Source organism: Helianthus annuus, chromosome 8, assembly GCF_002127325.2.
Source record: "Helianthus annuus cultivar XRQ/B chromosome 8, HanXRQr2.0-SUNRISE, whole genome shotgun sequence".
NCBI lineage: Eukaryota > Viridiplantae > Streptophyta > Magnoliopsida > Asterales > Asteraceae > Helianthus > Helianthus annuus.
Genome location: NC_035440.2, coordinates 41,608,689 through 41,680,777, shown reverse-complemented (window position 1 = coordinate 41,680,777; position 72,089 = coordinate 41,608,689). Strand labels below are relative to the sequence as shown.

Here is a 72,089-nt window from a genome sequence, read left to right as displayed (position 1 = left end):
CTCCCATCCGAGTTTCTTTTGAAATAGCCGATTGCACGGCTGATCTTACAGTCGGGAGAAGTTTTGGGCAAGAGCTCGAGTAAAAGTTAGTTGAAAGTTGAGCCGAAACAACTCCCATAAAAAACATAACAAGTGCATACTTCAGTAGAACTGAAGAAGAAGAAGAAGAAGAAGAGAACACCATTTTCAAATACTAAGTAATCGCTATGAAAAGTATGTTAAATGTTTATGAGTTATGAGAATTGTGAATGAATGATGCGACTTTATATAGAGTAACAAATGCATGGAAGGAGAGGGGCAGGTTACCTAATCCCATGACTAGATTGCATGGCAGTTCAACGTGGTTGAATTGTATAAGTTAATTAAATACTAAAGGGGTGTGACTTGAAACATTGAAAAGTATAAGGGTTTGATTGCTCCAAAAATAAATAGTGGGAAACCGCGCATGCCCACCATGCCCATAATTATCTAAAATCTTTTTATTCGTGTCCGGTTTTTTTCTACCTCAAGTTAAGATATGTTTTGTGGGGAAGGTGGGTGTTGACAATTTGTCAAAGACAGGGCCCCACATGAAATATAGATAGTACACGTCTTTTTTATTAGTGTTTATTAATACACTATATATATTGAGTGACGAATTAGAATTTTTTTCAAGGAGTTCTTTTTATAGATTCTTATTATTTTTCTCAAATCATATAAAATTTTCACTCATTTTTTTTCAAACTGACCCCCTGTATACATTAAACCATTAAAGTTTCAATCTTTAGATAAGGTTAACGAAGAAGGTTTTCATATGATTAACTAATCGGGTTGTTTTACAGTTAGGTGATACATACTTGTAAACTTTAAACATATGTACACACGTTTCAAACATCACATTTTATTGACAAACAGACCTTTATGGGTGTTTGTGTTTCAATATTTTTCATTGACTCATTCGAATAAGCATGAGCTAAAAAGCCGATGGCGGTCATCACCACAACGCGCCCTCACATATGCTCCTAAATGCTTAAATTATGCATTGGAAACACTCTTGTATCTTATAAATGGTATCCCCTAACCTATCTCTCCATATGCATCATTGACTTGATTATAATTTTCTAAAAGTCCTTAGGTATATACATGTTTTCTATACCTTTTGACCGTATCATCAAATAAACATAGACTTTCGTTACCACCATGTGTCTTTCATAATAGTCTCCCACAATACATATTGTTGCCTTGATGTAAAAAAAGGTCACATGTGTATTGCACGACAGTTTCGGTTTGATGAAAATGTATCTTCCTTTCACATATCTTCGTCATCACCATACACTAAATCATCATCTTCCTTCACTCACACTATATCAATAAAGCTTAAAACCGAAGATACTCCATATATATGTATTCACTTTATCATGTTTTGAAATGCCCAACCTAGAAAAATATATGTGAGTTTGCTATTGTAGTTACAAAATTGTTAAATAACACAACACATAGGGGATACCACTAATTTAGAGGCGATTGCTCTTTTTTCCCTTGAAAGCATAACACATATATGCGATAAAGGGATCATTTGAGAAGAAAATTTAATTGAGAATAAAAAGAACAAATGACACAATTGTAAAACATAATTTTTTTTTGTCATTTATCTTATTTATTATCTTTGGTGCTGTTTTTTAGGAGGTAAATTGTCTGTTGTCTGCGGACCACATCTGCAGACATCTGTAGAAGAAGATGTGGACCAAACCTCTGCAGTCTGCAAGAAAAATGTTGTTTGTTTTTTAACGTATGTAACCTTCTAAAATAAACTGGTGATGGTGTACAGGTGATGGTGGTAGACGGTGGTGCGGGACAGTGATGGTGGGTGGTGGTGGTGGGTGGTGGACGTGGACGGTGGGTGGTGGTGGTGGACAGCGGCGGTGGATGGTGGATGACAGTGGTGGTAGACGGTGGTGTGGGTGGTGGACGGTGGTGGTGATGGACGGTGGTGTGTGGTGGTGTTTAACCTTCTGCAGATCTTGAAAGATCTTAGAAGTGGTTGGGCCAAGCCTGCACCAAGAAGAGCTCACGCAGACGTTTTTTAATGAAACGTCTTTGGAAAAACAAACAGTTTGCAGATGGCAATGTCAGCGTGTGGTCTGCGCGGGCGCAGACAAAAAAGCCTTCACAGGTTTTTTTAGAAAAACAAACACCACATTTGACTAATTAATTAGAAATAAAGACTATTATCTTTCACACTAAATTTTTTTGGTTACACACATCAAAAGTTATCCTACATAATACTTATGCAATATTTACATAAATAATACTTATGCAATTACTACACATTTCAAAATTTATCTTACACAACTCCTAATTTATCCTACACCTCATAATTTATGCACTCTAAATTAAACTTTTTTTGAAAAAAAAATATATATTTTGAAAATAAGTTACAAATTTATATAGCTAGCTACTAAAGAGGAAAACTACAAATTAATGATCTTTGTGTTCTTTTGAGTATATTTCTTTCGGCCACTATATTGAACCAGAATAGAAATCGATCAAAACCCCACAGCGTAGCACGGGTAATCTTACTAGTTAAATACAAATATTAAATTAAGCAAAATGAAACATTATTATTGGTTGATTTTTTCCATTTTTCTTCTTACAAACAATTTCTTCTCGTTTGAACCCTCTGCTATATGCATATAGCTCATACATATTTATATCAGATCGGTAATCACAAATACCATAAACTTACATACTTCGTTTACTCTTATATTCTTATGCTACCAACACCATAGCCTTATACAGAATATAAATAACGCTTTAGATGATTTACAACAAGTCAACAACTTTGTATCGACCTTCTTACAAAACAAGGAGGTCGAGTTGGGTGAAAATGAGTTCAGGCCAGAAGGGCCCAGTTTAAAGAGTATAGTTTGGTTCGGGTCAATATGGGTTTGGATTAAAGTTAGCTTGGTTTGAAGTGAGTCATTTCGAAAAAATAAAACACGGTGTATCAAAATGGGTTAACCTGCTACTTTTATTTGTATGGTGACTAGTGATGACAGGTATTTGCGGCATCGGTGGTGGATACCTTAGCGAAGGAGGCGGCACCGATGGTGTGGAGGTAGCAGCGATGGTGGCCGTAATCGCAACAGTGGTGACGATGGTGCTATTAGAGAAGGGGGCAACGATGGGTAGTGTCGACATGGTGGAGTGACGATGGTGGTCGTGCTGTGGCGGCAACGGTAGTGATTGTGACAACGGTGGTGGCGATGATGGTGGCGTCGGAGGTGGTTTTGGTAATGGTTCATGTGGTGTCGGTGGTGATTGGGTCGTTGGTGATGGTAGTGTCGGCGGTTGCTGGGCCGTTGACGGTGGTGTTGGTCACCCCTTAAGTAATAGAGGATACATGCAATAGGTGGTGGTGGTGGTGGTGGCGAACAATAGTAAGTGGCGAAGCTTGAGATTTCCGATCAGGGGGTCGAAACGTATATACCAAAAATTTCTATAAAATCGGGGGTCAAAAACGTATATACCCAAAAAATTCTATACGAAAACTACATACTCTCCACTAACGAACAAAAGTTGTAGAGGTCGGCCGCCCCCTCCCGTCCCCACAAAGCTACGCCCTTGGTTACCCGTTGGGACAAATGTGCAATTTTACTTTGATGTTTATATAGTTTACTATTTTAATGACTATAACAAATGAAAATACGATTAATAACTTACATATCATATTCAAACCACATATACCAAACTAAATTAAAACGATTACTTAATTAAGTAATTGTATCAGAACCACCTAATTGCATAAACATTCAAATAACAAAGGGTGATAGCTTCCATATCCAATATGCATGCTCAAATACATATCCACATATGATTATAGAGAAGGTAATAAGTACATGCACTAAGTTTATATATATGGAAATCTATAATATGATACTTTCAGGTATTATTCGGGTAATGTCACACCCCAACCGATGGCGGAAACATCGGGATGAGACGAAGTGTGTAGATTGCTCAAAACGTCATAACACTATGTGATAATAATTAATTTAAGTTCAAATTTCATTTCAAAACTAAATGTCATACATAATTCAAAAGGAAATAACAACTTTGTTTCATAACATAACATAACAAACAAAATGATAGATTAATCTAGGTGTGTATCTAGTCCACCCTAAACTTGTTTCATGAATCATCCATACTTCAATAATCAACCTGCAACATGTATTAAAATAGAGTTTCAATGCAAAAGCAAAGAGCGAGTATACAAGTTTGTTTACATAGCATAATAGAATAAAAACTCATATCCAACATGAACATAACAAAATAGTTTCAACGTGCTAGTTTACGTAGTCCAAGTGATAGCCCAAGTTTCCCAATGCGTTTAAAGTACCTAACCCAAAGTTTAACGGGAGGTTGATATGTCTCCTCCTAACAATACCCCAAAGACTAACGGGGAGGTGCATTACTCCTATAGCGCTACCATTGTTAAGGCGGAACTACACACAGGGATTAAACGTTCACATAGCATAAAAGTCTCAAGTATCACAAGTTTCATGTTTCATGTTTAAATGGATAGAGTAAGTTTCAAATAAGTTTCAAGTGTCACGTGCGTTTAATATAGAATACATGTTGCACCCAAAGTGTTTAAAAGTAAAAATGGGTTCGAGTATACTCACGGTTTACAAGTGGTGACTTGAAGTTCCGAGAGCAAGTTTGTAGATGAGTTAGTTTGGAGCACCTTGTCCTTCTACACAAGGAAACGTAGGTGTGTGAGTTTGGCGTAAACGGAAGATTATAGATTCGGAGTTTTTAAAATATAAAGAAAGTAACATAGGTGAAAATAATCATCTTGTACACATAACTCTTGTTCTTGACACTATTGAAACCCAAAAGAGTTGGTATGATTTCATGGATTCTAAGATCCATTAGAGTCGTAACAAGGGCATGGTCATAGATGATGTAACGTCCACTTAACAAATAACTATTAAGTCATCATCAAGTCTTAGTTACTTAGATGTATACGTATAGAATAACTTAGATATTATATAGTTGTACAAGTCTTAAGATTCAAGCATGAGGTAGGAGATTAATGTCTCCATTTAGGTACCTCTTTGTGTCATAGAATACATACATGAGGTAGGAAGAACAAGCTTCCATTTAGGCACCTCTATTGTTCACCACTACACTTGTTGTTATAAACAACAAGGAGGGTCATGAACATACAAGTATCAAAGTATTAACAACAACTAATCTATAGTAAAACATCAAGTAATGAGTGGATTCTTATGAAGGATAGCCCAAGCTAATCCAACCATCACACATTCAACAAGTTTCACACTTGAACATTACTTGTGGGTAAAACCCTAATTAAAACAGAAGGTTTATGAGGTTTTAACCTCTGATTCAGATGTCTCAACCATGTTTTTAAGCTTAACCAACCATGAGAGGGGTTGTAAGCATTAGGACATTGGTTTGAGATGTGTTTCACACAAGTTAGATGAAGTTTGCATAAGTTTGAAACAAAACAGAAAGTTTTAGTCCATTTTAGGGCAAATCCAAGCCTGATTCTTCCAAGGAAAAACCAAGGATTCAAACCCAAGGAAATAATAAAGCAATAGGAAGAAGAACCAAGTGATTTGGTTGAGAAATGAGCAAGTTACACTCACTTTAGTAAAGCTTCACGAATCTGTCCAAAACTCAGATTCTCAGCTGATTAGAGAGCAATTTAGTGAAGATTTAGGAGTTGTGAAAGTGTAAAGAGGGTTGGAGAAGGTGGGTATTTATAATGGAAGAGTTAGAAGGTGATTGGAGGTGATTAGAGGTGGATTAAAGGTGATTGGGTGAGGTTGGAGAGTTGGATTTCGTGCAAAATTTGAAAGAAAACACAAGTCTGCCGAAACAAGGCGCTCGCGTAGCGCTAGCAACCAGGCTATACCCGTCGCGCTACGCTAGCACATGGATTATGAAATTAAGTTTGAAAAATGACAATTTGGCCCCTGTAGTTCATAGTTTAGGGTTTTTAAGAGTTTTAGGGGATGTTCTTGTCATATAAGCATTGTTTAAGGGCAAGACAAGTATGATTATCATAAACCAAGTATAATTGAGTGCATGAATGTCGAAATTAAGTATCGTTCTCGTTCAAAACACGTTCAATGCATAAGTTTAGTTCAATTACAAGTTTAGCACATAGTTTCCAAGAATAACGTTCAAGCACAATTTGATTCACCAATCGAACATACGAGCATAATTAGAGTGCGTACAACATAAATGTAACAAAATACAAGTTTCATTAATGATCCAGTCTCGGTTTGACAATGATTACAACGAAAGGAACGATTACAAGAATACAAGGTTTCCAAAAATAGAAATACGAATAAAACTTTCTATAAATGGAAAGTACAAAAGAGCCGGGCGTTACAGGTAAATGGGCCGGCTATCGAGCGGGTATCACTAAATCTCATACCATTACCCGTACCAGATTTTTTTCTTTTTTTAAGCCCGTACCCAGCCCATACCCATTGGGTTTTAGGTATACCTGGCTCGTATGTTTCGGGTTTCGGGTATACCCGTCGGATTTGGGCTTTTTTGTCATCCCTAATCTAGACCCGTTGTTTAATTGTAGTCAATCTAGATTGACCCGTAATATTTAAATTAAGTGGAACTCCAATGTAATTTGTCTTGCCTAAATTGATTCATCTATTGATTATTCATTCGAACATGATTGCTAGGCTTATAAATGTATCACATTTAATAATTTTAGTATTATATATAATGGTGGTTCTAAAATTAGGATATTGCTTAGGTGACATTAATAGCTTAAACTAAAATATATTGCACCTGTAATTTATGATAATGGTGTGTATGATTTTCAATAATTTAAAAATAAAAAATATATTTAAAAAACTAAGTATAATAAACGGAACAGGAATAATACTAATAATAATAAATAAGAGAACATATAGTTATCATTTATTTAAGTCAGTAATACACAAATTGATAGAAACAAATTTTAAATGTTTAAAGTTAATGATTTTGATATGTTAAACTTAATTGTAACAATAATCAGATTAAATACTATTTTGCTACTGTTAACGTAATTATAAAAATTATGAGTAGCTTATGTCAAACAATCAACCTAACAAGTAATAAACACTTCACATGACTTTAAATGATTATGAGTTTTGAATATATACTGATGCATACCAAGTGTTAACTATAATAATTTAATAGGCAGCACAGTAAAAAGAAAAACAAACCCCCGTAACTTTGCAAGATAGTAGCTTGACAATGTGTCTACATCATAAAGTTTTTTAATTAAAAAAAAAAGAAGAAGTAGAAATGAAGTTTGATTAGGTTAATGGAAAGAGAATCAAGGCAATGGTTTGACAATTTGTACGCGGAAAAGAGAAGTGCACTTTTAGTTATCATATATCTATCAATCTCTCAATTACCAACTCATAATTTATCTAAATAATGCTTGTATAGTTGAGTGGTTAAGATAAAACAAATAACCATTAAGCATTAAAAATGTGTCAACTTAGAAATTCTTCCTATAGCTTTTAGGAAAAAAAAATCTTTTTGTTTAATCATTCTTGTGTTAGTGTGTATATAAGAATATGTTTAAATGAAAACCACTTCGAGTTGTAAAACATATAAGAGAAGAATACATATATGTAAGTTTATCATTTACATATATGAGGAGAGATGAATTAAAAATAATATACACGCTATATTATAACGCATATGTGAAGGACATAAAGGTAATTTTATATAAATTTAATAGTTTAATTAGTTACAAGTAATAAACACAACATACAATCTTTTAAAGCCTTCAACACCCTTCAAATCACCAAATCTCTTAAAATTTTTGCATTTTTATTCATCACACATCGGACGAGAAAACAATTTTGAATGAAAGAAATGGCTATAAAACAATTTTGGTTTGGAATCCTAGAAGCCTGAGACCTTGAGCTGATCAAGATAGGCTTTTAAAGACTTGACACTACTTAGAAGCCGCATTGATGCCTTGGTGTTCAACATTCAAAAAGCCTTAGTTATATCTTCCGCTGCACTTGTAAGTGATACCAATATGTCACGCGTAACTCTAATTTTCGCAGGTGTGACACTAACTCACCCATTTCCTCGAAACACGCTATAATATCCTTCTAAATCATATCTCTCTAATTCTCTTGTGATTCAAACTCCAAATAAGAGAGATTTAAGAACAAGATTAAGAGAAAAATAGAAGAGTTGTTCTATAACTAAATCATTATGCATTCTTGTGCTTGAGCATTGTATAGAGAGACTCTTTGTTGTTGTGATATGTATTTGTAAGGGGCATCACTATGTTTGTTTAATGATTTGTGAGAGTGGTGATCACTACCACTATGTAAGACGTAGAAGGTAATTACTTTCTTTGAAAGAGTCAGACGTTTGTACAATGTGATCACTACCTTTGTTTAGTGAGAGGATGGTGTTACAGTAATCCCTACAGGTTTGGAGAGATGACTATTGGAAGAACTCTCGATTGGAGGGTTAGAAAGGACGTAAAAGGATTAGTTAACATCTCTCAAACCTCTATAAATTCGTGTTGTCATTCCTTCCTTAAACTCTTTAAATACTTGAATATCTTATTGTTTATGGCTTGGGTTTTAGCAAGTGATTAATAAACAAAACAAACGTTTAAAGAAATATTTCTTTTAAGAAAACCCTATTCACTCCCCCCTCTAGTTTTCTACAAATATCATTAGAGAACAAGTTCTTAAGTGTCTTATTTTGTAATAGCAACTTGACGTAATTGAGGATTTTACACTATTATTAAAAAGTTATATCTTTCCTTCAATTGTTAAGTTTGTATAAATTGTGCATGATCACCAGGGATCGAATGTGGCGTTACATAATGCATTTGGCGTCATGTCATATATTATCGCATTAAAATGTATTACAGTTGTACACAAAAAGTGAAAATTTCATACTAATATGTTCAAACACAACATTTCAAATTTAACGAAAACAACTATGAATTAAAGTTCTTTGCATTTGAACATATTAAATGATGTTAAAATTTGGAAATTTAACCCAATAGGTGTAAATCATGTGATAATATTTGAAAGTTCAAATTTTATTGATTCAACATTTTATAAACCCAGTAAATTATTAATAACTTTTGGTTTAAAGTTTGATGTCTTACATCATGTTATTTTAGGAGTACCAATAACATTAACATTAGCATATGCATCAACATGTTGTTTTCGATATTCTCATCAACAATGTAGTTGTGTCATCATGAAATACTACAATCCTTTTTCAATTCGGATTCGAAAAATTCGATATTCGACTCGATTCGAGTTCGATTATTAAGGTTTGAATACAAATCAAATTCGATTATTAAGGTTTGAATTCGAGTTGATTCGTATTCGAGTCTAGTAATTGAATATGAATTTATGATTTTCAATTCGATTTGAAATGAAATTCGAATTCAGTTTATATATAAAAAAATTAATATATATATACACACACATTTAACTTCTAAACTCGGCCAAAGTATGAATTACATCCATAAATGATACCTTATTATTAATAACATTACCAACCTAAAGACAAATACCACATACTACTTATTTCTAAATTTTTACCTAACTTAAATCACTACCGGTAACTAATCTGTCTTCTAAATTTTGGTATTTTGACATATTGATAGTTGATTAATTTTGCAGATTATTAAAATATAATTAGTTTGTAGTAGTTTTAAAAATGAATGTAAAATAATTGATTTTTTTACGGTGAATTTGAATTAAATCAAATCGAATACGTATTCAGGTAAAAATATATAAAAATGCGAAAAATTTGGTTCAGTTAATTCAAAAATTTATTATTCGATTCAATGAACACCCCTAATTCTATGACCCATAAACTTGTTTATTAGTATCACACACACGGATAAAATATTTCATCACACTCCTTATAGAGCTTCTTTGGAATTGGAATTCATTCCAATGAATTTTCTCACTCATTGGAATTTGATTTCCCTTCACTAAATTACCCTTCATCATATTATTTTAAGGTCACCTGGTATACTCTAACATCTATAGGTGTTAATCCTAGTTGGCATTCGTTAACACCTGTTAAACCGTTTCTGAAGGGTGTTAAGAAGCGTTAAAAACTTCACATGTTAAGAAGTTAACTAGGAGAGAGAGGGAGGGAATCAAGCATTCCAAAATTTGCACACACAACATGCTATATATATGTATTTTAATTAATTTTAAGGATTGTTAATGGGGTTAATGTCACACCCTGGCTTTGCGGAAGCGTGGTTAATTTGGTGTGACTTCTTAATACCATAGCTTAACCATAACAAGCTATATGAATTTAAAATCATGCAAAGTCATCCATTGAAAATAAAATTGTCAAACATTGTCTAAATGGGTAAACACCCAACAACCATTACTTGTCTTAAACAGTACAACTACTACCACAATGCAAACAAAATAAACATGGTTCAGGGGCCATGGCTTGTCCAGGAAAGAGCCATGAGCCTTGAACCCCGGATGACTCTGAATCTAAATGCAGCGGGAAATCCTGCTAAACCGTGCCAGATCCTTAATTCCCTGAAATACATGTAAGTTGAAAAAAAATCAACAATAATGTTGAGCGAGTTCATGCGAAAATGAGTAAATAAACCTTTATCTTTATCAAAAACCCTGGTATGTAGCAAATAAGGAAATAAAAGAGATCACCAATGGGTTGCAAGTCCACTGATATGTGTGAAGTGCAAGTAGGGATGACTCAAACCTAGCGGATTTATGCGTCGGGCACTAAGTCACCCCGAGGTCCGTTATGCTGGACCTGAGGCTGGGCTCGCTACACCCAGATAGATCTACCGCTCCTGTCCCTCGGTCCTCAACGAGGATTAATGGCCTCAAGTTTCTGCCTACCCACTCACATGATCTAAGTAATAACCCTCCTTATGCTAATCATACCATGTATAACATATCCATAATCATTGTAACATGTATTTCACCCCCGCAGTTTATAAAACTGAAAACAGTTAAGAGAAAAGGGGGACATGAACTCACAGTGAGCGCGTCACAAAATCAAGCAATCCAATATCCAAGTGCTGTGCAACGACCTACATGTGCTAATTCTATTAGACGGATGGCCGTGCTTTAGCTTCATAGTTTACATCATTGGAAACAGTTAGGCAACCGTTCCGTGTATATATTTGATACGCATTCTCCTTCCCAAGGATGGGGGATTTAAATACATGTGTATTTATATCATTTTATTAAGTCCCACTTAATATATTTTATTTCTTATTACAAAATATATTTATTTTTCTCAAAAATAATATATTTCCTTTTTCTCATAATATTTTCCCAAAATAATATATTGACAATATACGTGCTTATGAACACTTCCGAATAAAGCGTAAGTTACGTTTTGGTGATTAGGTGGTAATAGAAATTACCGTTGTAACTTATATGTTTGCCGTGAAGGCGTTTGTATTATTTCGGGCTTGACAAGGTTAGTAAATATTATTTTTACTCTAAAAATAATATTTATACATTTTCACAAAATAATCATAAACAGTGAGGTGACAAAATATATTTACCGAATAAATATTTATCACTTTTAGTTTTGTGAAAATCCCACCTCCGATTATTTATAAATAAAGTTGTGGCGAAAATATATTTTTGAAAACATGTCAAAGTAGTCTAACACTTGTTAAATAATTCTAAGTGTTAGATTTTTAGAAAATTTCGCCAGAGTTTCCCCTGTAACTGGAGGTGGCCACGCTTTCAAGCGTATCATTTTCTTTTACAAATCATCTCAACAATTTATCAAATCAACCAAATCAATTTTCAACACATCAAATAGAAGACTAGAATGTAAAACCGCGTTGTTTCATGAACTTGTAGTTTTTACAAAAACTACGGTGTAGATCTCGTTATTTTTAGTGGATCTATATATAGCATAACTTAGTCTTGCAAAAACCTCGTTTTTAGAACAACTTACTTCTTACAACTTCCCGACAATTTTTGTAAACATTGTTATTTTGTCGGATCTTTTATCCTACAAGTGTTTCTATACTTGTAGTTTATAGAAATCGTATTTGTTAACACTTTATCCATTTTTATTAAAACATGATTTTCTCGACACCCGGTCCTACGAATATACCACTTGTACATACGTAGATCGGCTTGTTTTAAATACTATTTTTCATGTTAAAACATTTTTACACAAGTTCATGTTTCCCGTGTGGTGGAGTTTCACCTTTTAACCCTTGTACACAAGAAACAAGTGTATGTCAAGATACGCGATCCGAACAAAGTCGGGTTAAACGATGATGAGAGCCACCACATCGTAGATCAGGCCATATTAATCAACATATTCCAGTACTACGACATTTACACGCGTTTTGAGCTTTTAACCAACGATATTCACGTTTTAGCAAACTTTAAAGTTCCATCGAGCGGGTTACCGACATTCAACCGACAAATATCTTTTTAACCACTTTAGACATGACCAAAAATGAGTTTTAAACGTTATACCTCTAGCTCGGGGCTAGGGAAGAAACTAGTCGAAAACTGCGTGGATAATAGCAAACGGTAGAGGTCCTCCGCGTTCCGTTTGTTCCGAGCTCCGTTGTACGTAACCACCGACACTTGTATACCCTTGGAATGTCAAGACTTGAACCGAAAAACGGATGTGGGGGTGGTGGTGATCTCGGCCGAGAGGAGGGAGAGGGAGAGGGAGAGAGAGTGAAGGTGAGGTGTGTGTGTTTGTGTGTGTGAGAGGTGATGTTATTTATAGAGAAAGTTGTCTCGATCCTCGTGCAATCCAATTAAATATTCAAAAGCGTACTCTCCTTGGCCCCACTAGTTGGCCGATTCCATTGAGTTGTAATGGTGCTCGGTTCGTTTCCAATTGTTCAGTTACGGTTCAGTTTGGTTAAGTGCGTTAACTTTAAGGTCTAACCCCGTTAGTTGTTTCAGTGCATCAAAAGCGGGTGTTAGGGTAATCAGGGACCCTAATTGGCTCAGAAAAGTACTAATATTAATTTTGGCAATATTTTTATGTTCCGGGTATTGTCCGGTTGTTCGGTCGGATAGTAATCCGTTAAAGTGCTTAAGATATCCGTTAAGCGTCATAAATAATATTTTTAGCGACACAATTTATTCTGCAAAGTGTCGGGAATAATTCCTCATATTTTGGCACTTTATTACTTAGCTAGAAGCTAGTGTGTTGATAAAAGTGCTGTGTTTTGTGCTTAAAGTTCGTTTTAGGCACGTCCAAATCTCTATATCTTATTCCTAGAGACGTAATCATACAACCCTTGTATCCCTACACACACTATGGGTGTAGTAAAATAATTCTGGCTCATTCAGGCCTTTAGAGGCAGCGTTTGCCTGATGCTGGCTATACCAGCAAGTTCACTGTGTATCCGTTTAGTGCTACTGTGCTTTTGTGCATCATGTTTGTCACTAAGGTTTAATAAATAAGTAGTGTAGTGACAGGAATATCAAAGTATGATGCAGATATGTACAAGTACCAACAATCAAGTAGCAGTTTATCAGCAAACTCAGTAAAGCACAGTAATTAGGCAACAATTAATAATTAATTAAGTCGTACGGATACCTGGTTTTGAGAGGGTTGTCACAGTTAAACCATTTCCTTGGTGTGCGGTGAAGTGAAAGATGATCAAGTAGGTGATATGGTGCCTACGTGTAATTAAGGTAGGGATGGCAATGGGTCGGGTTTGGGACGGGTTTAGGTAATCCCAAACCCAAACCCGGTTAGATAAGCTTGTCCCAAACCCGTCCCAAAACCCATCGGGTTTCTAGCGGGTAAATACCCATCGGGTATCGGGTATACCCGCGGGTTTCTGGTAAACCCGTTAATTTAAAAAGGTTACCCGTTGGGTATACTCATCTCAAAACCCATTGGGTATCTATCGGGTAACTACTAACCGGTTACATTTTGTATTGTCGTTATAAAAATATGTATCAAATAACTACAATGTATACGGAATAGAATACCTGTATGTGTAAAAAATGGATGTATCATATATATACATATTTAATAATATAAAATAAATTATATCGGGTGTACAATCGGGTAAACGGGTACACTTTATCGGGTAATTGGGTCGGGTAAACGGGTATATCACTAAATCCCAAACCCATCCCAAACCCGCGAAAAAAATAAAAATTATTCCTAAACTCGTCCCAAACCCTATTAACCGACCCCAAACCCGTCCCAAATGTGTCGGGTTTCGGGTTTACCCAGCGGGTTCGGGTTTGATTGCCATCCCTAAATTAAGGGGCGTGAAAGTATACCCCATGGCCTAAGAACACAAATATGTAGAACAGCCTTAATTATAACCGGATCTATTATTGGATTGGCTCCTTCAAACTTGACCAAAAATCGCCGTCTTTATCCTACTTTAACAAAATCAAGCACACTAATATACTAAAAACAAACTCAAAACCCAATTTTCTTTGAACATCGTTTTATCTTTAAGTGAAATGCAAAGATGTAATCCATTATGACTATGAGTTTGAATCAAACTCAAATTCCAACATGAGTCTACATAAATAAATTTAAAAAATAATCACAATAGATTACACCTCACTCCCCAAGACCCGCAATAGACATATGATATGCTTAAACAAACTCTGGTCTTGTAGTGAACTCTATTATAGATCATCATAATCTATTTGAAATCTATCATGAATCATTACCAAATTAATCGCTCACCATTCCCAAGCTCGTAGTACCCTACCATGACTCTTTTTCAGAAAGGCGTCTTAGACTTTCATGGGACGAACGGTTAGGGAGAAACTTCAAATGAATAAAAGTCATAAATAGATCTAATATGTGTAGTTCTAGAGGAGAAAGAAAAGAACAGTGTATTGTTGGTATTTAAAGGATAAGTAAATATTAAAACTTAAAATACAAGTTGATATAAAAATAGTATGATAAATTTAAAAAATCTATCTTTCACCTTCTTAATCATCACATAATTGGTTTTAATTTTACAATTGTTACCCCATCATCCCGTATCATTTAGTATTTACAACACTTTATTTCAAGATGCCCAATAAACATGTTTCATAGCAAAATAGGGGATGAAACTTACGTTCCAATATTGTCAAAGCTAGACTTAAGAAAACGTCAAAGTAAATAACTAAATATATTAAATAGATAAAAGCAGATTGCATTTGGGAGAATTGACTAATGGTAACTAGAATAGTCAATCAAAAACTTAATTAAACAAAGTCAAAATGTAGTGAATTGGTAAAGCACTTGGACTCGATCAACTTATTTATTAATAAACTAAATAAACTAAGTCCATTAGAATCGACATTTTAACTGCCTTAAGGATTAAGGGTCTCCAATTTCTTCTTTCTAGATGGTTGGATTGTGTCGCATGCGGCTTGAGATTTGACCGTTTAAAAGATGCTATGCTAGCTCTTGTGTAATTATAGACAGATTTTACTTTTTTTTGAGTGTGTTAAGTACTTAAGTTAGCCTATGTGACCCGTCAAGATAGCTTATAGACATTTATAAAAAAGGGTAATTGGATTTTATCACCTAAACTATTGTCTATCGGCCGCTGCCACCTCTAACTTTCACTTTGATGTCTGTCACCCTCAACTTAACACTTAGTGTGTTCTGTCACCATATCGTTAACTGATCACTAACTTTAGATCTTGTTACTATACTTTGGGGGGGGGGGGGAGGGTCATAGGGATGGGGAGGGGGGAAGGGTCATAGGGATCTTAGGAAGGTTTTAAGGATCTTAGGACACCCAAAATGTATAGTAACAGGATCAAAAGTTAGTGATCGATTAACGACGTGATGAAAAAACACGCTAAGTGTTAAGTTGGCGGTGGCGGACATCAAAGTGGTAGTTGCGGATGACAGTAACCAATAGCCAATAGTTAGAAATGATAAAATTCAACAACCCTTATAAAAATGTAGAAAAAAAACACAATCTTTTATACGTATGCTACTTTTTAGTTTTCTTTCTTGTGTAAAAGAAGTTAAATAATATTAAGACAAAATTGCATAAATCAACCTTTATGTTATACCTAAACTGCACTTCATACCTTTAACTATTAAATCCTCAAAACTCAACCTTTATGTTCATGTTTTGTAACATTATATAACCTTTACAACTAACATCGTCCAAAAACTCAGTTAAGTTACCTCACATGCATTGTATGTGAGGGTACTGTGGTATTTTATAACATAAAGGTTGATTTGTGGAAAAAGATTATTTATAACATAAAGGTTAATTTGTACAAAAGTTATTATATATATAGTAATTTTTTTTGCAAAAACATTATTATTTGTTAATAATTATATATTTATATATATAAACATATACAAAAAAAGTTTTAAATTTATTTTATAAAAATTCTGATTTTAATATTTTTATAAAGTAAATAATAATGACAAAAAAATTTCTTTTTATATAAAGTATAACTAAAACACAAATTCTTTTAAAATAAAGTTATTGTAATATCCGAAATATTTTTATAATTATATATATATATAGAGAGAGAGAGAGAGAAAGGTTAACATACTTCACGGCTTATCATACTTCACGTAGGAGACAATGGTAACCGTTGGATCAGGGGTATAATCACGCATGGAACATATAATCACGCATGGGACCACATAATCACGCATGGGATCCAAAATCACGCACGTTATTTTGGTCAAAAAAAAAATAATTACGCATGTTATATATTTCGTGAAGTACGTTAATGTCCGTTAAGGCGTGAAGTACATTATACTTTCTCTCTCTCTCTCTCTCTCTCTATATATATATATATATATATATATATATATATTATAACGGACGTTTTAAAACTACTCAAACTAAAAGGTATTTTTTATGTATATGTGTAAGTATGTATTTATTAAATAAAATATTAGACAAATTTATATCGATAAAAGAAACTAATAAATTAATTTGACGTTTAAAAAAATTTGTAATAAACTTCAGTAAACAAATTCTAAATATATAATATATGAATAACACTAATACAAATGCAATAGAAATAATAGAATGTCTTAAAGTGCATATATGTTTTTAATATTGTATTTGTATTATTTACATATTATATATTTAGAATTTTTTTACTGGAGTATTAACGATTTTTTTAAACGTCAAATTAATTTAGTAGTTTCTGTTATCGATGTAGATTTGTTTAATATTTTATTTTTATAAACACATACATAAAAAACACCTTGTAGTTTGAGTTGTTTTAAAAAAATCCGTTATAATTATAAAAATATTCTGGATATTACAATACCTTTATTTTAAAAGAATTTGTGTTTTATTTATACTTTATATAAAAAGTAATTATCCTGTCATTATTATTTACTTTATAAAAATATTAAAATCAGAATTTTTATATAATAAATTTAAAACTATTTTATATATGTTTGTATATAAATATATAATTATTAACAAATAATAATGTTTTTACAAAAAAAAACAAATTACTATGTATATAATAATATTTTGCAGAAAGCAACCTTTATGTTATAAAAGACTATAGTACCCTCACATGCAAAGCATGTGAGGTAACTTAATTGAGTTTTTGAACGAAGTTAGTTGTAAAGGTTATAGAATGTTACAAAACGTGAACACAAAGGTTGAGTTTTATCGATTTTACAGTGAAAGGTATAAAGTGCAGTTTAGGTATAACATAAAGGTTGCTTTATATAATTTAGTCTAATATTAAAGTTGTGAATACAAATGACTGGAATGTTATGATAAAAACGTATAAAGACCTATGAGAATTCAAAGTTGGTTCTTTGTATCTATCACTATAATTTAACTAAAGTATATATATATATATATATATATATATATATATATATATATATATATATATTCTTAAACTTTGTTTATTTTATAAAATAACTCTCATATCAAATTATTTATTTCTATTTGTATCTTACGCACAAACATTTATCTTATTGTTTTTTTTTCTCAATTTTATACACTCACAAAATTATATTTAGAAATGAATAATGAATCTTAGTATTTAGAGAACCAATGAAGGCTCTTTAAACCTTTATCTATATTTTAGAGATGCTAATAGAGATGACAAAATATGAAAAAATCACAATTTCATGATACGATTAAATAAAATGTTCCATTTCATGATAAGATTTTTTGACGACATAAAAAAATTATTTATGTCTAGAAAAAGTCACAATTCCCCTCTACAAGCCACACCAATAAACCTTAGGAAATGAAACATTCTACAAAGGAAATGGTATAAAAATCATTGAATACTTTAATCTCTTTTAATAAAATGAAACATAATCATTCAATAAAATAATATATCGAGCTAAAACGTTTTACTTAATAATTTCAGTCATTTTAATCTTTATAGATTCTCATTTATATGTCAACCAATCCAATCAAGTTAGTTAGTTATATATGCTTTTAGAACTTGGACTTTTAGACGTTTTCACATCTTTAATCAAATTGCCAATGATCTCTATATCAAGTGGTGGAGGGCTTGCATTTCTCTTGAGAGATGCAGGTTCGACTCTCACTTGGTGCAGAGTGAGGCACTGGTGGGCAATGATAGGAGACCCAGGGAAACCTGGGTTGGATCCTTGAGCCAAACGGGTTTTACCAGTAATTTCACCGTCGTGCCTACGGGCGGATGGGTTACCGGGTTTTCCCCGGAATTGGTGGTGGACTCGGGTTACTCTCGGAGTACTCCGTTTGTCCAGTGGGTGCCCCGAGAGTGCTCGGGATTGAGTTTGTTGGCCGTTCAAAAAAAAAACATCTTTAATCAAATCGAGGGAAAAAAGTAAGATTTTAAAAAATCAATCCCGTTGAAATGAAGTAACAGTAGTTGTTGATTGGTGTTTAAAGTTTATAGAGTTTGGTAAGCTACGTAGAAAATATGTAAAGTAGAATCACTCCAATCAAATTTATAATTATAGTAACTTTGAATTTGAATTTCATTTATATTAATAATTAATAATAATTATTTGTACATATTTTCCAATGACTAGCTGCGTAGATCTTTCTATCGAATTATATACGCCCGAACTTATCCATATCAAATATTTTTCAACTCGCTAGTAAACAATGATGGAACCATAACATTTTAACTATGGGGTCGTAATAGAACTGTTTACAAAATTTCTAGTTGTGGCAAGCCCTCTTGATTGAAACTCCATACTCATTCAAAAACGTTCAAATTCTCCACATACATACCAACCCTTTATATATCAAGGACCAACACAGACCGCGTTGATTGTTCAGTTAACACAATCAATATTTAGTGACGAAATAGTTGCCGATGACTGGTCTGTGTAATTTTTTTTTTAAATAACTAAAATTGCATTGCATACCATGAGGATTGAACACATGACCTCCACTTATCCTACACCTTATCTAAATTTACGAATTTTTTAAACAATCATGTTAATTTGATCATTAATCAACAACACTTCAAGAGGCACTAAGTAATTCGTTGACAAAACTTATGTTATGTGTTTGATTCTTCTAAATTGACGAATTGTTAAACAATAATGTTAAGATCTGATAATTATTTTTGTTAGTTGAAATCCATAATAACTAAGTAGTTCAATCATAAGACTAGAGGGTATGAAGAGGCTCATCCTCATGAGGATGGGCCGTCACGTAGGCGTCACAACACTATCTCATAGAGGTAGAGGATGGGTCTCCTTGCATTTTGAGGGGGGTGGAGGATGAGCCTACCCCACCTAACTTTCTAAGTTTTTTTTTTTTTTTTATAATTTTCTAACTTTTTTTTGTTAACTTAATAAAAACATCATAAAAATTAATAAAAACAACATAAAACAACATAATTAAATTAATTTCATAACATAAAAAAATTACATTTCCTAAAAATTAAAACCCTAGAAACGGTAAACATAAAAATGAAAAAAAAAATAACCATACTATTAAAAAACTAAACAACCTACGACGTCCATTTTTTCTTAACCTCCTCTTTCATCCTCCGATAAACCTCGCGTTCATCCTCCGGAACCAAGTCGAGATCCAACCTCATAATCCTAAAATCCTCCGCTCGAGCATAGTCGGCCGATACGGTTTTCTTGTGACTATATTTTTCGGCCGCGAACTCTTTGAACGAACGGAATTCGGTTATCAACTCGTCCATTTTCGAAGTCGCCCCCCGAGCTGCCCTCTCCACTCGAGCCGCCCCCTTTTCGTTTTCCGGCCGCCTCTTTTTTTTATTTGTCCCTTCCGGGGGGACGTTCCGACTCGTGAACGGGCAACACATCCTCGTCATATATTGGGTCGTCGTTTATGTCGATTTGACAACGAGCGGTGGAGCCTCCCGCGCTATAACTTCCGGACTCGGAAGTTTTACTCCGTTTGGCGGTTGCGACCTCATTTGGAACCGGCTTCCATTTATTTTCTTTCTTTAAAATGTTCCATGCTCGGAGGTGTGGGAAAGGCGCCGAATTTTTAGAATCTCATTTAGCCATCGCAAGGTTAAGAATGTCCTCGTCGTTACTCCCACTAGGAGGATTAGTGTAAATTTGGTTATAATACCCGCAAAATTCATTGACGGTCTTGTTCATTTTCCGCCACTTGCCCGATACGGAATCGATATCACGCATCGGGCCTTGCCTCATAAGCTCGTTAAATCTATCCGTTGTCGCCTTCCAAAAACTAGTACCCGTTTGATTGTTCCCTAAATTAAAAAAAAAAATGCATTAGTCAAAGTAAAAAATAAATCTTTTTAAATTTAAATTAAAAAAATAAACTTTGGTTCATACCGACAATTGGGCAAGTTGAGGACTTAACAAACGCAATTGCTAGCGCCTCCTCCTCTACTTTTGTCCACTGTCTCGGCTTTGCTCTCGAACCGCTTTTTTTGCGGTGTCGGGTTCGGTTTCAACCGCCTTCCCCATGTTTTTTTTTGCGCTTGAGTTCTTTAGGCGGCGATTCGGGGACGACTTCTTCATCATCATCGTCAAGTTGAACTGGGGGTTGCGGTTGGGAAGCTGGCGGTTGCGATTAGAATTGTTCAACCGACTTGCGTTGCATGAATTGTTGAAGTGCTTGGTATTGTTGCATTTGTTGAACTTGAGACATTTGTGTGAAGGCGTTGGGTGATTGTTGGAAACCCGAAAACGTAAATTGTGTAGACACCCACGAAGGATCCATAGTCGGAGTGTAAGCGGGACTCGAAAAAAAGTTAGGTTGGTTCGGGTTGGGATTGTTCGGGTTGGGGTTGTTTGGGTTGAATGGATTCATGATTGTATAAAAAAAGGGAGTGTTTTTTATAAAAAAATGGATGAGAATGGGAGAAGAATGGGAGAAAATTGTATAAAAATAAATGAATGGAGGGGTATTTATTTAAAGTTAAAAAGTTTTTTTAATTTAATAAATATAGCCGTTTTACAACAGCTAAATGTTTGAAATGAGGCCCGTCACATTCGTCGAGTGGGAGCTGGTTTTAACGTCACGGGCCGAGGGGGCGGTGTGGGGGACCGGCGCCGGGCCACGTCGGGCCTAAGCCGGCCCCCATACCGTCTGGTCTAATAATCACCACGAAGTGCGGTGTTCCAAAGGGATCGTTGATTCATTGTATTTTGGAACGTGATTCCTCATGTAACTGCATCAAACTTTTCGTTAAGCATAGGGGAATAATTAGTTTACGGATGGTAAATAGGAATATTGGTTTTTAATAATCCAAACTATTCGCCGTTGGCTGCCAACGGTTCCAACTTTAAAAATAACCTGGCGGTCCCAACTATTAACATATTGACCTCCAATGGACCTTGACTAACAGAACCCTAACGTTGTTAGTTTCTGGTTGCCGGAAAAACTTTTTTGGCCAGAAAAAAGTTTCTAAAGATCCGATCTAAGGTTACAAAGAGGTTAGGGACGAAAATGTTGAGTTTTCCGGCCAAAAAGAAGTTTTCCGGCGAACTCAATAATTGGGGCTTTAACTAGAAAAAAGTTCCTAAAGGGTCGTAATAATGTTACAAAGAGGTTTGGGACGAAAAGGTTGAGTTTTTTTGGCCAAAAACGTTTTTCCAGCGACCGAAAACTAATGTGTTAAGGTTCTGTTAGTCAGGGCCATTTGAGGCCAATATGTTAATAGTTGGGACTGCTAGTTGTTATTTTTGAAGTTAGAACTATTGGCGGTCAAAAACGAATAGTTGAGATTATTAAAATCCAATATTCGTAGTAAATATTTGGCTTAAAACAATAAACAATAAACATCGTTTATCGTTTTATGCTTATACCTAGTTAATTATTTAAAACACCAAAAATAATGAGGTTTGGATTCATTGCTCAGTAGCATCACGTATGCTAGCATTGAACAAAATTTATATCGTGTTTATGAGTTTCTTTTTCGAATGGTATAAATATAAGGTTTAATTTGGTGAGTATAAATACTGGTGGACAATGATAGGATACCTAAGGAAACCTGGGTTGGATTCTTGAGGCAAACGGGTTTTATTGGTAATTTCATCGTCGTGCCTACGGACGGATGGGTTACCAGGTTTTCTCCGGAATTGGTGGTGGACCCGGGTTACTCTCGGAGTACTCCGTTTGGTCCAGTGGGTACCCCGAGAGTGCTCGAGATTGATTCTGTTGGCCATTCAAAAAAATAAATATAGGGTTTAATTTGGTGAGTATAAATATAAGGTTTAATTTGGTGAACAAGATTTATGTTGTGTTTATGAGTTTCTTTTTCGAGTGGTATAAATATAAGGTTTAATTTGGTGACGTGTTATAAATTTGCTTAATAAATAATTGTTTTAACTCTAAAAATAAAACGTTTTAAAAGATGTCAATTTTTAGTTAGCTGTGGGGTAAATGCTGACTTTTTCTTATGAGATATTTTTTTTATCACACAAATGTTAATATAATCAATGTTTCCATGTAATATAAAATAACAAAATGCTTGATTTCGTCATGGCCAAGTCGTGACTCATGAGAGATTACTCTTTTTCAATTTGATAGTTACGTGTACCTCTGTAAACAAAATGAAAAAAAAAAGTTAATTACTTGACTATAAAATAATTAATTGTTTTTAGCTAACTAAAACATTCAATTATATGCCATTTAAAAGTAAGAAGGATGTGATCCACCCTAATGACATGGCCCTAAAATTACATAGTTTACTTACTTTTATAATTTTTGTTTAAAAAATTACGTTTATATTTTAGATAAATCATATTTTTCTTCTGTATATAGAAAATTAACATTTTGTTCTTTACATTTAGAGTTTGTCACAGAATTCGTCTTTTTCACTATTAGATTTATGTTAATTTTGATTCAGTGACCACCTTACATTTATTGTATTTGTGACCCCCATATTTTGTGCATATAATATGTTGCATTTGTTCATGTTCTTAGTGATGACGAAATAGTGTTTACATTTACATTTTACATCTCGACATAAGCATGTTATAATTTTTTTATTCGATTCGATTAATTTTGGTTAAGAGTTAAAGTTTACTCACCCTTAAATTTGGCGGTGAAAAAGAAAAAATTGTTTAGAAAGTTTAATATTTTTTAAGAACTTTTCTCATTTTTTTAAACCTGACTCGACAAGACACGAATCTAGAATAAAGTTAGAGTTTTTATTTTTAGTCAAAAATGATTCAGATCAATTTAAGGTTGAGTTCATAAGCGTGTTTAGTGAAACACGATGTGTTTAGATTGACTCGGTTATCTTTATAAAAAACATATATGATGTCATAATTTTTTTGAACAACAAATTACAGTACTCATAAAAATCATCATTTGTCTCCAATGAGACTAGAACCCTCACCACTTATAAGAGAGACGTAAATACAAAACTTTGATACCATTAGGCTACAAGCATTTTGTATAGTGTCATAAATTAACAAGATAAATTGTAACAATTATTTTACATACTTTTGTACTTTTTGTTGTAATTTATAATTTGAGTTTTAATATGCAAATCGTAAAAAGAAAATGTTCGATTTAAGGAATCGTATTTGTGTCAACCCATGAAAACTCGTGTTGTATTCGGGTTCATATGATTTACTATAAAATTACAACTTTACACCTAAAAACACAAATGTTTATAAATACTTGCTCTTTTACGTTTTTCTCTTTCAGGTTGTAAGTTTTGACATAAAAACCCTTTAAAAAGTTTATAGAAAGAGTAAATTGCCATTTTAGTCCCTGAGTTTTGTCCAAATTTGTCAGTTTAGTCCAAATAGTTTTTTTTGTGCATCTGGGTCCTTGACTTTTACATTTTGTTGCCATTTTAATCACTTTGCCTAACTCCATCCAAAAACTCCATCTTTAACCAGGGGTATTTTGGGGATTTTCATTTTAAATGTTTTTAATTGCCATTTTGATCCAATTCAAAAAATCAAAAAAAATCCAAAAAATCAAAAAAATAATAAAAATTCTAAAAAATCATAAAAATTCTAAAAAATCCAAAAAATTCTAAAAAAAATCCAAAAAATCTATTTTGGCGCGAACCGTTTCGACCCGTACCGTTTCGAAGCTGAACCGTTTCGACGAGAACCGTTTCGACCCGTACCGTTTCAAGCCGAACCGTTTCAAGCCGAACCGTTTCGACCCGTACCGTTTCGAACCGAACCGTGCCGTATCGAACCGAACCGTTTCGAGCTGAACCTTTCGAACCCGAACCGTTTCGAGCTGAACCGTTTCGACGCGAACCGTTTCGACCCGTACCGTTTCAAACCGAACAGTGCCGTATCGAACCGAGCCGTTTCGAACCGAACCGTTTCGACCCGAACCGTTTCAAGCCGAACCGTTTCGACCCGTACCGTTTCGAACCGAACCGTGCCGTATCGAACCGAGCCGTTTCGAACCGAACCGTGCCGTATCGAACCGTGCCGTTTCGACCCGTACGGATCGAAACGGTTCGGTTCGAAACGGTACGGGTCGAAACGGCACGGTTCGGTTCGAAACGGTACGGGTCGAAACGGTACAGGTCGAAACGGTTCGGCTTCGAAACGGTACGGGTCGAAACGGTTCGCGTCGAAACGGTTCAGCTCGAAACGGTTCGGGTGCGAAACGGTTCAGCTCGAAACGGTTCGGTTCGATACGGCACGGTTCGGTTCGAAACGGTTCGGCTTGAAACGGTTCGGCTTCGAAACAGTACGGGTCGAAACGGTTCGCGTCGAAACGGTTCAGCTTCGAAACGGTACGGGTCGAACGGTTCGCGCCAAAACGGATTTTTTGGATTTTTTAGAATATTTTGGATTTTTTAGAATTTTTATGATTTTTTATAATTTTTATTATTTTTTGGATTTTTTTTTATTTTTTGGAATTTTTTTGATTTTTTGGAATTGGATCAAAATGGCAATTAAAAACATTTAAAATGAAAATCCCCAAAATACCCCTGGTTAAAGATGGAGTTTTTGGATGGAGTTAGGCAAAGTGATCAAAATGGCAACAAAATGTAAAAGTCAGGGACTCAGATGCACAAAAAAAACTATTTAGACTAAACTGACAAATTTAGACAAAACTCAGGGACTAAAATGGCAATTTACTCTTTATAGAAATCAACGAGTGAAACCATGAACCAACTAGGTTGACCTAGGGCCGGCCTTTTTATATAAACATGTGTGTTAAAACTAAACCCAAACCAATAAATTTGGTGATAGGTTCATGTAATGTCTAGAATTCATATCCAGCCTGGTAACAAATACCCGAAAAAAGAAAAGTTACCTAGAATGAATGCCGGTTAGTGGTTACTTTATCTACTCAACCCGGTTTAAAAATCAAAGTTTATTTTGTTCATTTAGAAGATAACCTTATTAACTGGATTACATATATCAGATTTCATGATTAGGAATTAATACTACAATTCCTTTTAAATATCAAAAAATTTACTATGTAATCACACTAGACATTAGAATATATTTCTAATTAAGTTTTCCTTTAACTTGTTTTATGAAAGACATTGAGGTGTACTGTTTGTTTTTTAAGAGGTAAAATGTCTGCATCTGCGGACCACATCTGTAGAAGAAGAGGTGGACCAAGCCTCTGCAGTCTGCAAGAAGAATGTTTGTTTTTTAACGTATACAGACTTCTAAAATAAACTGGTGGTGGTGTACAGACGGTGGTGGTGGCTGGTGGTGCTGGACGGTGATGGTGGTAGACTGTGGTGGGGGTGGGGGTGGTGGATGGGGGTGGTGATGGACGGTAGTGGGTGGTAGACAGTGGTGGGGGTGGTGGATGGGGGTGGTGATGGACGATAGTGGGTGGTAGACGGTGGTGGTGATGGACAGTGGTGGTGGTGATGGACGGTGGTGGTGAACCGTGGTGGTGAGTGGTGTTGTTTAACTCTCTGCAAACCTTAGAAGATCGCGCATACTTTTTTTAATGAAACGTCTTCGAAAAAACAAACAGTCTGCGCGTGGTCTGCGATAGGGATGAGCTCGGTACCGTTCGGTACCGATACCGAAAGAACCGGTACCAAAAATCCTCAAAAGTGGGTACCGGTACCGGTACCGAATATACCCGGTTCAGTACGGTTCGGTACCGGTACCGGTTCGGTACCGGTATTTGAGGGTAAAAACCGGTAAATACCGGTACCGAAAATGTTAAAAGTCGGTACCGAATCGGTACCGAAAAGGTACCCGGTTCGGTAAATTCGGTACCGGTACCGGGTCCATTTTGCTCATCCCTAGTCTGCGACGCAGACAGAAGAGCTTGCGCAGAGCTTTTGAGAAAAAACAAACACCTTAATGAATATCATTACTTGAAATTAAGGAAAATAAATATTAACAACTATTCCGATATTTTTAATCAAAATAAGAACATTTTGGTACTAAAACACCAGTTCACCACAGCAGATCATCAAGAAAAATGATTCAAACAAAGCCAAAATCATCATGCTTACCGGTACAGTATATGAACAACCTCTTTATAAACCTAATCACCAGATGTTACATGTCAATACACAACCTCATCTTTAAGTCAAAGTACTAGCCAAGCATATGATATTTTGATAAGTTTTGAAGTGTGACTATACAATAAACTGAAACAGGTTAGGAAGTCCTACCTAAGTAATAAAGTCAGACCTCCTCTACTTCTAGTTCAAAGTCATCAATCTCTTTAAAGTAAGCCCTCTGTTGCTCCACAAATTCTTTTGGTAACGCGTATGCTTCGTCAATTTCCTTTGTTGAGCATCTCTTTTTCTGAAAAAACAATCATCGTTAACAACCTTTTGTTAGTTAATCTGGTTCATTTAATACCCGTTAACCGATTGTTAAAAATTCTTGTCTTCTAGCACTATAAGATTTTTTACATAACAACGTCAAACACAACACATTCTTTAATAAGTCTTTTTCTCCAATTTTTTTAGATTTTTAATAAATAATAAGTGTGTCAGATCACAAAAACTTTTTTACTTTGATGATAATAATCATATAGGTTTTGGAATAAATAATTTAGTTGGTTTTGTTCACCGAAAGTACACTTTCGATGATATTTAAACCTTACTTTTAAAACAATTTTTTTTTTATTTTGCCAGTCTGACACATATGAGATGAAACATTAACCAATTAACCAATTAACCCTGATCAATCCATGTATAAGTAAATGGGTCAAAACTAGCACGTCTATTGCTATACAATACTACCATGCAACTCTTTAATAGGATGTAAAAACTAAATACGCACTCTCCAGAATAACAAAAAAAAAAAAAAAAAAAACGCTTCACGTTTTGAAGTTATGAGTAAAATCCTGTGTTTCCTTGTTAGTAAAATTAAAATCCAAATTTTTATATTTCTCCTGCTATAGATTGATATCACTGAGTTTGGTCCACAAGATTTCTCACCTTTGTGTTAATAAAGAGCATTTAGCTCTTTGCTTAATAGTTAAAGGATCAAATTAAACTATAATTAAAAATAACTGTTGCAAATTTGCAATATCAATGAGTGAAGGTAATACATCTTTTCTATGAATATATGTTAAAGCTAAGCATACCTTTTTATTGGGAGGAGGTTCAGTTTGTAGCTTAGAGTGCAATACATCATCTGTTTCATCAACACCACTCCTACTCAAACCAAAGAACATAGAGATCGTATTAGTGATTATAAAGAGTGAAACACACCGATACACACACACACACAGATATAAAAGAAAGAAAGACCTTTTGCTTGTGGTCCTTAAAATAGGTGGACAGCTACTTTGTTGATCCTTCTTCTCCAGAGCATAGTAACTAATAGAAGTAGAAACCCCCTTCCCTTTATCCTTTTGACCAATATTAACACTACCAGAACCCGTAACCGTGCCCTCTCTCTCCTTAATTACCACCCCTTTAAGGGGACCACCGAATCCCATCATGTCATACTTTAACTTCTTTCTAGAAGGATAGTCAAGTGGCTCAGCAATCGCCTTTCCTTTATCCTTTCTCTTCATCAAAGAATCAGACATCATAAGACCCGAGTTACTATTTTCCTTCCCTTTATCTTTGACCATGCTATTATTTGTGTTCTTTATAAGTTGACCACTTAATGGTACACCAGATGACTTTCTATTGTCCTTCCCTTTATCTTTATCTTTGTCTGTGCTATTATTTGTGTTCTTCATAAGATGAACACTTAATGACACATCAGTTGACTTTCTATTGTCCTTATTCTTCTCCATTGAAGAGTTATGAGGGGCCGCTGATATCTTCTTCCCATCATTAATCGTTTTAACCAAACGGGACTGATTTATCTTCCCCTGATCCTTGATTTTATTCATTGTTGAAGAACAAATAGACACAGATCCTTCTTTCACGTTCGTCTTTCTTCCCAGAGAAGATGTCTGATAAAAGGGGACAGCAGCAGGTGTTTTGCTCTTAGTATTCTGTGAGCTGCGTGTTCGAGCTTGTGTTGTTTGATTCTCATCACCAACCAAATGATCTAAGAAACAAAAATACTGAAATTAGTCATGGTTACTGATACGTAACTGCATTCCACAACACATGCCATGTCATGTCACCATGCACAACATGTTTCCATACATTACGTGTTTAACTACCTGCAATTCTTTTCCTATTTCTGCATTTGTTTCCTTGTTAGGTATCTTGATTAATCATTAAAGGAGTGGGTTTATTAGAGTAGTAGGTTAGTTTACGTTAGTTTATTTTAATCTCATTTTCGATGTATGTTCAAGCCTATAAAACAAGTGTTGATTTAAGAAGAAAGATAACCAGAAAAGTTAGATCAAGTTCTATTGTTTCTCTCTAATTATTCTTGAGAGATTAGCCACAAATCGGCTTCTTAACAAGGGTGCTTTCATTGCCTACACCGACCATTTAACAATATCCATGGTGGAAATTTGAAAATCTCTCCAAACAGGCCTCCAACTAAAATCGACATCATCTCACTACTAGCAACACAATACAACCAAACATAGTCCCTTCTTGCCACACTAACCCAAACCAAACAAAGTGATTACTAATTTACTATAAAACTTACGACGCAATCACAGAAGTACTTCAGCAGACACAAAACACATTGCAAATGGCTGAAAAAAACAAATTAAAATGACAATGGAAGTATGGAACCAACGATTCGCCAAGCACGAATGGTCCACTGATCCAATCAAGTACATAAACTATCAAATTAGAATGGTAAGGATAATTTCCAGTTACACAACTAGAAACAATACTCATTATCCACCACCAAATATGAAATCCACTCAAAATTAAGAGATTCAGCTAGCAATTAACCCTAGATTGTGGTAAAAACATTGAGTAGTTGTACCTGTGGTGAGTGTAGGAGGTTTAATCGGGTGGTTCTGAGTGGATCCGATACTTGAATCAGAGGCTGTAGAAGATACAGGTTTCGATTGGAAGGTGTGGTTAGGGTTACGAACGATGTTAGTGAGATTGGCCAAGGGTTTTCTCTTGATTGATGATTTTGTCACCATAGTTGTGTGTTTCGGTGGTTCAGCTTTATCCATTGCTTTCCATTACGGTAGGTAGGGTGGTTACTGTACGGGTAGTATTGTGGTTGTGGTGAAGACGCCAGAAGAAGAAAGGAGATTGTTAGAGAAGCTTTGTCTGTGACTGTGAATGGCGGGGGGATTTGGGGGAAAGTTTAGTTTAAAAACGTACAGTTAGTTCCTGGATCAGGCCCATTATTAGGTTTTTTGTTTGGGCTTATTTCTTCAATCTTATGTGATTCTATTGCGGGTAATATTGCGGGAGTATTGTACATACGGACTAGAAAGACGGATCACATACAAGAAGTTTATTTGTACGCGATAACATCAGCCGTTTATTTGCAAGATCTACGGACTAGAAAGACACCTGACCAATTTGCTAAATTTCAGTTTCAAATAATTGAAATAACAAATACTAAAAGGGTATGTTGGTCTTTTCTCAATTAACTAGTTTCCACCTTAATTTTCAAACAACTATGGGTATGTTTGGCAAAAGTAGCTGGTGGCTGGTAGCTGGAAGCTGGAAGCTGGTAGCTGTTGGCTGAAAGCTGGTAGCTGTAGCTGGAAGCTAGTAGCTGTAGCTTTTTAGATATATTTGGTGTTTGGTAGAGTAGCTGGAGTTTTTAATAAAATGTATAAAATGACCAAAATGGACATAACTAAAAATTTAGAAAGTTTGTGCATTAAAAACTTCCTTATTTTTAGTGGTTAAAATAGTCATTTTTCCCTAAAAGCTTGTAGCTCCTTCTAAACGCTACTAGTAGTAGCGTTCAACCAAAAGCTTGAAGCTCCTAACCTAAAAGCTTAAAGCTCCTTCAACCAAACAAGACCTTTTATTGAGTATGAGCTTTTTCTTAAAAGCTTAAAGCTTGAAGCTCCTAAAAGCTCCATGCCAAACATACCCTATAACTTTTTCATACATTAGTATTTTTAAAAATAAATTACACCGTATTTACAAGCATTCCATTCTCTTTAATTCGAACAGTCTATTGCTATAGTTTTCTTTAAAAAAAATTACAGGATTTTGAATACCCATTACGTGATTTTGAATACTCAGTAAGTAACTACGTGATTACGTGATTTTGAATACTCATTAACTGATTACGTAGTTACGTAACAATAGTTGACTATGCATTATTACGTGATTTCGTTATTTTGAATACCCATTTCATGATTACGTGATTTCATTATAGTATTTTATGTGAAACTAGACTGAGTAATTACGTAATTACGTAAAAACATAACATGTAATACATAATACTTCATATGGAATATCTAATATTTCAGGTCTAGTCACGTATTAAGGATATTTTATATACAAAACATTAGTCAAATCAACCTAATATCTGTGTGTGTATATATATAGTTAAGAATATGTATACTGTGAATTCGAATTTCGAGTTAAACTCGAATTCAAATCGAGTCGAATTTCGAACTTTTTAAATAGTGATTCAAATACTGAACACCCTTAGAGTCATGGCCGGCCATGGGGGTGGGCAGGGAGGACCACCGGCCAGGGCCCGATATTTCGAGGGGCACGTTTTTTATATAAAAAAAAAACCCGATATGTATATGTAAAATTTTTTTTAGTCGGGTACATCCATACAAACACCAACATAGACCCCTTACAAAACTATTCTTATGGTTTAGATTAGTTATTAACCCTTTTGGCATTAGGTTTAGACTTTTAGTGAGCCAAATACCTAATTTCGTTAAGGCCTAAAAGCATATTTTTCGAACTCGAACAGAGTACACGAATTCTCAGGGCCGGCCTGCTTAGAGTCCACCAACTTTACACAATCAAGGAGATATCAAAATATGCTATTTCCACAGCAGGTTCCAAACATCACAAAAAAAAAAAAAAAAAAAAAAATGCAATTTTGGTGTCATCGTTGTGGTCCATGTGGAAAATGAGAATGAGAGAATTTTCAAGAACCACCAAGCCCCAGTGCATAAAGTTGAAGAGATAAAGCAAAGTCATTCGTATGGATGATCAAAACAGGACGAAGCTTCATCTTTTAGATTGAAATGATAAATACACTTTTAATATTTGCTTTTGATTGTCTCTTCTTGTTCTAGCATCTCGTTAATATATTTTTTTTTATAAGTTACCCGTCATTTAAAAAAAAATAGAAGTAAGCCCTTCTAAACCGTCATTTTAAAAGAAATAGAAGTAAGCCCTTCTTAAAACAATATGTCACACAGTTATTCTAACATGATTATAAAAAGTAGGCCAGCAAACAAACTAAACGTTCGTTTGTGTTTGTCCGTTCGTTTATTAAACAAACGAACACGAACAAGAAATTTCGTTCATTTAGTTAAATGAACAAACATGAATAGAGGCTGCGTTGGTTCATTTATGTTCGTGAACATTCGGTAACGTGTTTGTTTGTGTTCGATAGTTCATTAATCTTTTTAGTTTTTATGTTTTATTTAAATAATTTAAAATTCCGAGAAATAAAATATTTGATTGTGTCAGTGTATTATATATTTTGTTCATGAACGCTTGTTTGTGTTCGTTTATTTTCATTTATGTTCACGAATATTAGTTTATGCTCATTTGTGTTCGTCAACGTTCGTTTTTGTTCACAGCTAGGGTTGTAAACGAACCGAACGAACACGAACAAAAAGCCATGTTCGTGTTCGTTCGTTAAGGAAATTAACATGTTCGCGAACTGTTTACTATCGCATACCGAACAAAAGTTTATGTTCGTGTTCGTTCGTTAAGGAAGTTTAGTTTTTCACGAACAGTTCGTGAACACTGGCCTCGAACACAAGCAAATAAAAATGAACGCAAACGAACATTTAACTTGAAAATAAAAAACAAAACCATTGTTACCCTTAAACATTGGGTACAAGTAGTTAAATACAACCATCAAATAATAAATCAAAACACAAGAAGTCTACTACACCACCAAAAGATGAATCAAATTTAACTAATTTAGACATAATTATCCCTAAAAATGCCTTAGAATGTCCAAATTTTAGCTAACTTAGAAAAAAAAAATTGGGTTTCAAGTTTTCAATATGTTAAGATAAAAGGTTTATTATTTATTAATTTTTAATATAATCAAACGAACACGAACGAACATAAACGAACGAACATGAACGAACTTAACCGAACATATTGTCGAACGTTCATGAACGCAGTCGAACGAACGAGACCCGTGTTCGTGTTCGTTCGCTAAGCTGACCGAACGGAATTTTTTGTTCGTGTTCGTTCGTTAAGCAAATCGAACGAACATAAACGAACTTCCCGCCGAACGGTTCACGAACTGTTCGCTGAACGTTCAGTTTGTTTACAACCCTATTCAGAGCCTAAAATTAACAAACAAATAAATACGAACAAATTCATTTCCATAACAAACAAACACTAACACAAAATCTCGTTCAAAAAATGTTCATAAACACATATATTTGTTAAGAAACGAACACGAACAAGTTTTTAGTTTTTATTCGTGTTCGTTCATCTAGGTGAATTATGTCAACAAGAGAATCTTTGAAGGACCATTATCACCAACTTCTCCCCTCATTCGAGGAAAGTACCACCTTTTTAAAGCAAGCAAACATCGGAGGACAGACAGAGAAAAAGCATTCCACCTCTCCCACAACACTTTTAACCATTTGCTCCTCTTTTCACATCACAAACAAAGAATCTTCAAATCAACAACGAACAGTAACACCATGAACATAAACTAATCTTCAATTACAGGTCTGTGTTTTTCTTCTTTCTTAGATTATTTGCTTCATGTCTTATTAAGGTTACCATTTTTTAATATTTGAAGTTGATGTTTTGAATTATTTTTAGGGTCTATAACTCTAGAATTTAAGTTCCATATTTATATTCAACAAAACATAATTGATGTATTGATGCTAGCAATTGATGATTAAAGAATTGTTTTCTCACATTTTCGCCTTGTTTTTTTTTTTTTTTTTGTCAAACTATTGATTTTCATTTTTCAACTGCAGAAATCATATTATAATGATGATATCTATATGTTCTAGTGGTGGAATCTAGAGGAACTTAGAGATTACCTATATAGAATTCATACAGTATCATGTTGTCTAGTGAAAATGCTGGAATTGAAGGCCAAGTTAATGGCAGCCATGGTTCGGTAAACAATACAACATCGAGATTCCATCAGTTTCGTAGGAAACTCGATTGGGATTGCCTTAAGAAAACGGGTAAAGAATGGATAAGAAACCCGATGAATATGGTCTTGTTGATCTGGATCCTATGTGTCACGATCTCGGGTGCGATTCTCTTCCTGGTCATGACCGGCATGTTAAATAACGCGCTTCCTAAAAAGTACCAACGAGAAGCGTGGTTTGAGGTGAATAATCAGATTCTCAATGCGTTGTTTACGCTCATATGTTTATACCATCACCCTCGTAGGATACACCATCTCGTGCTCCTTTTAAGATGGAGATCGGAAGATGTTCACAAGTTGAGGAAGGAATATTGCAAAAATGGAACTTATAAACCTAACGAGCGGATGCATATGCTTATCGTGGTCTTGTTACTTAACCTCAATTGTTTTGCACAATACGCGTTGTGTGCTTTAAATGTTGGTTACACTAGATCAAAGAGGCCAGCAATTGGGGTGGCGATTACTATTTCTGTAGCAATCGCCGCCCCTGCAATTGCTGGCGTGTACACCATTGTTAGCCCGTTAGGGAAAGATTACGATTTGGGTTCCGATGAAGAATCCCAAATTCACAACCATGATGTTAAAAGAGTGAAATCGTTGGAAAGAAGATTGTCTTTTTCACTTTCAACTAGTGAAACTAGTCCGAAATGGAGTGGAGGCATACTTGAGTTTTGGAATGATATTTCCATTGCATACCTCTCATTGTTTTTTAGCTGTTGTGTTTTCGGGTGGAATATGGAAAGACTCGGGTTTGGGAACATGTACGTGCATACGGCTACGTTTCTTCTAGTATGTTTGGCCCCGTTTTGGATCTTCACCATGGCGGCTATCAACATTAGTAACGAGACTATAAGGGAAGCTTTAGGGACTACCGGACTCTTTCTGTGTGTTTTTGGCTTACTTTATGGTGGTTTTTGGAGGATTCAAATGAGGAAAAGATATAATCTACCACCATCTAGCGCGTGTTGTGGTAAACCCGCGGTTACCGATTGTGCATTATGGCTTTTCTGTTGTTGGTGTTCTCTGGCTCAAGAAGTCCGAACGGGTAACTCTTATGATATCGTGGAAGATAAGTTTTACAAGAAACCTGGGCAGGAGCCCGGTCGACCGGGCACTGGTTCTCCGGTCCAGCATAGCTCCTCCTTGACCCTGGGCCGTCGTGGGCTTTCTGACGATAATAAAAGCTCGACCGCGCAGTTATCAATGGTGGAAGAAGGTTCATCTTCAAGAGGTAAAGATGCAACTCTACAACCACCTTTTCAAAACTCTATAAATAGAGAGGGTAATTAAAGAGTATCTTTTAATTTGTGTGTGAGTTTAGCTTATATAACTGTAGACTAATACTAATTTAAATGCACTTTTCTAGATATTGCATAATTTATAATGTTTTGATTTGTTAATGTAATTACTTAAAAAGGGTGTGATCAAACACCAAATAGAGTTTCTTGATGAAGTAATATTCCGACGAGTCTAGCAATAGTTAATCTAGTTGAAATTTTAAAAAGCTTTCGCACCCGGTAAAAGTTTTATAAATTTAAGAGAATAATATTACAAGTAATAAAGCTCTTGCACCCGAACGATGTTTGATACATAAAAAGCTCATCACTTTCACCTCCTCAATGATGCTTGTCACCGCTGCCTGCTTCTTCTCGAAAAAAGCCCCGTTCCTTGTCTTCGAAATGCACCAAAACACCGTTTGCACAATCCCATTGAATACCTTTATTACTTTATTCGACCCATTTACCGCCTTGTGAAGCTCAAGAAGATCCCTCACACTAAACGCATATATGGTCGCACCTTGCACCATTGAGACACAAGATGCCAAACCGTCTGCGTTAAGTGACACGAGTTAAAGACGTGTTCTGCAGACTCTGGAAAATTTGACCGACACAACTCGTTTTGAACCGGAATCTACGGGTAGAGGTGCACATTTCAGGTCTTTTATATATCCAGTTCCGGGTATTGTCAACAAAGTCAAGAACCAGGTATTGCAATACCTTGGTCGGGTATGGAACCGGATTTTGGAGAGAGTGATTGGCTTGTTTATTGTCCCAGTTCTGGGTTTTTTGCAGGTTTTGATCAGGTAGGGTTGGGTATACCCGAGTTGGACCCGATTTTATAAAATAGGGTATGGACCTGGTAAATATGCCCGACAAAACGGGTGGGTTGGGTCGGGTTGGGTGGCGGGTCAAAACGGGTTTGGGTCGGAACGGGTCCGGGTCAATTAAAGAAAGGGTTGTTTTGGTTCGGGTCGGAACGGGTTCGGGTTGAAACAAGTCCGGGTCAGAACGGGTTTTGGGTTGAAATGGGTCCGGGTCAGAACGGGTTTCGGGTCAGGTCGGGTTGGGTCAGTTTAAAATAGTGCCGTTTTCTATGAAAAGAAACATATCACTTTGATCCAAAAGTGATATATGTTTATAAAAACTATGTTCAAAAGAATCACACATGATGTAGAGCTTGCAGGAAGACAACCATGGAATTCATATTCCGGCGAACCTGTTCCTGCATTTTCGGATGAGTTATAATACCTGCTTTTTTTGTGCACCTCTATCATGGGCCTATACAAGTTGGGTCTAAACCCAGCCTAAATCAACCTAAACATAATAATACATGTGTACATAAAACCGTATGTACAACTAATAATACAACTAAGTCAACTAACCATACCATCTAACATTGCAATTTTAGGGAAGTGATACGCCGAACGATCAACACACGCACAAACAATTTAAATGCGAAAACGAAAATAACGAACACAAAATTTTATGTGGTTTGGTTTTGATGTAAAACTACATCCATTATCCATTGCTACTCGGTTTTGAGCAAATATGGGCCCTCTTTAATGAAACTGGTTTTAACTCTTGTTTTCCTTGTCGTCAACCTGAGCCCAAGTCCAAAGCCTTCGCAAACCCAATAGTAATCAACAAAATACACCCAATATAACATGTGAGTTGTTTTTTTGTTTTTTTCGTTATGGTAATGCAAGAGGTCGGAAATCAGGTTGTTTCTGATGATGAAAAGAGCTTTTTTTGTTTTGATACTATAGGGTCGTTAATCCCTGAGAGGCTGAGACGAAACAATAAGTAACCTATCATGTTAGATTCTTTTATTCTATTTAAAAATATCAAGTTTGCACCTAATACTATCCTATTATTAAATAAGTAGTCAAAGTTATATAAAAACGAAATAAAATAATTAACTTGAAGGCATTATTGTTTGGAAATATGGGCTACCATGAATATAAGTTGTTCTTTTCAAGAATTGGTCGGGCCCATATGTCACGATAAATCACAAATGGATGATAAGATTCATTCGAACTGGTGGCTTGGTGGCTCAAGTATGTAGCCAACTCTGATCGTTATGGAGAACGAGATGCATTTGCTCGATTAAGGGCATTCTAAGATGCTTATCCGGTAATTTAGTAGATCGTTAAAATAAATTTACCAACATTGTGTCGGGCTAATAGGCCGCTAGCAGTCTAGCATAGGTGTCGTGTTTTCCATCCTATGCTGCCACCTACTCATGGAGACGACACGTGCCTTTTATGCATTGCATGTAGTCATCTAGTCTTCAACCAATAGATAATTATGTTGGTTATCATAGAAAGGTAGTGGTTATTTAGTTGCTTGATTAATATATAGCAATGAAATAACAAAGCACAAACGAAACTGTTATTGAAATTAGGATTGGTGTTTCACAATGCTGATTTGTTATATATATATATATATATATATATATATACTAACGGTAAGATTCGTGTGCAAACACGAATGATTTTTTAGAAAACCATGCATAACACATATTAATAGAACATGTAGATACGTGTATAGATATTGTACCAAAACTTATTATCTATTAAAGATAATAGACAACTATAAACATGCATCACCAGTTAATATATAAGATACATATGAGTATTTCCATTGTCCTATTAAAAAAAAAGGTGTACCTACCCATTGACAATGAAACCTGTTTATAGACATAACTACATATAGAACATGTCTAAGAAGCAAAATTAGTACCACCGACGAACCAAATGTACAACGACAAACAATCATGACATGAAACGTTGTCTATAAATCTTCAATCAACGCAAGACAAACTAAGAGGACTTTATCTTTGTCACGAAATGCACAACTTTTGTTAACTTCAGCAATTGAGTAGACTTATGAAATTCTAACGAAAGTTCATCACCAAAAGCAATATTGCAAGATCTCAGATAAGAAGACCATCTAACAGTAGCGTAGTTGAATCCAGTATTGGTTTTTTGAGATGTTGTAAACAGTTCCTGGACTTCACATTTAAGATTCTGGATCTTGACAGGCTTAGGATTATCAGTATGCAGATCCAACGCAGAAGATACATCTGATGGCAGATGCTAAAAAACAGAAAACTGAATAGTGAATTTTATAAAATATTGATATATAACTGAAATTGTTGAAATAACGAAACAAAGTAACGACTGCAAAACTTACAAGCTTGTCTTCAGCATGTGTGGTGAAGTGTAAGACTGATTCTGAAGTGGATGATACTAAATGAACCTTTTGAACTTTACACGGTCTATCAACAGCTTGGTTATCCTCTACAATTGTCTTGCCATGAAGATTGTGCATCTTTTCAACCTAAGTAAATTAATTTAGACTATAACAACTCTAAATTCTTGAAATTTTGTAACTTTCTTTATCAACATAAACTATCTTCTCAACTCAGCTTTGACGTTTAAGACTCAATCATACAGAAGAATATCAATATATTGAGACAATAATAAAATGGACAGTTAAAACTAATAAATGCTTACATTAGATACAACACTTGAAGAGGCAGGAATGTCACGAACAGAAAAATCTTTAGACTGAAGTTGAGGATCGTTAACATCATCAATTATTTTTACATAATGATCTTCAGGCTACAACAAAATTTTAAAAAACCTTGTTATACTTATTATACAATAAAATATATCCGTAGGAAATTATAAACTTACAACATTTTTAACATCTGACTCATCAACCAGATGCGCAACCTTTGAATCAAATAGCCCATCATCAGCAGACTATATTTGTAAGAATGATCATATATAAGAAACCATATTTTAAATCATAATAATAAGTAAATATTACATGTGTATATATACATTAAAAATGTCCTCAAAACTCGTAAACTGCTTAGAATTACCAACCGAAGCTCCAGTGTCATCATCATCTAAAGCAACTTCCCCGGAATCCAGAACTTGCTACAATATGGGATTTCAAAAGTTATTAGCATAATATAATAAAAGTTACTTATCACCATCATGTTATCAAACAATGTATTTTATCATCAAAAATTTATACCGCAGCCAATAAGTCAAACCCATCATCCTCATAAACTGAATCATCTAAAACAACAACACCAGCTTTCTTGAAGGAAACCTCAGTTCCAGTCTCGGGATGGAAAACGGAAAGCTCAAACGTTTTAGATGCAATCATGGTGAAAACCAACCAAGATTCAACTGCTATCGGAACTTCTTGAATCAATTTTAACCATCCATCAGTAAATCCGCATCCATCAGTCCATCATTTCATCATCACATTCCAAAACCTTTTGCCAACATAGATAGTTGCCATCCCATACTCGTAATTTTTACCATAGAATTCTTTCCAAATTTGTCAGCAATTAGCTATAGAAGAAGCAACGAAATAATTAGTGCAGACTTACAAATTTGATATGAACTAATAATCAACAGAAGTTACAATGGGTTAGCCAACAAAAGTTAAAATGAGAATTACTCAACAGGGTTAGTCAACAGGAGTTATAGTATTTACACACAACCTAGCCACTGTTGGCTATCAACTGTTACATACATCTGTTGCTATCCAACAGAGGTTTCGTAACAACTGTAATCCATTATGTCCATCAGAGGTTGCAACGTGGACAAATCTTAAATATCATATGTTAGTCAACCGAGGTTAAAAGACTTAGTCAACAGAAGTTAAAAAGGTTAGTCAACAGACGTTAAGATTATAAGGAAACAGACGTTAAAAGGGCAAACAGATGTTAGCAAGTTGTTAAGCTAGTAAAAAATATTTACAGTAAGTAACAAAATAATATATCGTTACTTACAGTCATGCCAAGTTCAGGTCTAATATTTGCTGAAATGCAAGAGTTCTCGTACACACTTTCTTTAAAACATGAGACAACGAATGGCAAACTTCCAATAGCTTTTACCAATACAACATCTTTGGTTTTCAAACAACAATCTCTAACCAACTTTGTCCATCCATCCGTAAATATACAATGATCATCTCTCTTCCTTACTCGTACTAACCATGATTTGTCACCATCAAGTAGTTCTACAATTTGACCGTACGGGACCTCCTTGCCCCACAATAGACTCTCGAAATCAACTGGTATATTCTGCGACAATAGTTAAAAAACATCTTACATAAAAAATTAATGTACAATCCTAATAATAGCAAGAAAGTTAAAAAACATGCCAAAAATATAAAATCATCTTCATTAAGGAATTTTAAAAAGGATGGATTCAAATCTGCAATAAAGAATTTAAACTTACAAGTTATAAAGACGAACAACATCCAACAAAAGTTATAGACAAAGAACATCATAAAATAAACATCACTAACATCCCTTAAACTAAATCAGCACTTAAAAAACAAAAGTACCAAATATTAACCGGACTATTTGTATAATCACACACTTAAGGTATTACTAAAACAAAGCACAAAAAGAAAATCATCATCTCTCACAACACTTAAGCAAATGAACATCAACCAAAAATTATATGGTTGATTTATCAATCGTAATGTAGAAGACAACATCAAGAAGATGCATGCACAAATTGTGACAGAGAATGCTATCAGTAACTTCATTTAACTTAATGAAGTACTTAATTGATAAAAGTACACCAGATTACAGCAACTATTATTTGTTTCAACAAAGAATATGAAACGCCATCGGTGAGAAATACATACTCATAACATCAAACAATGATTAATCTAACATTTATAATACAAACAATAAATTCAAAGAAACAATACTTTTTTTTATAGTGTGTAATCTATATTATGCAATAGAACCTTTCCGATTTTGATAAGAAAGTTATGTGAGAAAACTTCCGAATATATTTTCTGGAGCTTATGTTCAATAATGGAGATGAAAAGTATATTAAATGGAGTTAATACAGATGTTATATTTACACTGGTTGGTTGGAATTAAGTTTTGTAAAATTTATACTTTACCCCCTTTTTCTTTAAAATAATGTAATTTTAGTACGGCATCAACCACTGCTTCAATATAAATTTAATGTTAAATAACAAAAACTTATCTATTAATTCATATATTTACATAATTAAAAATGGTTTTTAAATCCCGATATTAAAGATTATTATAAGTCAAATAAATAAACAATTACAAGTTAGTAGATAAGTATCTTACTTTTAACAATCCCAATACAATCTTCTCTCTTCTTCTCAGGTGAAAAAACTCTACAGTTTCTTCTTATTCAGACTTGACGATCACAAGTTTAAAGTTTTAGATCAGGTATTTTTTTTTTGTTCTCTTGTGTATTTTACAGTTATGTTTTGACATGTTCCTTTCAGTTTCTTCATTTCAAATTATATGGACATCAAAATCATAATCTGCTGATGTTAAAGTAGATAAACTTATATGAACTTGTTTTCTTTATTTTATAATAAGATTTATATCAACTTATTTAGTTACATTTTGATTCATTCCATCTAAATAAGAATCTGAAATAATGTTGTTTCATAAATATTTGGTTGTATATTTTACGAATGGTTTTAGAATTATTGTATGAAGTAGTATTGATATATTTGTTCTATCAATCTTAATTTTGATAAAATATTCTGTAACCAGTTTATAGTACTCATATGTCTGATTTGTAAGTGAATATAGCCTTGGCTGCTTAAAAAAATTGAAGTTTAAAGTTGACACAAACATGGATATTTGAAAACTTTAATGTCATATAATACTTTTTATTATACAACAATATAAATTTCATCTTACACGGTGTTAAACTCATATTGTTGGTTGTAGGGAGGATCATATTGAAGTACACAGCATATAACTTTGGTCCTACATGGTGTTAGATATTTTTTTATACCTTAAATAGAATGCTTTTCAGATACAATTGATTTTATGTTTTAGTATTTAATTGTTATTGTATTTTTTTACTTTCAGATGGAGTTTATGATTATTATCAGTGTCTCTGAATTGACAGACCTAAGTGAGGGATTGGTAAGCTATATTCTTAGAATAAATTAACTCAAATCACAATTGTATGCTAAAAACTGTATTTATAAAATTAAAGATTATATTAAATGTTATGTATTTTATATACATAGGTACTTCCAAGGATAATGAGTAACCAATTACCAAGAAAGTGTAAAGTAATAAAGTTGGTTGATTATATAGGATTTTAGTATAAGACTGCAGTACAGAGCATCGGTCATAAAAGTAAGAGGATAAACGGGCCAGAATGGACTCGGTTTGTTGAAACTTATAGAAATAAGAATATAGGCAAGTTGTGTTTAAAAAAATTAAAAGAAGTAAAATTTGAGATAAATGTTTTGAACAATGAGGGATTGGAGATTAGAAAGGATGGCTCGAACAGAGATTATGTTCATGGTTGCTTGATACATGCTGAAGAAGAAACATACTGCAAGCAGGTTAAAAATTGCTACCTTATTTTTATATATTGCCAGTGTATCTTTTGGGCTGTTAGAAAAACTTCTAATTTATATTTTGTATCCTATATAAAGTCTAATATGACATTTCTGAAATGTATGAAAATTATAGCACTTATCACACGATTTGCTGAAGCTGTTGTCAGAGAGGAGATTAAAAATTGATAATTTGGTTGCAAAAGTACATGGACCAAAGCAGAGTAGTAAAGTTGATGTGTATTATGTTTTCTTTCCTGAAAACAAAAAGGGATTGGCTGCTGGTTTTATGGGACCAAGATGGACACCTTTTTGCTTTGAAAATGATATTGAGGAAAGCTGCCAACTGTTGTTTCAATGGATGGAAAGTACTTCTAAAGACCACTTTAACTTCACTGTCAACATTTTTAACAAAGACGGGATTGGACTTCACGGGGAGACTAAACATCACTGCAGCCGTAGCAATCACCAACACCGCAAAAAGCGTCCACGTTATAAGAAACAGTTTGAATACCATGTTATAGAGACACACAGCTTGGTATTTACATATCTACTTTTAATATGGTTGATTTTACTTATAATGTTGGATCTATCTGTTATTACTTAAAGTATATGTTGTTTTGAATGAATAACTAAAGAAAGAATTTTCTTTTACAGGCAATACCGAGGAAGTTTGTTCGAGAACACCAGCTAAATGACTACCGTAGAGCTGTGCTGTCATTTGGTCATGTGAAGTTTTTGGTATAGCTGCTTGTAAGGAATGATCCTAAAAGACCTGATGACAACACCCATCTAGTGATGTATACAAACCGGCAGCGTATCATAGATGAAACGGGAATATTTGTGGGCAAAAAGCTGAGGTTTGAGATAGTCAAAGAAAAAAGTGTACCAGGAGATAAAATACACTTTGAAGTTTGTTGACATAGTCTTTGAACATCTTTTCAGCATTTAATGATTTATGTTTTAGTTGATATATTTGATGGACAAATTTCTTCTTCCATAACTAACTTAAGAATGAAGTTATGTAGTGTTAGTATATAAAGTTATATACTTTCAAAACTTTGTGGTTTTATCTTTTTATATTTTACAACTAAACATTACTATATTTTGCATTTAAACATTACTATTTTGCATCACATTTCCTGGTCGCTCAATGAAAAGAAATATAAGACTCAAAATTAACAAAATAGTATACAACCTGTAATTACAAATAACAGTGTTTTAAACATCTGCTCCTACCAAAGGGACAAACTCAACATCTGTTTCACTAAACTTTGCAAACCAAAAGGTCTATTGAAGACAAACACTGTTGAAGCAAAGTCTGTTAAACCAAACAACCTCAGCTGATGAACCAAACAACCTTTGCTGATGAACCAAAAGGTCTGTTAAGACAAAGACTGCTGAAGCAAAGGTCTCCCAAAGAGAACCTCTGCTGATGAAGCCAAATGTATGATGAATCTAAGTTCTGCTGTGGACCAACAGATATTGCACAATTCAACAGAAGATCTTTAATATAAGATCTTTAACAGATGATGATCAACAGCTCATAAGGTCTGTTGAAGCAAAGTCTATCAACAGATGCTAATGTAACTCAGATCCTAACAGTTCTTAGGCGTTAACAGATGTTAGCACGCTATAACAGTGCTTAGCCTCTAACAGATGTTAACGTATCTCAGACCCTAACAGTTTTCCCACTAACCAATTAATTAAATTTTCATTCATTCACTAACAATAATATACAACCCTACTACTTGTGCAATAAATGAAAATCACCAAAAATGTATATAATGTATAATAACAATATTATATAACAAACAAAAGGTTAAATTTACTTGATATTCAAAGCGTAGACATTACATACCAAATACACCAGTTTAGATGCTTCAGATTGTAGCCCTTACACACCAAACTTTTAACCACAGTTTGTTAAAACAACAGTTAACAGACATAAATAAAAACCACAAGAAGTCTTCAAAAATAAGTGGTTTCTACTTATCTCTCATAAGAAATGTTTTTTCATAAGCATCTAATTGTTAACCTTAGACAACTTCTTCCGGGTTCTTCTCACATTAGTGGATAGCTCACCAACGTTGACAACATCAACATCTTGAGCTATCCGCTTTCCATTGGGAATTGATCAGAATCCTTTTCAACTTCCACGACTGAATAGTTGGCCGTAACAGAGACAACATCCTTGCAACAGATCACAAAACAACTATTGATCTCATTTAATAAAATAATGAACTCTTTTAAACATATTAAACATACTTTCAAAAATAAATACTCACCCTTGAAGTTCGTTCAGCAGACACCTGGGAAGATTCTGAAAGGTTAACATCTTTAAATTTAGCTACCTCTTGAGTAACCTAAAGGATCATAATATATGATATTATATAAAAAAGTGCAGAATCCAGTCTTTGAACCTCAAAAGAAAAATAAATAGATTGAAAAAGTAATTTTATATGCTACCTCATCAGTATTTTCATCACCATTACCATTTCCACCAGCCAACTCAGCAATTATTACTAGATCATCACATGTTTTTTGCACGGTATAAACACGATAGTCATTTTTAAGATTGAACTCTGAAACATCAAGCTTAAAAGTGACCTTCTTATCAACCAATCGAAATATCTCATGAGGGAAACATCCAGTATCATTCGCCTTCACCTGCCTCTCTCTTATGTCACTCGCCACTAATCCAAGAAGCTTCTGAACATCTCTATCAAACATAACAAAAGAAACACTACCACTCTCATCCTGCACCCGGACTTGCACCTTGAACCCGAAATATATACAAATGACTAAGTAAACTGCAAAATTATATTCAAATATCGGTCTTAAACTGTTATTTATATAAATAAAATGTTAATTAATCATCATTGCTTACTTTGTGGTGATGGATGTACATTCATTACGACATTTGGGACAAACCAAAGAAGTCGGAGGCAATTGAACAATATCATCCGAAACATTTTCAACATTCTGCAATTATTCACTTTTAGCCATCACCTTCTTGAAACACTTATGACAGGCAGGATAAAACCAGCCATACTCTTCTTGCACAATCTTAATTGTCGCAACCACAACACAAGACATTTCCTGTAAAAACAATATATCAACTTGTAATCTATAGTTTGACAAACATGCAGGTGATAAACCAAACAAATAACCAAACCATATAAAAAGATGTGAAATGTTTTCTATCTCACTAATCTCATCAACATGTTCCCTCACACCATCAGTTACAAATTCTTTATGCAATGGAAAAACGCTCTGAGACGATAGTATTGTTTGAGAAGTAGAACCACTCCCTTGTCCAAACTTCAGTATAAGACTTTTGAATACCACAAATGATTAGAATTAGTATACAAATAACATGAAACCAAGTATTTGACTTGAACATCTATATAGAATAGAAATTACATTGACAAATTACCTCCTCCTTAGCTGATTAACTTCATCAATTTCTTCATTCAGAAAACATTCGTGTTGCAAACTTATCACTTTGAACTGTATATTCACCTACATGCAAAAGTATATAGATATTTAGTCAACCTGTCTTTATGTTGCTAGAAATAAAGAGTATAGTTATGATTTGCAGAAAGTAACAAAAATTACCTTTCCATGCTGTATAACAGCCATCACATGCTCATGAGCTGGAATTTTAGAGATGAACTCCTTAAACTACAGAGCATAATCATTCCACACAGTACACCGCAAAACCTTACCCCTACATGAAAACAATATTCGTATGACGATATACTAAATACTAATTTATGACCATTTTTTTACAATCTCTAATATCAAAACTAAATTGAATGAATAACAACACAAAATCAAAGAAAATTTATGACATTTATTAAAGTAGTAAATGAGCCATAAATTAACTTACATATTCACTAAGAATAAACTGTTGATCTCATTTATTACCATGATTCAACATTAGATACAAACACTATAGATCTCATTTATTACCATTACCATGATTCCACATTAAATACCAACATTCTGTAGGATCGTTGTCGGACCCGAGACAAGTCGATCAGAGGTGTTCTACTCAGTATGAACGGCGGAAACAAACATAATGAGGTAGATTCAGCTAGATTTCACTTTAAACTGTCTTTGTATTGATTTCTGATACGATTACAGGTCTGAAGACACTTCGACAGAGCTTCGCCGTCGGAAAACACCAAAGTAATTTCGTTACAACTGACACGGAAACAACTCTATATATAGCCACTCTAATTCCGTGTGAAACACACTCACACGAGATTACATTACAAGCGGAATTACAAGTCAAGCGAAATTAATGTCTAATTTCGCACGGAATCACTTGAAGACCATTTCATGCGGAATTAGCTGTTCATGCGGAATTAGTTGTTCATGCGGAATTAGTCTTTGACTTGTTTTCTTGAACTTCATGCCATGTGTAATGCAAGACTCGATACAAGACGAAGTCGACATACGTATGCACCAACACATTCTTCATCTTATTTATTAACATCATTAAATACAATCAATGATCTGTACATGACTGCACATTTAAACAACAACTTACTCCAAGTCTTGAATATCGAAATTGATCTTCTTAGTCTCTTTTGGAGGTCGACCAAAGAATTCAAGATCTCCACAACAAGCCACAGATCCAACAAAATCTATATGATCACAGTATACAACAGTATAAGTAAAACTCTCTAATTTTATACAGAGAAGACATGATTACAAAAATATACACTACCAACACTCAAAGAGTTTAACGCCTCTCCTTGAAGAATATCTTGATAAGCTCTGAAGTTAAAACCATACTCAACACCTTGCCAATCTCTCACAGGTGTAACAGTTGTGCATCTATAAAAGTTGATTTTATAAGGTTGTACTACAACTTTATATAAATCTTTATTCTCACCAACACCAAATTTCGACAAAATGACAACAACATCTTCTTGAAGCTGTCCATAAAAAACAGGTATCAGATGACTCTTAATACCTACTTGAATCTTAGCACCCTGAAGAACATTTAAAGAAAGTATCTTTTTAGCATACACCACTACATTCTCTGATAGAACGGAAAAGCAGAAATACAAATTACCTTCTCATCAATGAAGATGAGATCCATTTTATAACCTTGATTCCATTTTCGAATAATTCTCGCTTTCATGTTCCACATATCTTTCCCATTATTCAAATCGTTAACAAAACTAAGATTGTTACTGTCAACTGATATTGACATGCTTCTAATTCAGAATTCGGATTGTGATCAAATTTCAAAATCAGAGAAGACGAAAGTGTGATCAAATATGAAGAGGGAAATGAGAAGAAAAGCCTTATATAAGAAGATTATTGACATGAGTTTGTGAGTGACATGCATTAATTGCAAATTACCTATTCCCATGCATTTTTGAATTTGAATTTGCCGGTAATTAGCCTTAAACATCTGCTGATCTAAAAGCATTACAGAGCATAACAACAACTACTACTGGGTATTAAAGTAAAGTCAAATATAAATGAGCAGATGTTTACTTTGTGTCACAGCCCCCGACCCCTAACCCGGGAGCGGGCGGCCGTGAGCCAGTTTCAGTGGTATCGGTGTTTATTAATTTGGCAGCGGAAAATTTCATCAGGACCGTAGTTAGGAAATATTTTATCAGAGTTAAACACCAAAATATTTAAAATAAAGAAATGGGATAAAACCCAAGTTTCTCTGATAACACATTTATAAGTGGGACAAAACCCAAATTTTCATTTTGATGCATCTATAGGGAATGACCCCAATTATTGAAAACAATTCTCATTTTTAATTAGGTAACTTTTATTGCCACTTTTCTAAGCCTTCAGTGCACTCCAGCTGGCTTTTATTGGCTTCACACTAAGTTACTTGAAACACGTGTTTAAAACATTTTATCAGCAGGAAATACTGGTGAGTGGATCCCAGTTTAATTAAGTTTAATAAAGACCATTGTACAGTATTGAGGGCGGTCTCGCAATTACATTTGTTTCCAAGTCATATCAATTACCACCTACGGTACTGTCGTTCCGACTTATGGTCATGTTACTCCTCGCTAGGCAGTAACAAATTTCGTATACAAAACCCCAAATTTACCGACTGTAATTGTATCCTTACAAATACTCAATGACTGCTTAATGTATAATTAATTAAGTGAGGTTTTGTAAAAAAAATTTCAAAAAGGAGATTACTCACATTGCTGTCTTAGATTTTCTGTAAGGGTTTCCTGGTGACAATCTATAATTTACACAAATGCACACGCGTTAGTATAATAACCCATTTTAACATTAGTAATACCCTCCCCGAGACGGCATTCCAACGACTACGTCGGGCAGAACCACGACAGCCGTTACTGAACCCTAGATCAATCGGGCAGCGTATCTAATACGTATGCAGGGGTTATGATACTTACAACGAGGCAGAGCTTCGCTAATTAGGGGGGTATTATGCCCGAGAATAGAGACTACCCTATAGAAATTCGAGAGAAAAAGTGATTGTGAGCGAATTCAAATGAACGAACGAAGCTTTCTATTTATAGTGTTGATCTTGGACCTTGTCGCGCCCCGCGTAGACCATACCAAGGTCTTACGCGGCCTGCGAGGACTGGTAGGGTGGCGAAGGATCGCTGAGACATCGAAACGTGGCGGCACCGAAGGAGATCTGGTGTTTGAGCTGTCGCGGCCCGCGACGAAATGGTAAGAGTGCTACGCGGCCCGCGAGCGCCTCTCGAAATTTGTTTTTATTTAATTTTTGGTACAAATAAGTATTCAGGGCCTATTTTTCATATACGGGGTGTATTTTGGGGCATATAGGGACATTCTAAATAATTTAGGAGTGTCAGAAATATTTTAGGAGTGGTGTTTATATTTTGGGTATAACTCCTGAACTATTTAATAAAATATATAATGTACTCACATTAAGTATAGTAACCCAAATTAACTTTATCCCTACGTCACGAGACAGAACCCCAACGAATTTAGGCAGAGCCTTGACATACGTTACGGGACCCTAGATCAATCGAACAGGGTATCAGTGATCAGGGGTTAAAATACTTAAAACGGGGCAGGGCTTTATTATTATTATTACAGGGTGAATAAAATAAGAATATATGTATGAAAAAGAAGAAAGGGGCGGCACAGTGTGAAGGGTTTGAGCAATTTCTCAAAAAGGTGAATGATCTATTTACAGGAATTTCTCAAGATGCCTGGAGTCCATATGACTTCCACATACACCTTATCAGTACTTTCAAAGACACCTACCATTATTCATTAATGTGAAATTTGTTTATTATATTTTTTTCCTTAGTGGCCACGTAAATTCAAAAATGTGAATGTTTAATTATTATTATTATAATGTACATATATATATGAATTCAATATTTAATTAATTTATTATTTATATATTATAATTAATTTAACTACTTCACTTATTTGGCACATATAAATTCTAAAATATGACGTTTTATAAAACAATGAATACGTCTTTAGAACGAGAATATTTGTGTCTACATTTTGATCCAAGTTCCATTAAAAACGGAGTAGGTTCAAATATAATGTATTTTTATAATTTAGTTATTAAACGATTCCTAGGCCTGTCTAGGTACTTTATATTTCTAACAGTCAACTTACCCATGATCTATTAGTAAAATAGCTTTATTTAAAATTTTGGGAATGTTACACTTTGGCAGAGCTTTGAGTGAATTTTAAATGATTTTATATATTAGGATTTATGATGCAATAATGACATAAGAAAAGCATTGTTGGACAGCCTCTCTGCCTGCCACATCAGCTTTTCTTATGTCATCGGGATTTCTCCTTTTATAGAAAGCATATATATATATATATATATATATATATATATATATATATAATGGCAAATTATGAAAGTTATAGCAGCAACGGATTAACAAGGAACTAAGAATCCTAAAAACAAAAAGTAATTACAAGGTTATATTAATGGTTGAAAAGTCACGCCACCTCTTTCATTTCGTACTATCTAGACTAGACGTATTTTTCACCCAAAAGAACGACTCCTCTGTAATATTTTCGACTACCTTACCAATAGGGATTTGACACATCATTAAACACCTGATCGTTTTTGGTCTTCTAGATCTTCCACATCGATTGGCATCGAAGTACCGATCAAAGATAAAAGATTTATGTTTCAAAATACCCTAGATTAGTCGTGGAAAATAGGGTATCGAACCACGAAGAGCTAGTGGTTGGTGTAAGACCTTAATCGATTGCAAAACATGATTGAAAACTTGAAATTGGATTTGTTAGATTCAGAAGATTAATGCTAAACGAAGTTGTAAATGCAATTAAGTAAACAATGAACATAACCAAGCATTAAGTTTGATAGCACAATTAGTAAATCGAGTTTATCGACTAACATGAAAGATTATATAGACACAATCTTGTCAAATAAGGCATCAGTTATGTGTGAAAGACCTATGATTGTAAAACCTATGTTTACAATGATTAAACACCAAAGTAATTAGACAATACAAGATTATCACCATCAAACACAAAGATGTTTACATAACCTTCAATCATATATCTTGACATTCAATGATTAAACACCGATTAACCCAAAATACATGAAGTGATTCTAGAACACAATGTTTAGGAACAACCAACAAATGAAATAACACATAAAAACCTAGAAATTGTCATAGATCTCTAACAACTACCAACAGCCGAGGCATCCTAACAGACCGGTAGACTTGAACCTTGTTCCTACATGACCCGATCATTTCAATTTATGAACTAAATGGCACATAAACCCTAGCTCTCGTTTGTGATCAACAGGGTTTTAGCCACACATGTTCATACTAGATAAAGATATGTTGCAATTTTGGTAGAACTTGAAGAAAATTTGATGTTGGAATGCCTTCTCTATAAGGCTTAATCGTCCTCTAATGGTGTATCTTTGCCGAAAATACCTTAAAGAAACACTTTTATTCGACCAAAAACCACCTAAAAACCATCAGGGGCGTACAATACGGCCAGACCCGTAAAATACAACTTTGGGTAAACAAAATACGGCTTGGAGACTACCTATGGGGTCCTTTCTACATAAAGTAACTTGTTTCCAAATGATATTAATGGTAGAAAACGTGATTTAAGGTGCTAAAATGTGACTCATTGGAAACATACATCACACATCGTGGCAAAGAACATTGTCTCAACGACTTTCTTCCACCATTTAGATCTCTGCTGCCTTATCACCCATCGGTCATCGCATCATATTTTGACAAGAAATTATACAATATCTTGCGAACTAATATACATGTAATGTAATGTAATGTCAATGGCATGAAAAAAGGTGTGGTCACTTGACACTAGTATCGAAAGGGTGCAAGGGTGGGTCTGCGCCTGCACACAACCACACACAAACACAAACATAAACCTAAATCAAGTGTTCATTCACATCCCAATTCAATACACAAACACACAACTTGAAAATGAAAACCCTAATCTAAATCAGCTGCATAACGCGTTAACTTAACACTGAATATCATTTCTTCATAATTCTTGTACTTTATATTCGTGGTTGAAATAGGGTTCAAACTTCAACCTATAGAGGATTTCATTGTGGGATGTGTCGCTAAAGGTGGTTTAGTGATTTTTTTCTAGAGATGAACAAAACCTTTAGCATGGTAGTGTAGGTTCTAATTTGAAAGTCATTTAATTATTAGATACCACCATTTTGGAAGATTAGTTATATGGACCAAATTATTAATATACGCTACTCTTTATTTATTTCAGTTTGGTTAAAATGGTTGTTCAATATATAGAAAATAATAAAAGAATAATAACTTATTTAAAAAATAAACTATGATACATTTGTCTCACACACTATTGAGATGATGAAAAGAGATGCACATTACATCCCATAGGGGCTATGTAATCGAAGGTACAATTGTGGATCCGGGGTTTAGAAGGACACGCGGGATAATGCATTCCGGTATATGATGAATCGAATGAGTATGAACATTCCAGCCTTCTTTCAACCTTATACTATGCCAGGGTCATTCGGTATGCCAGGTCAGTTTGATTCGGGTGATCAGGGTGGTTCGAGTCAGCAGGTTAGTCAGGGGTCTGGATCGGGTCAGTATGGGTAAGTGGATCCGGCACCCGAGTTGTAACGCCTAGCTTTATGAAACCTTCCTTATTTAGAAAGGTTATTTAAATTCTTATTTTTGGAAACTTATACTTGTATCATATTCATAATTCACTTACAACTTCGTAATTCGAAATGTTGATCGTAATAAAACTTGATCTTTTTATGTGAATTATACATGTTTGATACTATTCGTTTTACGTTCGTTTGATACACATTCCTTTTTATACATATTTGATACACATTCGTTTTCCGCACAAATTAGTACTCGTCTAACATACAAACAATCGTAAATATGTGTTTTAATACTATTTATACATGTAAATGCTTGTACATGCATTCACGATACTCAATCTATGCTTTCATACATGTTTTCTACTTAATTTTATGTCAAATACACAAGTTATAGCTTGAAATAATGAAATATCAAAGTTTAGGGACTAAAATGCAAAGAAAAAATAAAAATCAGGCCAAATGAGGCTTGGCGCTATGCGACGCCTAAGGCATTTAGCCTTGGCGTAGCGCCAAGGCCTCCTATCCACAGAAAGTTGTTTCCTTTCAGCAGATTGGCCATATCCTCTCCACCTTTCTCTTCCCCAATCACCAATCAAGCTTCTTAAACACCAAACCCTAATCCCGCATTATAAAACCAAGCCTCCATCACCTTATTTTCACTTTTCCTACTCTTTGACTCTCCAAAAACACTCTCAAATAAGTTACATTTTCAAGTTTGGGGCAGAAATTCTAAGTTCTAAAGTGAGCTTCACCTCACTTTTCTTCAACTTTTCTTCACCAAATCTTCTTCTACAAATCTTGGAACACCTCTAGGAGTGTTTCCATAAGATTACCATGGTAATCTAAGGTGGAACATCACCATTTTGAGGTCAAAACTTTTTGTTTTGAAAAATTTTGCTTTAAACTTTATTAAACTCATACTTTCTTACATAAATCTTGTACCTACCTTGCCTCTAATCAAGTCCATGGTTATAGTGCTTGTGTATGGTTGATTCTTACAAGTTTAGAGGTGCAAACACTCTCTAAACTTTATGTTTTGTACAATGTTCACGTATCTTCTATCTCTTCGCTAAAACTTGGTGAAATCTTTGTACCCACCAAGCTCACAACTTAGCCTATAGTTGTGGGTTTGTGTTGAGGTTGATTTCCATCAAGTTATGAGTTCAAAACTCTTTACTTTAAGTTTATACATGTTATAATCCAGGTGTTGAAAACAATCATGATTCACCATCTTCCATATGTTTGAACTTGTCACTTGTAAAAGTGTGAACCGTGGAAGCTTTGGCTTTCCAATCTAGTTCCACTACCTCACTTGTGAACCTTGTGTATGAACACCCAAGTAGCTTCCTAGTATCAAAGTAACATAACCCCGCCTAGCCTCAAACACTTAGTTAACTCTTTCCATGTTGTGCTGGTTCACCCGGGTTAAGACTTACTTGGCTACTTGAGAATGTATTAATTAGTTTTTATTTCTTGTTATTCATGACCCTCCGAATCATCTTTGTGATGATTTGTGCAGTGGTGAATCATATAACAAGGTTCATGCCTCCATGCTTGACTTCCATAAATTCTATGTTAGTATATGACAGACTTAATATTAGACATACTATATAACATATAAATATAAATGTAACACCTCGTAAATTTATGTCCAATAATGTATCGACACGTGTCATGAGCTTTAAACGTGTAAAAGTTTGCGTATGAGGGACTAAAGTTGACAAACAGAGAAAGTATGTGAATAAAAGGGTTCAAAGTGTCAACAATGGATAAATATACTTTAAGATAACCCTACACGATGTTTATACCCTTAAACGAATAAATCATGGATCATACGAACCTAATTGTGGAGGAAAGTGAGAGATTACAAACTACAGGGGTTAAATGTGTCAACATGTTTAAAGTATACCTCTGAATGACCTTTTAGCAAACCCGAAGATTTGTAACGATTAACTATGCTCACTAGAATGTGTGATAAAAATTTCACAAAGTTTCGTTATCGTATGAGAAAGTTATGATAAAATTCGTATGCGAGGGGTTAAAAGCGTCAATGTTGAAATCTAGGGCCTTACGGGTGATCGCAAAGTTAACCAAGGACATAACGGTGTTTGATAATCCCTTGGAACCCTTAAAAGTAAGGTTAGAGGGCCAAAAATGTAAGAACAAGACTTAAAACCACGTTTAAAAGGACCAGGGGCTGAATTGCAATTAATAAAACTTGCTTGGCTGGTTCTGGAGATCCAGGCGGCCCGCGTAAGATGGTCCTAAGAGGCTACGTGGCCCGCGTGGGCATGCTAGCGACAGAATTCACCTGTAGGTGCTAGTTCAGGTCTGTTAACTGACTTAACTCGCTTGTTTTGCATACCAGGGGCTGCCCCAATGGTTTTTCATGCACTAGGGACACTTGTCTTGATCTGGGAACATCAGTAGACCTCCTTGTCATGATCTTGTTGCACCAATTTAGCTATATAAGCTTCCTTCTTGTTGCAACACTTTGTTCATTCATTTGCAAACTTCACTACTTCACTTCTGGAGAACTTTGGAGCTCAAGCACACTTCCTAGAAGTCACTAGTCGTACTTAGGACTATTGTAAGTGTCCTTAACCTTCTTTAATTCAGTTTAGGTAATTAAGGTTTGACTTCGTAATTAATCAAGATTTGTCCAGTCAAATCTCGAATTAAAAATACCTATGAGTTGGTAATTATGTGGGTAATGAACCCTTAAAAGGGTACTCTCTAATTCCCACTCTAAGTAGGTCAATTGTCGGGTCAAAGTTAATCTTAAAAAGTTAACAGAAAGCTTATTTTCAAATTAATGCATAATTAGCAATGTAGAAGCCATGCAACCTTTTTTTATCATTAAAATAACTTGGTAATTAATGTAAGAACATGTCTAAACATGTTCACCCCGACAATTTTCAGTTTAGGCTCGGTTCGAAACCGAAAGTCGCATAGTTTGACTTCTGCTTTGACTTTCAGTTCTGACCCGTTTAAGCATAGTTTAAAAATGCCTTAGAGCCTTATTAGGACCATGTTTCATGTTAGTATAACCCTCTGTGATTATACAACTTGGTTCATTAGTTATCTAAATCATTTGCATGTTTCTGTTAAATGGAAAGCTTTTTATTAATTAAACGGCATAATTAGCATATAGCCTATCTAAACCCAATTTTTGATACCAAACTTTTTTCCTACTGATATAAAATAATATTTTGGGATTTTTGAAAATTTTTAGTTATTTTTAGGCTGAGCATAACATAGAGTTCTAAGCTTGATTCGGTTATTGTCGGTTTTGCCCTTTTGGCTATAAAATGAGTTTTACAAAACCTTTTGACCTCAAACCTTTTTCTACTGATCCAATATGATAAATAGAATGTTTTAAGCTTGCTGAAATAATAAAAATATCAGCTTTTTATATAAAACCCGGAATTAGCCCAAAATCACCTTTTTAAGCATTTTTAACGCATAGTATGTATTAAAACTATTTTAAACATATAAGGGTTGATTCCTACTGATATATTCAGTAAATTTTTATATTTTAACAGTAAGCAAAAGTTTTAAACTCAGGTTTCCAGTTTTGACCTTTTAAGCCTATGTGAAATTACCAAAATGCCCCTAAAGTGCAAAGTTTGGTTATAAATGATAAATTTCACATATATGTAATACCTTGCTGTTATAACTTATTAAATTAAGTATTTTTACTGATTATATCAGACCTGTAACTCAGATTATTATTTGAACTCTTTTATAACCTTTAAAATGACCAAAACGCCCCTTCGCGGCATAGTTTGAGTTTAAAATCATTTTGGGCATAATAGAAGATATCTTACTGATATCACAACATATTTAATGCATATTAACTTAGGAAACCTGTATATGACTCTTATGGTTACCCGTTACGCATTGTTCGCATTCGGTTCGGTTTATGTAACTAGTTTGTATAGATTAGCCGAAACGGGTCAAACCTTATCATTTTTGTCTCAAAATCTAGAATGTGTTTAGTTTACCCATATTATACAAGTCTTCAAACTTGTCGGGTCTAAATCACGTTCTATTCCGGTCTTCGCTTATTCATGCGTTTGAACCGTATCTTCAATTAAAACTAACCGGTCTAAGTTTAAGCTTAATTAAAGACCCGTTAGGAATCTAATAGGTTATTATAAACCTTCATTCCAGAATAGGAGACCTGGTAAAAGCTACGTGCACTTGCTTGATGTGATTATTACTGTCACACCCCCAAAATCCGCACGCGGAGTATCACCGCTTGGAGGCGTGACATGACCAGGATCAAGCCACCAATCATATTGAACAACATAATTAAGTAGATAAAACCAACCACAATACAATTGGTGACCAAAAGAAAGTAACCAAGTTAAGTTAACAGCGGAAGCATAATACGTAAAGCTAAAACATGAGTTCGTAGTTCATAAGTTTAAAGACCCAAAACATAAGTTCTATAAGTTTATAAAGTTTAATTATTAAGCACGGGACATAACAGTCCATATCCCACAACGACCTCTTCCTCGTGCAAGCTCCATAAGCATCTAACGACCTGTAAGGCATGTAACAACGAGTCAACAACAAAGTTGAGTGAGTTCACAGTTGGTTGTTTAGTTTTAAGTTGTTTTCGAAAACATGGTTTGTCTTTCGTTGGCTTAATTTCCGTGGGGGTTACCCCATAGTTGAAAGTATGAATAACCTGTTCCCTCTGTATTACCCAAACCATATCCATGATCAGTGGGGGCTTCCCCATGTGAACTACTAGACCGTTACCATATCGACTACTAACGAAAATAAGTTGTGCCCTACGTCAATGTCTATCATCATTGACAGTTTGCCATAGTCCATTAGTACACACCCGTCCGACTGGCACGGTGTGAGGTTTGTTAAACCTAATAGCGCTATTAACTAATGACCCGCTCGCCATTGGCCTCGGCGATTAAGTCGATATAAAATGAGGGACTTAATGATAGAGTTTTGTCTAGTAAGTTTTAAGGTTGTTGTCCTACCCAAGGAGGACGAACGTACGTATTCTACCCAAGGAGAATACGCAGGATTAATATTGGCATCCTACCTATGGAGGATGGCGGTACATATCCTACCCAAGGAGGATATGTAGGTTCCGTTTTAATTCTTTAACCCATTCCCAACCACCGGGAATCCCATGCCTTAGAAAGTGTGTGAACTCACCTTGGTTTGCTCAGTTAGATTAATTACTCAAATAATCAGGAAATCAAGCACGTCCTAATAAGGTACAGATAACAATCAGATTCTCATGCATAACACGAATCCTACGTACGGTTTATCTACTCATTACTTCTATCACGTACCACACAATTTCTCATGTCAAGATACTTTGTTAAGTTATATTATTTTATCCTAAAATAGTATAACTATCTCGCAAAATAAACAAGTATCCACACAAGTGTTCTAGTATAAGATATATATTCTAAATATATATATTTACCCATTCTTATTTACAAAAACCAACCTCCGACACTTTGTATTTTGTTACAAAAATTATGGCGAAGTTTATATTCGAAACACGTGTCATAAAATATACTTGTAACGCTTGTTTAGAAAAATATTTTCTAAGATTTGGAATTTTTAGAAAATTTCGCCAGAGTTTCCTTTGTAAATGGAGGTGTCCATGCTATTAAGCATATCATTTTCTTTTCCAAAAATTATTCAACAATCATCAATCAACAATATACAATTTTTACTTACCAATCTTGTTAAAACAAGCATAAATTACCATTTCATGAACTTGAAAATTTATAAAAATGTGTAATAACTTACGAGTGTATTTAGTAAGTCTTGTTACCCCTTTAAAGTGTGATTGCTTCTTTAAAAACCCCATTTTTAAAGAATATGATTCTTTACAATTTATGTTCATATTTTCTAAAAAATGCTTCTTCATGTATTTTTCTTGTTACACATGTATTTCTTCACTTCGTTAACCACTAAAATATGTATATTTATGTAAGAACCAAGATTTAGTAAAACTTGTATTTTTAACTTGGTTTCTTGGTAAATTATACTTGAAATATTTTTAACTTGGTTTAATGACTATGTCCCGGATATCCTTGGCATCATTCACAGAAATGGCCACGACCTTAGCACACGCGGGTGTAGGCGTACACCCGCCAGTGCATTTATATATAATAAGGTATAACCGCCGGTTTCGGGAATAACCCGCCGCGGGACTATACCAATGTTGTGTGTCAATTAATCTTTAACCCAGTGTTCAACCTGGGCTACTGAACGTATAAGAAACATGTAATTCTTTTACAAGTTTATATATAAATAATTATCCCAAGTTATAAAATCTTTTGTGCCATGTGCATTCAAATCCATTTTTAAACATTTTCAAAATGAGTCATTTAAATTGTATTTACCAGTGTAAACTGACGTATTTTCCCAAAAAGGCTAAGTGCAGGTACTAATCGGAATAGGCTGGTCTCTCCTAGCATCAAATAGAAGTCTCGCAAGCTTAGATGCCTAAAGTCTGTTGAACAAAGTTTCCTCTTTATTTTGATCCGCCTGTGGATCTGTTTCAACTATTTTGTAATACTTAATATTACAATTTATTCAGTTGAAATAAATCTAACTTTTGCTTCCGCTGTGCATTCAAATTTGTGTTGTTTGACTATAATGATATCAACTACGTCACGATACTCCCCACCGGGCCCACCGGTAATACGTGGAAATATCGGGGTGTGACAGGTTGGTATCAGAGCCAACACTGAGTGAATTAAACACTAGCCTTTTGTGTTTAATCTCAGTCACACAATTGCATATTCCTCAATTTTCGAGTCTAGACAAAGAACATAGGACAAATCCTGATTTGTTTTATTTTTGTCTTTTATATATATTCTTGTTGTTATCTTTGTTTATGTTGACAGGTTTAACAATGCCGCCACGATTCAGAAGAGGTAGAGGCAAGGCCCCAGTGACGGGCCATGATCACGAGGCCGGACCTTCCCACCGGCGCACGCCATTCATCACCATGAGCACCAGTCCCCAATAACCTTGGAGGACTTACATTGAACCAGGGAGGCGATCCGTCTCCCTAAGCTCCTCACCATCTTACCTCCACTCTTTTGGGCCTCAGTCAGAGAATGAGCCCAACAACCCGCAACCTTCGTTTATACCTCTACAGCGATCCAATTCGCACCATTCCTTTGGCGACCCCACTCTTGTCTTTCAGAGCCGGTTCAACCCGGCAAACTATATTGAAGAACCCGTGGGTTTTAACCCACTAGGACCCGAAGACCATTTCTCTGGCGATCATGCCATGGATATGGACGAGGATACGGATCCCGTCGAGCCTGCAACCGGGACCCCAAACCACCCCATCGAGATCTCTAATGGGTCCTCTTTTCATGGATCACCTTACCGTGGTCCGGATAGTTATCAGGCGAGGTTCAACCAGCTTGAGTGGTATTTTACCCCCTCTGAGCACTCGTCGCCCTACCAGCAGTAGCACAAGCAGCAACAGCAACAGCAGGATCCTTCCGAGGATTCGCGCTTTGTGGCAGTTACTCCACCGCCACCACCACCAGTGCAACAGCCGCCTCCGGAGCCACCGAGGCGACGAAGATCAAACGCACGGATGTCTGTGCGAGGAGGAGTGCGTATCAGCACCCCTCAACCATCAAGTGGCAGTCACTACCCGCCACTCCAAGAAGAACCGCAGATGGGGGGACCTTCAAACCCTGTCTTGGAAGCAGACTCTACGCCTGTAGCGCCACCATTGGGTTTTGGTAACCCAATCCCTGCATACGCCGGTTCAGCGGCGTACAACACATTTGAGCAGCCGGCCCACACCAACTACAACTATGCAGAGGTCGACCCATATCAAGCAGCGTGGGACTACAACGTTCTTCATCCTGAAGGGCCCTATGGTGGTCCTTGGACCACTGGGTACCCACCTTATGTGTACCAGCACCCGCCACCTCCTCAACCTCTGCATCAGCAGCCGCCGCAGCTGATCACGCCAGAACGCCAACAAGAGGTTCTCGATAGATTGGACCGAGTTGAGCGGGAAGTCCAAACAGAGCACAAAAACAACGAAGGCTTCTTCAAAGGGTTATCAGACCTGATCAAGGGGAAGACCAAGAAGAGGGATTTTTGAAAATCCTTATTTATTTTAAATTGTTGTAATCCAGTCCCTGTGTGGGCTTGTCTTTTTGTATTCTGCCCCTGCGTGGGCATGTCTTTCTGTTGACCCCTGCGTGGGTATGTTGTTTGTTTAAGCCCCTGCGTGGGCATGTTATTTCAGTAGAAGTCCCATTTAGGGCAAAATTTGTACTTGTTTAAAATTTGTAGTGGAATGATTAATTTAATTTTCATTTTTGTTATTAATTATATGCATAAACATAAAACGTAAAACAAATGAAAAATAACATTCCCTTATATAAGATCTACCATTATAATAAAATGGCAAAATCTAAAAGGGACAAGACCTAGCCATGTGTCACCTTAAGACAGGGCCAAGATGGTAGTTCCACAATTAGATTAAGATCCATATTAACATCTCAAATTAGGATTGTTCTGCGTTTAATCATTAAAAAGAATCTTAAAGGTAAAACCTAGTCTATATGTCATTTCAGACATGGCCAAGATGGTAAAACCTATCCAAAAGATTCCAATCCTTGTTAACATCTGTAGATATGTTAACATTCTTGACAAAATGTGATTCGATAAAATCGCATAAGTCATCTTTAAAGTGGGTTATTCCAATTTCCTTATTTATATAACCATCCCTTATGGATGAAGTGCCTACGAGCTATAATTAATGTCCTTTGGGACTAAAGACAGTAGTAGCCTACAACTCCCTGTCTAGAAAAGGTAATGAACTTTGATTCAAACCTTAATACCTCGATTCTGTAAAATCCTGGTTTATAAATTAAATCTGTCTGTGTGACTAGGCTTTTTGTGCTATTATTAAACTATAATTAAGGATTGTAATAAAGATCTTGAATATATAAATACTTAACAAATTAACCAAAATGGATATTAAAACCATGGTTAATAAATCATAAAATACTGTAAAAGCTTCTAAATAAACCTTGTCCATTATTTTCTTATATGTAGCAATTAAAGCTACATGACTAGGTCAGAAGAAGTAAACAGTCATCAGGTGGAAACCCCATGAAAACACTAAGATACATGTGACCGGTGCAGAACTGCAAGCATTAATAGATAATGCTGTTACAAAAGCTATGGAGCGGCAGTATAGTGAATCTAGTTGGACTCGAAATAGGACCCTATCCACACCGCCCTCTAAATCTGTCCCTAAAACTCATTCAGAAGCCCACCCTCTACCCAACCTAAGCCCAATAAAGAGGATGTTCAACATTCCTCAAACCAACACAACGTTCCATCTAAGAGAATTGTGCTAAATCAAGAACCACGTGCTAAAGGTTGCACTTATAAATACTTTGTTTCTTGCAAACCCCAAGACTTTACTGGGGAAAAAGGGGCAGTTGATTGCATGACATGGTTGGATGAGATGGACACTGTGGTAGATATCAGTGGTTGTGCTGATCAGGATGTTGTAAAATTCGTATCCCAGTCATTCAAGGGTGAGGCCCTAGCCTGGTGGAGGTCGTTGATTCAAGCTAGCGGGAAGATTCCATTGTACAATCTAACATGGGATCAATTTGTTACTCTCATCAAGGAGAACTACTGCCCTCAGCATGAGGTTGAAAAGATTGAGTCTGATTTCTTATCGTTAGTTATGAAAAACCTGGATTGCCAAGCTTACCTTACAAGCTTCAATACAATGTCTAGGTTGGTTCCCTATCTTGTGACACCGGAATCCAAGATGATAGCTCGGTTCATTGGGGGTTTAGCCCTAGAAATTAAGGCAAGCGTGAAGGCCTCTCGGCCAGCTACTTTCAGATCTGCAGCTGATATATCTTTGTCCCTCACAGTGGACGCGGTCAGGCAGAGATCGCTGAGGAACACTGATGCTGAGAAGAGGAAGCGTGAGGATGACAACTCACGACGATCAGATAAGAAGCATAAGGGAAACAATGACCACAAAAAGGGTTCTGGGTCTAAGAAAGATGGTCATCAGTCGGGTGATAAGCCCAAGTGTAAGGTCTGTAAGAAACACCATTTCGGGAAGTGCAGATATGAGTCGAAATCCCAGTCACAGCCGAGAGCATGTGGGATTTGCAAATCTTCTAAGCACAAGACTCTCGATTGCAAGAAGATAAAAGATGCAACGTGCTAAAATTGCAACGAGAAGGGGCACATTAAGTCAAATTGCCCAAAGTTTGCGAAGAAGGCTGAAGAAGGGAAAAAGACCAATGCTAGGGTCTTTCAGATGAACGCACAGGAGGCTATCCAGAACGATAATGTGATAACAGGTACCTTCCTAATTAATGACGTTTATGCAAGAGTGTTATTTGATTCCGGAGCAGATAAGTCTTTTGTAGATAATAAGTTTTGTGAATTGTTGAAATTGCCTGTTAAAACCTTAAGTGTGAATTATGAGGTTGAATTAGCTGATGGAACCATAGAAACCGCATCAACCGTGTTAGATGGATGTGTTATATCCATTAGGAACCACTCTTTTCTTTTGTCCTTACTTCCTTTAAAGCTAGCCGGTTTTGATATAGTTATAGGAATGGACTGGTTATCGCATAACCAAGCCCAGGTCGTCTGCAACAAAAAGCAAGTGGTGATCAAGACTCCGTCTGGTGAGCCACTTACCATTCAGGGAGATACCCAGTATGGATTGCCTGAGCAGGTGGCTATGCTCAAGGCATCCAGATGTCTGAAGAAAGGTTGTGGCATATATATGGCACATGTAACTATTGATGAGCAAAAGCCCAAGATTGAAGATATTCCAGTCATTTCTGAATACCCTGAATTCTTTCCTGAAGAACTACCTGGTTTACCACCAGAAAGGCAAATAGAATTCAAAATTGACATCATCCCCGGAGTAGCACCTGTTGCGAGAGCACCTTATAGGTTGGCAGCAACAGAGATGAAGGAATTGAGGACGCAGCTAGATGATTTGCTAGCCAAAGGTTTTATTAGACCTAGTTCGTCTCCTTGGGGAGCGCCAATCCTATTTGTCAAGAAGAAGGATGGGTCGATGCGTCTGTGCATCGATTACCATGAGCTTAACAAGGTTACTATCAAGAATAGGTATCCTTTGCCCAGGATCGACGATCTGTTCGATCAATTGCAAGGGGAAAGCTACTTTTCTAAGATCGATTTGAGGTCAGGCTATCATCAATTGAAGGTTAAAGATGAAGATGTATACAAGACTGCATTTAGGACTCGTTATGGTCATTACGAGTTCCTAGTGATGCCTTTTGGGCTCACTAATGCACCTGCCGCATTCATGGATCTCATGAATCACGTCTGCAAGCCCTATTTAGATAAATTTGTCATCGTCTTCATTGATGACATTCTCATTTACTCGAAGAGCCAAGCTGACCACGAGAAGCATCTCCGTTGCATTCTGAAACTGCTTCATCAAGAAAAGCTCTATGCCAAATTTTCAAAGTGTGAATTCTGGCTTTGTGAAGTCCAATTTCTTGGACATGTTGTTAGTGAGCGTGGTATCCAAGTAGATCCCGCTAAGGTTGAAGCTGTCATGAACTGGCAAGAGCCGAAGACGCCTACAGAGATTCGCAGCTTTTTAGGACTGGCAGGATACTACAGGCAATTTATTGAAAACTTCTCAAGAATTGCAGCACCCTTGACTCTTCTTATCCGCAAGAATAGCAAGTTTAATTGGGGGCCTAAGCAGCAAGAATCCTTTGATATTCTGAAGCAGAAGTTGAGCAACGCCCAAGTACTGACGTTGCCTGAAGGAATTGATGAGTTTGTAGTATATTGTGATGCATCACACACCGGGATGGGATGCGTGCTTATGCAAAAAGGCAAGGTCATTGCCTATGCTTCACGTCAATTAAAGGTGCATGAAAAGAACTACACCACCCATGACTTGGAACTGGGTGACATTGTATTCGCACTAAAACTGTGGAGGCATTACTTATATGGAACTAAGGTAGCGTTCGTTTCATGGAATGGAATGGAATGGAATTAGGAATTTTTTCTTTGTAAAATTGATCTTGGTTGGGGGAGGGAGGAATTTGAAATCCCATGAATTTCTTTAATCAATGAAATTTGTGACTATTTCAACATTCCATTCCATTCCTTCATTAGAGTGAAGGATTTCTAAGGAATGTTGAAATAGTCACAAATTTCATTGATTAAAGAAATTCATGGGATTTCAAATTCCTCCCTCCCCCAACCAAGATCAATTTTACAAAGAAAAACTTCCTAATTCCATTCCATTCCATGAAACGAACGCTACCTAAGTGTGTGATCTATTGTGATCACAAAAGCCTTCAACACTTGTTCAATCAGAAGGACTTGAACATGAGGCAGCGACGATGGATGGAAACTTTAAATGATTATGACTGTGAGATAAGATACCATCCTGGCAAGGCAAATGTAGTCGCTGATGCCTTAAGTAGAAAGGAGAGAGTGAAGCCTATAAGAATCAATGCCAAGAGCATTGAGATAAAGAATAGTTTAAATGAAAGGTTGTTAGCTGTGCAGAAGGAAGCTGTATTGGAAGCTAACTATCCTGATGAAAAGCTAGGAGTAACTGAAGAACAGTTATCTTATGGCAAGGACGGAATCCTAAGGTTAAATGGACGAATATGGGTTCCAGTTTATGGAGGACTTCGGGAGGTTATCCTCCAGGAAGCCCATAGTTCTAAATATTCTGTTCCTCCTGGAGCTGATAAGATGTACCAGGATCTGAAGGCAAAGTATTGGTGGATAGGCTTGAAGAAGTCTATAGCTGCCTATGTAACTAAATGTTTGAGGTGCGCACAAGTCAAAGCTGAACATCAGAAGCCGTCAGGTTTGCTACAACAACCTGAACTTCCCACATGGAAGTGGGAGATGGTGACAATGGATTTCATCACCAAGCTGCCAAAGACAAAGAAAGGAAATGATACTATATGGGTGATAGTAGATAGACTGACTAAGTCAGCACATTTCCTACCCATTAAGGAGACTTATAGCTCTGACATGTTAGCCCAATTGTACGTAGATAAGATTGTATCTCTGCATGGCGTACCAGTGTCTATTATCTCTGACAGAGATACCAGATACACATCACATTTTTGGAAAAGTTTCCAAAAGTCTTTGGGCATGCGCTTAAATTTCAGTATGGCTTACCATCCTCAGACGGACGGGCAGAGTGAGCGTACCATTCAAACTTTGGAAGACATGCTTCGTGCGTGTGTGATTGACTTAGGTGGTAGTTGGGATAACCACCTGCCATTGATCGAGTTCTCCTATAACAATAGCTACCATACAAGCATTCAGGCTGCGCCTTTTGAGGCATTATATGGTAGAAAATGCAGAACGCCTATTTGTTGGGCAGAAGTAGGGGAAGCTCAATTATCAGGTCCCGATATAGTCTTTGAAACGATGGACAAGATTGTCCAGATTCGTGACCACCTGAAAGCTGCCAGGGATAGGCAGAAAAGTTATGCTGATAAAAGGCGAAAACCTCTAAAGTTTGAGGTTGGTGATAAAGTCTTGCTTAAAGTATCACCCTGGAAGGAGGTGATGCGATTTGGTAAGAAAGGTAAGTTAAGCCCAAGGTATATAGGACCATTCGAGATCATCGAATGTGTAGGAAGAGTGGCTTATAAGTTAAACTTACCTGAAGAGCTCAGTGGCATTCACAATGTATTCCACATCTGCAATTTGAAGAAATATCTAGCTGATGAATCACTAGTCATACCACATACAGATGTGCACATAGATGAGAGCTTGATATTTATGGAAAAACCTTTATCGATCGAGGATCGACAGGTTAAAAAGCTTCGGAGGAAGCATGTGCCTATTGTAAAGGTTAAATGGGATGCCCGCAGAGGTCCCGAGTATACGTGGGAGGTAGAGTCCACAATGAAAGAAAAGTAGGGGGGGGGATATTCCACGGTCCTCCCAACCGCCGAGGTGATCCCACCTCGCAGACCGCCACCCAGCAAGCCTGAGTCTGGGGGTAAATCCGCTACCGTAGGGGCATTGGGAACGAGCAAGACTCGAACCCGCCACCTCCGGGTTAGAATGCGGGCTGGTGGCCATTGGGCTGACACCCAATGGTTACAATGAAAGAAAAGTACCCTCATTTATTTCAGTAAATCTCGAGGTCGAGATTTCATTTAAGGGGGTGAGGATGTAACACCTCGTAAATTTATGTCCAATAATGTATCGACACATGTCATGAGCTTTAAACGTGTAAAAGATTGCGTATGAGGGACTAAAGTTGACAAACAGAGAAAGTATGTGAATAAAAGGGTTCAAAGTGTTAACAATGGATAAATATACTTTAAGATAACCCTACACGATGTTTATACCCTTAAACGAATAAATCATGGATCATACGAACCTAATTGTGGAGGAAAGTGAGAGATTATAAACTACAAGGGTTAAATGTGTCAACATGTTTAAAGTATACCTCTGAATGACCTTTTAGCAAACCCGAATCTTTGTAACGATTAACTATGCTCACTAGAATGTGTGATAAAAATTTCACAAAGTTTCGTTATCGTATGAGAAAGTTATGATAAAATTCGTATGCGAGGGGTTAAAAGCGTCAATGTTGAAATCTAAGGCCTTACGGGTGATCACAAAGTTAACCAAGGACTTAACGGTGTTTGATAATCCCTTGGAACCCTTAAAAGTAAGGTTAGAGGGCCACAAATGCAAGAACAAGACTTAAAACCATGTTTAAAAGGACCAGGGGCTGAATTGCAATTAATGAAACTTGTTTGGCTGGTTCTGGAGAGCTAGGCGGCCCGCGTAAGATGGTCCTAAGAGGCTACGCGGCCCGCGTGGGCATGCCAGCAATAGAATTCACCTGCAGGTGCCAATGCAGGTCTGTTAACCGACTTAACTCGCTTGTTTTGCATACCAGGGGCTGCCCCAATGGTTTTTCATGCACTAGGGGCACTTGTCTTGATCTGGGAACATCAGTAGACCTCCTTGTCATGATCTTGTTGCACCAATTATGCTATATAAGCTTTATTCTTGTTGCAACACTTTGTTCATTCATTTGCAAACTTCACTACTTCACTTCTGGAGAACTTTGGAGCTCAAGCACACTTCCTAGAAGTCACTAGTCGTACTTAGGACTATTGTAAGTGTCCTTAACCTTCTTTAATTCAGTTTAGCTTAGTTAATTAGCTTAATGTCAAACCATCGTAATTAAGGTTTGACTTCGTAATTAATCAAGATTTGTCCAGTCAAATCTCGAATTAAAAATACCTATGAGTTGGTAATTATGTGGGTAATGAACCCTTAAAAGGGTACCATCTGATTCCCACTCTAAGTAGGTCAATTGTCGGGTCAAAGTTAATCTTAAAAAGTCAACAGAAAGCTTATTTTCAAATTAATGCATAATTAGCAATGTAGAAGCTATGCAACCTGTTTTATCATTAAAATAACTTGGTAATTAAGGTAAGAACATGTCTAAACATGTTCACCCCGACAATTTTCAGTTTAGGCTCGGTTCGGAACCGAAAGTCGCATAGTTTGACTTCTGGTTTGACTTTCAGTTCTGACCCGTTTAAGCATAGTTTAGAAATGCCTTAGAGCCTTATTAGGACCAGGTTTCATGTTAGTGTAACCCTCTGTGATTATACAACTTGGTTCATTAGTTATCTAAATCATTTGCATGTTTCCGTTAAATGCTTAAATGTTGACTATTATGCCCTTTTCACCTTAAAACGTGATTTTTGGAAAAGTAAAAGAGTAGAAACCTTCATTACTGATTTATAAACTTGTCCCTAAAATTTGACATCAGTTTGAGGTCTAGAATAGGAGTTATGCTCATTAGCGTAAATGGAAAGCTTTTTTATTAATTAAACGGCATAATTAGCATATAGCCTATCTAAACTCAATTTTTGATACCAAAATTTTTACCTACTGATATAAAATAATATTTCGGGATTTTTGAAGATTTTTAGTTATTTTTAGGCTGAGCATAACATAGAGTTCTAAGCTTGATTCGGTTATTGTCGGTTTTGCCCTTTTGGCTATAAAATGAGTTTTACAAAACCTTTTGACCTCAAACCTTTTTCTACTAATCCAATATGATAAATAGAATGTTTTAAGCTTGCTGAAATAATAAAAATATCAGCTTTTTATATAAAACCCGAAATTAGCCCAAAATCACCTTTTTAACCATTTTTAACGCATAGTATGTATTAAAACTGTTTTAAACATATAAGGGTTGATGCCTACTGATATATTCGGTAAATTTTTATATTTTAACAGTAAGCAAAAGTTTTAAACTCAGGTTTCTAGTTTTGACCTTTTAAGCCTATGTGAAATTACCAAAATACCCCTAAAGTGCAAAGTTTGGTTATAAACGATAAATTTCACATATATGTAATACCCTACTGTTATGACTTATTAAATTAAGTATTTTTACTTATTATATCAGACCTGTAACTCAGATTATTATTTGAAATCTTTTAAAACCTTTAAAATGACCAAAACGCCTCTTCGGGGCATAGTTTGAGTTTAAAATCATTTTGGGCATAATAAAAGATATCTTACTGATATTGTTTTGGTAAAAAATCTAATAAGGTAATGCAACCAAACTCTTAGTTACGGGGAATGATGCTTGAAATGAAGAACAATAATAAGGATCACTTCGATGTAAATTGCACAAACAACACAAGGATTTATACGAGGAAAAAGCCCTTGATCAATGAATGATCTCCGGCATAAAAAACCTCGGGTGATGGAAACTACCGATCACCAAGCTCAAATAAATCAATAAATGTTTACAACTTCGGATAGTGACGAGCTAGGTACAAGGATCACTATGGTTAATTGTGTAAAAGTGTGTGAAAACTGTTAAGTGTTTGCTGAGAGCTTCGAGAGTGCAGTTGTACGAGAGTGTATGTAGCTGAAAATGGCTAAGTGTTCTAAAAATAGCTCGTCACCCCTTTAAAAATAAAAGCTAACTAAGCTAACAAACTGTCCGACTTTTGTGCCATGCTCCCACGTTCTCCACAACGTCCATTTCCATTCAAACGTGTGCGAAATACCCGTGGAATATTCCATAGTAACGTTGCCAAGACCAAGTCAAGCTTATTACTCCTGCAAAACAATACGAAACACAAACAGCCAATCGTTAGTATGAGGATCCTTAGGGTGATCCATGATCCTGATCCTGAAGCTCTTTTGAGGATCACCATTTGTCACAGAAGTAAGGATCACTATTAGGATAATAAGTAAGGATCACTAATTGTTAGAAAATCCTCCCCTAACAATTGCCCCCAAAATATAAGGAGTAATATGTAAAATGAACGAGTTATGTTTTCTTGATCTTATCCGTAACTAACCAACGGATATATAGCCGTTGATGTAGAACTATCCGTTGTAACCATGACGTCACAGAAGTGACATCCCTGCAGAATCATGATTATAAGTAGGAGATATAGATAGGATCGTTTGCATTTAAATTTCAGAGATACTCCCTTTATAATCTCATCCGAAGATCAAACATGTATTCTTTCTCTTCATCTTCTTCCTTCTCTTACTCTGTTTTATTTCTTTTACAGTTATCTCATCGACAATGATGCTCCGAAAGTCTCCTGCCAAAGAACCCAAAAGGAACAGCCCCTTGAAGGGTCAAGGGATCATCAAGGATTCCCCACAAGAGAGGTGTTGCTTCACTGACCCTCAGATTGACAAAATCCGGCACTGTTTTCCGGCGAATACCTTCTTCAAACCTTTCAGTCGTACTACCTTGAGTGATTACATCTCTGAGACTTGGGTAGCTTTCCCGGTCACCCCTTTCATGATAGGATACTCATATCCTTTTCCTCAATTCACCCAATCTTTCTTTTCCCTCACCGGCATCTGCTACATCCAGGCTATGCCGATGATCTGGAGGGTTTTATACACCCTTGAAAGGATCATCAAGCAAGAAGGGATCGATCTTGGAATGTCAAAGCTGGGGGAGATGTATGATCTCACTACCATCGGATCCCACCGCTACTTATTCAAACGAAAAGCTGGTGAAGAGCACCCTGTTTTCAAAGCTACAAAAAATGACACGAACTGGAAGCGGCGTTTCTTCTTTGTCAGAAGAGACGATATCCCTAACGGAAATGATCTGCCAAGAAAGTGGGCCACCCGTGGTAGGATAGAGGATCCTAAGAAGGATCACCAGATAATCTTGTTTTTTTGCACAAGGATTACTAACATCTTTTGTTGTTTCTCATGTACAGCTATCACTGTTTCACATCTCATCCCATCACCTGCTGCCAAAGAGAGGCTTGCTGCTTTCAAAAGGCTTGATCCTGCAACGAGAACTTTCAACACCAACACCCAGGATTCCCAAGAGATATCCTCAGGCTCAGTCACAATGTCAAGTAAGTATCCTGTTCTTGGTATAATTAAGGATTTAAATATATAGTTAAATATAAATAGGATAAGGATACTTATCTTGTTTTGAATGTGTAGGTGCTGGAAAATCCTCCAAAGCTGCCTCCAAGTTCGGTATGGCTGATCTTGACACCGTCAAATCCAAGAAGAAAGCCACTGCAAGCCCGAGCGTCTCCATCCCCAAGGCACCCGTCAAAGGAAGGGGTGGCAAGAAGAGAAAGAGTTCTGAAGCTGAGGACCTACGAGGCCTGCCCCTGCTCCGCCAACAGTTCCTCGAATACTTCAACGAGGTAAGGATCACTGGTTCTGCTTACATATCCTGACCATAGATCCTGCTCATATGAGGATCACCTGACCTTGAACTGCCTTGACTTCTTCGCATAAATTTTCTGAGATTGAGGATTACGTGGGGAGCGTTGAGAAGCTGGATGAGAAGATCGCTGATCTCCAATAGGTTGCCGTGCTCAAGGATCTTAAGATCACTGATCTTGAAAAAGCCCTCCAAGCTGCTAGGAACGAGACAGCCAAAATCTTGATTGACATCGACTACGAGAAGCATGAAATCGTAGAAGGTGCAAAGGTCTCTGTTGCCATCACCATGTACAAGACAAAACTGCAGATGGCTCAGGAAGCCTAGGATCCTAACTTCGACAAAAGCAGCTGGGATGTTGAAGGGTGGAAGGCAAGGCTAGCTGATCTGGAGG

General features: G+C 35.7%; 5 protein-coding genes across 5 annotated transcripts in view; 1 reads left to right on the top strand and 4 right to left on the bottom strand.

The window, feature by feature from the left end:
* Positions 1-230, bottom strand: part of LOC110872743 (peroxidase P7) — a 2,351-nt gene extending 2,121 nt beyond the window's left edge. Inside the window, exon 1 of the mRNA XM_022121608.2 lies at positions 1-230. This exon is cut by the window's left edge and continues 41 nt beyond it. Coding sequence (XP_021977300.1) covers positions 1-184 — 184 coding nt within the window. The 5' untranslated portion in view covers positions 185-230.
* A 26,672-nt stretch (positions 231-26,902) lies between these two features.
* Positions 26,903-30,110, bottom strand: LOC110872742. Its single transcript, XM_022121607.2, has 4 exons — positions 29,764-30,110; positions 28,161-28,917; positions 27,995-28,064; positions 26,903-27,204 (listed from the first exon to the last, which is right to left on the bottom strand). Exons 1-4 carry the CDS (start codon positions 29,960-29,962, stop codon positions 27,082-27,084), a joined length of 1,149 nt encoding a protein of 382 aa, XP_021977299.1. The 5' UTR covers positions 29,963-30,110; the 3' UTR covers positions 26,903-27,081.
* A 3,407-nt stretch (positions 30,111-33,517) lies between these two features.
* On the top strand, positions 33,518-35,495 carry LOC110872741. Its single transcript, XM_022121606.2, has 2 exons — positions 33,518-33,656; positions 33,914-35,495. Exon 2 carries the CDS (start codon positions 34,003-34,005, stop codon positions 35,383-35,385), a length of 1,383 nt encoding a protein of 460 aa, XP_021977298.1. The 5' UTR covers positions 33,518-33,656; positions 33,914-34,002; the 3' UTR covers positions 35,386-35,495.
* A 2,502-nt stretch (positions 35,496-37,997) lies between these two features.
* On the bottom strand, positions 37,998-39,135 carry LOC110871061. The gene is made up of 4 exons (XM_022120036.1): positions 39,077-39,135; positions 38,894-39,001; positions 38,571-38,717; positions 37,998-38,473 (listed from the first exon to the last, which is right to left on the bottom strand). Exons 3-4 carry the CDS (start codon positions 38,706-38,708, stop codon positions 38,198-38,200), a joined length of 414 nt encoding a protein of 137 aa, XP_021975728.1. The 5' UTR covers positions 38,709-38,717; positions 38,894-39,001; positions 39,077-39,135; the 3' UTR covers positions 37,998-38,197.
* Positions 39,136-45,764: 6,629 nt separating this feature from the next.
* LOC110869920 lies at positions 45,765-48,006 on the bottom strand. Its single transcript, XM_022119123.2, has 7 exons — positions 47,866-48,006; positions 47,515-47,782; positions 47,335-47,431; positions 46,558-46,585; positions 46,395-46,460; positions 46,213-46,298; positions 45,765-46,110 (listed from the first exon to the last, which is right to left on the bottom strand). The coding sequence occupies exons 1-7, from the start codon at positions 48,004-48,006 to the stop codon at positions 45,765-45,767; spliced, it is 1,032 nt and encodes a 343-aa protein (XP_021974815.2).
* Positions 48,007-72,089: the final 24,083 nt, after the last annotated feature.

Coding starts and splice junctions, on each gene's coding strand:
- LOC110872742 (XM_022121607.2), bottom strand. CDS start 29,962: ATGGATAAAGCTGAACCACCGAAACACACAACTATGGTGACAAAATCA. Junction 28,918..29,763: donor ACCTCCTACACTCACCACAG/GTACAACTACTC, acceptor TTTGTTTCTTAG/ATCATTTGGTTGGTGATGAG. Junction 28,065..28,160: donor TTAAGGACCACAAGCAAAAG/GTCTTTCTTTCT, acceptor TGGTTTGAGTAG/GAGTGGTGTTGATGAAACAG.
- LOC110872741 (XM_022121606.2), top strand. CDS start 34,003: ATGTTGTCTAGTGAAAATGCTGGAATTGAAGGCCAAGTTAATGGCAGC.
- LOC110871061 (XM_022120036.1), bottom strand. CDS start 38,708: ATGCACAATCTTCATGGCAAGACAATTGTAGAGGATAACCAAGCTGTT. Junction 38,474..38,570: donor CACATGCTGAAGACAAGCTT/GTAAGTTTTGCA, acceptor TCTGTTTTTTAG/CATCTGCCATCAGATGTATC.
- LOC110869920 (XM_022119123.2), bottom strand. CDS start 48,006: ATGTCAATATCAGTTGACAGTAACAATCTTAGTTTTGTTAACGATTTG. Junction 46,461..46,557: donor TTAGAGATTGTAAAAAAATG/GTCATAAATTAG, acceptor TATGCTCTGTAG/TTTAAGGAGTTCATCTCTAA. Junction 46,299..46,394: donor CTGTTATACAGCATGGAAAG/GTAATTTTTGTT, acceptor TTTTGCATGTAG/GTGAATATACAGTTCAAAGT.